Here is a 72089-nt window from a genome sequence, read left to right on the forward strand (position 1 = left end):
GCAGGGACAGGACCTGCGTCTTCTCCTGGCAGGCAGATTCTTTACCACTGAGCCACCTGGGAAGCTCCTCTTTGGAGTTAAGATGAACAAAAAGAGTTCTTTGATCAAGTATGAATAAAGATTGTCAAATCACACCATGCTGTTCACTGAACATAAATATTCAAAGGAAGTAAAATCTGATGAGGTCATCGACAAGCTTGCAGAAGCTAAGGGTCAAAATCAGACACTTTAATGTTCTTCACTACTGTGACTAGCTGATATTTAGAAAAAAGTCTTTTCCTTTTTTCACAAAGTAGACAACACACTGATGTGGGAGTTTGGGGTTAGCAGATGCAAACTATTATATAGACTATGGAAAAAAATCAAGATCCTACTGCATAGCACAGGGAACTATATTCAATACCCTTTGATAAACTATCACAGAAAAAAAAATATGAAAAAGAAAAAATATACAAATATAACGGCTTCCTAGGTGGCTCAGTGGTTAAAAAAAAAGAGAAAGAAATCTGACTGCCAGTGCAGGGGCTGCAGAAGTTGTGGGAGGCGTGCATTCAGTCCCTGGGTCAGAAGGATCCCCTGGAGGAGTAAACAGTAACGCACCCCAGTACTCTCGCCTGGGAAATTCCATGGACAGAGGAGCCTGGTGGGCTGCGGTTCCTGGGGTCACAGAATCGGACACAACTGAGTGACTGAGCACACGCACACATGTAAACTGAATCACTCTGCTATACAGCAGAAATCAAGACAACACTGTGAATCAAGTCTACTTCAGTAAAATGAACTTTACAAAAATATACTGAAGTGACTTAAATATCATTTCATGACTCTTCTACTCCTTTCCCCTCTCCCGGGTCTGTCAGGTGCTGAGAAAACTCCAGAAGCGTAGGCTCTGGTGAAATAGTTTCTCCTGAGGGCAGGTCTTGTTAAGAAGAACAAGGGTAAGGGGAGGGATAGATTGGGAGTTTGGGACTGACATGCAGACACACACAGCTGTATTTAAAATAGACAATCAGTAAGGACCTACTGTTTAGCACAGGGAACATTTCTCAATATTCTGTGATCATCTATATGAGAAAAGAATCTAAAAAAGAACATATATATGTATACACACACACACACACACACATACATATATAGATATACAATGAATCACTTTGCTGAACACTTGAAATTAACACAACATTGTTAATCAACAATATTCTAGTGCAAAATAAAAATTTTTTAAAAAGAAAACAATGTGCTCTAGTACATTCCAAAACAGTTTTTTTCCCTTCTCCCTACTGGAACCTGGAGGGGTTTTTTCTCTGATGACCTAGTGGAGCTCCCCGAGGCAAAATTTACAATAATGGACTCCCCACCCCTCACTTCCTTTTGAGCAGGTCTCCCTGCAATTTTTAAGTCTCAGGCTTATCCACACTGAGCCTTCAGCAATATGGCAGTTGGTTTCCCTGCCCCAATCCCCTGCAGAGATTTCACTCATGGGTTTCTGCTCAGGTCGATTCTGATTCTCTGTTCTGCCAGTCAGTCTCTTCAATGTGGGGAGAGCGAGTTACCCTGGGTCCTCAGTTCTCTGAGAGATTTCAGAAGAGTTGTTGATTTTTTTTTTAGCGCGTTCAGCTTCTTTATTTATTAGGATGAAGGGGGGACATCTAAGTTCCTTAAATTCTGGCCCAGAAAACATGTGTCCTACCACTTTCTCCTCTTTCTCACTAAATTAATTTTATTTCTATTTAAAAGATATTTACCAGCATGATCACAAGAAAATCATGTTTCACTGTGTGTTTCTTTTCTGGTCATTATTACTCATTTCATTTCCTGATTCTTTTCTAAAAAGAATCTTATTACATAGAAGAAAGGGATTTGAGAAAAGGATCCACTCTGGGAGTCAGAATGATGGGCCCAGCTCGTGCTGGTTCATGGGAGCCAATGGTGAAATCTCTTTTCTGTTCTGTGTTCAGTGACATCCTGTTGGTAGCTTGAAATCAGCCGCAGTGGTAGTATTTATACCACAGAAATGCAAACACTATAAATCAGGGCTTCCCGCAGCCTGCCAAGAGAGTTGGTTGTTAAATACACACCATTACACCTCATATTCCGGGTATTAAATACTCTGAAAAAGTGAAAGTCACTCAGTCATGTCTGACTCTTTGTGACCCTGTGGACTGTAGTCCTCTGTCCATGGGATTCTCCAGGCAAGAACACTAGAGTGGGTTGCCGTGCCCTCCTCCAGGGGATTGTCCCGACCCAGGGGTTGAACCTGTGTCTCTTACATCTCCTGGATTGGCCGGCAGGTTCTTTACCACTAGCACCACTCGGGAAGCCCCATTTGGTCCATGCCCTCCTTTAAAATTATTTTATTGGAGTACAGTTGAGTTACAATGTTGTGCTAGCTTCCGGTGTATAGACAGTGATTTAGTTATACATATATTCATTTTACTAAGATTCTTTTCACATATAGATTATCACAGAATACTGAGTAGAGTTCCCTGTGCTATATAGAGTAGGTCCTTGCTGGTTATCTACCTTATACATTGCATTATCTGTATGTTCATCCCAAGCTCCTGCTTTGTCCCCTACCCATGTTTACCTGTTGATAACCATACGTTTGTTTTCGAGGTCTCTGAATCTGTTCCTGTTTGGTAAATAAGTTTGTGTGTATCATTTTTAAATGACATCCCACATATGAGTGATGTCATATGACATTTGTCTTTCTCTGTCTGACTTACTTCCCTGAGTATCATCATATCTAGGTCCATCCATGTTGCTGCAACATGCAAAAAGGCAAAATGTTTGTCTGAGGAGGCCTTACCAATAGCTGAGAAAAGAAGAGAAGCTAAAGGTGAAGGAGAAGAGGAAAGGTAACCCATCTGAATGCAGAGTTCCAAAGAATAGCAAGGAGAGATAAGAAAGCCTTCCTCAGTGATCAATGCAAAGAAATGGAGGAAGACAATAGAATGGGAAAGACTAGAGATCTCTTCAAGAAAATTAAAGATACCAAGGGAATATTTCATTCAAAGATGGGCACAATAAAAGACAGAAATAGTATGGACCTAACAGAAGCAGAAGATATTAAGAAGAGGTGGCAAGAATACACAGAAGAACTGTACAAAAAAGATCTTCACCACCCAGATCATCATGATGGTGTGATCACTCACCTAGAGCCAGACATCCTGGAATGTGAAGTCAAGTGGCCCTTAGGAAGCACTGCTACAAACAAAGTTAGTGGAGGTGATGGAATTCCAGTTGAGCTATTTCAAATCTTAAAAGATGATGCTTTGAAAGTGCTGCACTCAATATGCCAGCAAATTTGCAAAACTCAGCAGTGGCCATAGGACTGGAAAAGGTCAGTTTTCATTCCAATCCCAAAGAAAGGCAATGCCAAAGAATGCACAAACTACCACATAACTGCACTCATCTCACACGCTAGTAAAGTAATGCTCAAAATTCTCCAAGCCAGGCTTCAATAGTATGTAAACCATGAACTTCCAAATGTTCAAGTTGGATTTAGAAAAGGTAGAGGAACCAGAAATCAAATTGCCAACATCTGTTGGATCATCGAAAAAGAAAGAGAATACCAGAAAAACATCTATTTCTGATTTATTAACTATGCTAAAGCCTTTGACTGTGTGGATCACAGCAAAGTGTGGAAAATTCTTAAAGAGATAGGAATACCAGAACACCTTACTTGCCTCCTAAGAAATCTGTATGCAGGTCAAGAAGCAACAGTCAGAACCGGACATGGACCAACAGACTAGTTCTAAATTGGGAAAGGAGTATATCGAGGCTGTATCTTGTCACTCTGTTTATTTAACGTATATGTGGAGTACATCATGCAAAATGCTGAGCTGGATGAAGTACAAGCTGGAATCAAGATTGCCAGGAGAAATATCAATAACCTCAGATATGCAGATGACACCACCTTTATGGCAGAAAGCAAAGAAGAACTAAAGAGCCTCTTGATGAAAGTGAAACAGGTGAGTAAAAAAGCTGGCTTAAAACTCAACATTCAAAAAATGAAGATCATGGCATTTGGTACCAGCACTTCATGACAAATAGATGGGGAAACAATGGAAACAGTGAGAGACTTTATTTTTTGGGCTCCAAAGTCACTGCTGATGGTGACCGCAGTCATGAAATTAAAAGACGATTGCTCCTTGGAAGAAAAGTGACGACTAACCTAGGCAGCATATTAAAAAGCAGAGACATTACTTTGCTGACAAAATCCTGTCTAGTCAAAGCTATGGTTTTTCCAGTAGTCATGCATGCATGTGAGAGTTGGACTATAAAGAAAGCTAAGCACCAAAGAATTGATGCTTTTGAACTGTGGTATTGGAGAAGACTCTTGAGAGTTCCTTGGACTGCAAGGAGATTAAATCAGTCAATCCTAAAGGAAATCAGTCCTGACTATTCACTGGAAGGACTGATGCTGAAGCTGAAACTCCAATACTGTGGCCACCTGATGCAAAGAACTGATTCCTTGGAAAAGACTCTGATGCTGGGAAAGATTGAAGGCTGGAGGAGAAGGGGACGACAGAGGATAAGATGGTTGGATGGCATCACCAACTAGATGGACATGAGTTTGAACAAGCTCCGGGAGTTGGTGACAGGGAAGTCTGGCGTGCTGCAGTCCATAGGGTCGCAAAGAGTTGGACATGACTGAGCAAATGAACTGATGTTGCTGCAAGTGGCAAAATTTTGTTCCTTTTTTGGCTGAGTAGTATTTCACTGTATTTTTGTACCACATCTTTATCCATTCCTCTGTCGATGAACATTTAGGTTGCTGCCATGTGCTGGCTCTGGTACCCCGTGCTGTGATGAACATTGGGGTACAAGTATCTTTCTGAATTATAGTTTTCTCTGGATATATGCCCAGGAGTGGGACTACTGGATCATATGATGGTTCTATTTTTATTTTTTAAGGAATCTCCATATTGTTCTCCATAGTGGCTACACCAAGTTACAATCCCACAAGTATGCAGGAGAGTTCCCTTCTTTCCACATGCTCTCCAGCATTTATTGTTTGTGAACTTTTTTGATGATAACTATTCTGACCAGTGTGAGAGGATAGCTCTTTGTATATACCCCCTTTAAAGTAATGATGCAATTTGCAGGCCAAACTTGATTTTATGTGTTGGTGGAGCAGATAACTCCCAGCTAGCAGGGAGAGCAGGCTGCATGACCTTCTGACATCTTCTGGTGGGATGTATCATTTCTCTACCTGGCCCAGGATAATGCCAAGGGCTCCTCGTCAAGATGAGAAGAGTTGCTTGCTGAGCAGATCATTACCTTGCCCCCAGATCTTAGGGTTTCTGCTGATTCTCCAATCTATGATCTACTAAAGCAACTTGGCACCATTGGATCTATTGGGTTATAAAGGTCCAAAGAGCAGAGCCACTTACATTAGAGCCTGGACCAGACTAAGAGGCTTCTCTGGCACTGCGCCCCACTCAGAACTGGGAACTTTGTGGCTCACTCAACAAATGAATCAGAAGAGCCCAACCAAACATAACATTTGGTTCTTTCCATGTGTCTTCTGAAGTCCAAAGGAGTTCACAAAGCATCATACCTCTTTCTTTATAGTAGTGAGTCGGAGCATGCGTGTTAAGCCACTTCAGTCATGTCTAATTCTTTGTGACCCTATGGAGCATAGCCTGCCAGGCTCCTCTGTCCATGGGATTCTCCTGGCAAGGATACTGGAGTGGGTTGCCATGCCCCCCACCGAGGAGTCTTCCCAGAGATCGAGCCTGCATCTCTTATGTCTCCTGCATTGGCAGGAGGGTTCTTTACCACAAGTGCCACCTGGGAAGCCTGTAGTAGTGGGTGTAGTGGGTCAACTTCTCCTTCAGTTTGGAGGTAATATCTCAGTATATCGGAGACACCAGAACCCAGAAACTCCAGCCAGGTAGCCAAGCTCCTGTATTTTTATGTGATTCATTGCCGATCCTATAGTGCACATATGTCTTGCAAAAGCATTTAAGTATCTGTTACTTTTTGTTCTCTATGACCTGTGGGCTTGAGGTCAGCAATGCAGTGGACAGTATCGTGACATGTATAGCATGAGAACATTAGAGTGAATTGCACCACGGTGCCAGGAAACTGATGTCATCCAGACAGCAGTTCGTGAAGATGCACTGCGATCCTTTTCAGGGGAAATCCAACTACTGAATTCTAGATGCCTTTGTGCTCAGAGGAGATCCAAAACAGAAAAGATTTACCAGCTGTGATGCCACAGGCTGTGTCACTTTATCAAGATAACCTTGTCTAAAATAAACAGCTGAAATTGAAGTCACCATCTGAATAAGCTTAAAAGATCTGTGGTTATTCTGCAAGATGGATCTGTGGATCTGTGTCCTGTAACAACTAAATAGGCAAGCTGTGTGAGAGTGTAATTGAAATCACTCCTGTGGAATTTTTCTCAAATGTTCCATGTTGGCACGAATATCTGAAATGCCCCAAGGATGTGGCATCGTATGGGCTGATAGCTTTGACAAGGAGGTAGAATTCTGGAAGTTTCTATACTTGATCCTTCCCCAGTGTAATTGTAACTATTCCACAAACCAGGGAGACTAAGTGGAGATTCTGTCAATTCTCAAGCATGTCCCCCATCAAACAAGTGACTCAAAACCTAGGCAAATAAGCACACGGTAGGTTCTGGTTCCTATTGCCTTCATTGTGGTGAATTGAGTCAAAATTCCAATTATGGAGACTTCCCTGGTGGTCAGGGCTTCCCACGTGGTGCTGTGGTAAAGAATCTGCCTGCCAATGCAGGAGACATAAGAGATGTGGGTAGGAAATGGCAACCTACTCCAGTACTCTTGCCTGGAAAATTTCATGGACAGAGGAGCCTGGCGGGCTATAGTCCATAGGGTCACAAAGAGTAGGACACGACTTAGCATGCATACACACAGGCCCTGGTGGTCCAGTGGTCAATACTCTGCATTCCCAAAGCAGGGGGCCCAGGTTCAATCCCTGGTCAGGGAACTAGATCCCCCATGCCACAACTAAAGATCCTACATTTCGCAACCAAGACCTGGTGCCGCCAATAAACACATAAACAGTTTTGAAAACCCTCCAATTATCACCTTAACCTCAAAATCCTCTAGCTGGTAGACCAGAGTGTTGTCCTGAGCTTCCAGGAATCAGTCTTTGCTCAGAGTCATTGTTCAGTAGCCCTTTCTCCAGTGCAGAAATACCCAGCCAGTGACCCAGGTTACCTTGTAGTAGGTCAGGAGGAAGATTCACATTCCTGAAAGGTCCTGCTTTAAAGGTCATGGATTCTTTCCATAGGTTCTGGGTCTATGCATTGAATCAGTTCTAGGGATTAATAGGTTAAGAGGCCACATCACTCTGTCATGATGACCCAAGTTAGGTCCAAGAGGATCTTAGCTTACTACCTATCTATTTCAGCCTAAGATCCCTAAAATCAAAGCCACAAGCAAGGTCCCAGTGGTTAAGTTTCCACAAGCAAGGTCAGGTCACCATAATTTCAGTCCCACACTCTCCAACGGTCACCAAGTTCACTGCCTCTGATGGTCCAGTGCCACTGGCCGAACTCTGCCCCTCAGGCTCCTCTATCCTTGAAATCAGTGCCTGTCCAACCATATCATCTCTGACTCCATCTCTGGTCTTCAGAGAACAAGCATCACAGCATCTTCCAAGGATGCTAGCACTCCCCTCACCAATGTGTTTCTGGCATATGAGGTATCCACTTAGAGAACAAAATTAAAGGAGGATTCATGCATAATTGATTCACTTCAGAATCATAATTTTATGGGGAATTTCTGACCTTTTGCTGGTGGCTGCACTGAGTCCAGGTTTTGATCAAAACTGCAGAAGGCAACAACCTCCAGATGCCCGGGCGACAGGTTGAACCCGACTCTCTGGGAAGGCCCCCTGTGGGTAAGCCCTGCTGTAGAGCCAATAGTTTGAAAGATGCTTAGAAATAGAATCCACAAAACACACTGGTAGTGTGGATGTGGAGTGTGAGGAAGAGGAGATTTCAGAGATGATGCCCTGGTCTTGCCAGGAGCAGCTGGTGGATGGTGGTGTCCCCTCGTGGGAATGGGGATGCAGACTTGAGGTCAGTGCTGCCGAGACGCTCACATAGCAGAAGTGGACGAGTGGCTGAAGGATGTAAGCGACATGCCTGAGCTCACACAGCTGCTAAGAGACGATGTGGGACTGAGTCCACGGTCCGCAGATTCCAGAGCCCAGACTCTGCCTCCCCCCCACTTCCTCTGCCACCCCTCTACCAGGTCTGCCTCGCTCTAGGCAATACACCTGGAGGATTCCAGGCTAAGCACTTCACATACTTTTGAAACTCAGTTCTCCTGGCATCCCTGTGAGGTGGACTCAATCATCCCCAATATTCCAGATGCGAAACTGAAGCTCAGACAAGCTAATTAGCTGCTTCAGTCTACAAATGGCTGGTGCTGGCTCTTGCACTTTATCTAACAAGGCTGTTAGGAAGATCACAAGAGAAAGGATTTGTGAAAGTTCTTTGAAAAGTTTGCTTTCCTGGGTATAATACAAAATCAGTTCTCCACGGTCCTGTCTGTGGCTTCTTGCTGAGCAGCAGGGCAACTCTGGTGAGTGCTCCGCTCAAGGAGACTTTTCCTGTGGCTCAGAGGTGGGTGCCCAGGGTTCACCCTATGACTTCAAGAGAGCAACCAACAGCTGTGGCCCTGCTGCCAAGTTTATGGGAGGCTAAAGCTGCCATGCCTCAGACGGTAAAGCCTCTGCCTGCAATGTGGGAGACCTGGGTTCAATCCCTGGGTCGGGAAGATTTCCTGGAGGAGGAAATGGCAACCCACTCCAGTACCTCTGCCTGGAAAATCACGTGGATGGAGGAGCCTGGTAGGCTACAGTCCACGGGGCTGCAAAGAGTCAGACACGCTGAGCCACTTCACTTCAAAGCTGCCATAGGTTTGCTCCAGTCAAGTGCCGCTGTCCCGCTCAGCCTGCTCCTACGGAAGGTGCTGGCCAGGGCAGGGGAGCAGATCTGAGGCATGTGGATTTGGGGGGCTTTTGCAGTGGTGTGGTTTCCCCTCCCTGCCCAATGGGAGAAGGGATTGCCTCTTACAATGGCTGATTTTACACATCAATTTGACTGGGCTATGGGATGCCCATAGAGCTGTCAAAAAACCATTTCTGGGTGTGTCCAGAAGGCTATTTCTAGAAGAAATTAGCATCTGAATCAGGGGACCAGTAAAGACCACACTCACCCATGAGGGTGGGCATCACCCCAACCACGGATGGCCTAAGTAGAACAAAAAGACGGGGGAAGGGGGGCTTCCCTGGTGGTCCAGTGCTTAAGACTCCGTTCTCCCAATGCAGGTTTGATTCCTGGTTGGGGAACTAAGATCAAGCACACGGTACAGCACGGGCCTATAAAAAAGATGAGGGAATGTCGCTCTTTCTGCTTGACCTGGGGCGCACATCTTCTGCTGCCTGACGCTGGCTCCCCTGTTCTCGGTGCCACGGGACCTGGCCTGGCACCAGCAGCCCCCCACCCCCAGATAGCAGGTTCTCAGGCCATTCAGCCTCAGACAGGGAGCTCCCCCATGGGTTCTCCTGGCTCACAGCCCTTTCAACTCCACTTTCTGGTTCTTCATCTTGAAGATGGCAGACCATGGGGCTTCTTGGCCTCCCTAATCACAGGAGCCAATCCCTATAATAAGGGAGGGGTCAGAGCGAGGGGCAAACACACTTGTACCCACTGACGACCCCTACATCAGCGTCCTGCAGCTGCAGGAACCAGGGACCACTTGTCCCATCCGGCCTTCTCTCCTGGCCCCGTCCTGAGGGTGCCTGTGTCTAGAAGGCAGGCTGGGGTAAGGCAGGAGGGAGTGCTTGTCTCAGAAGAGGCCCCTTTAGGTCCTTCCAGCTATGGGGTCAAGTCTGAGCATTGTCAGAAGGGGAACCACCCTTCTAGGGCCTAAGAGTGGGCTCTTGTTTAACACTTAGAAATGGATTGTCCAAGGAGACTGACAAAGCAGAGGCTGCATTGGGAGGGGTGCACAGGCGGAGAGCAGGGGGTGAGAGAAGCCAGAACTGCTCTGCTTGGTTCGTGGCTCCCAGTCTCGGGTTTTATGGTCATGGGGTTAGTTTCCAGGTTGTCTCTGGCCAATCATTCTGACTCAGGGTCCTTCCTGGCAGCAAGCGCATGGCTCAGACAAGAGGGATTCCAGAGAGGAGGATTCTGGGAAGTTGGTAGGATGTATAGATTGGCATCTCCTCCCTCCTTTTGACCTTTCCTGAATTCCTCCAGTGGATGGCAGCTCGTTAGCTCCTTGCTCCTTACCAGGACCTCCTGTTGCAAGATAACTCATGCATATGGTTACTGTGGTACGTGGCCATGGCAGATGGTTTCAGTCAGTGATTCCCCTAACACGAGTGGGGAGTGAGATGTATTGAGTTTAGGATGGAAGGCTTAAACCAGAATCTTCTACCAACCAAAGGTCACTTAATGTGCTTGCGTGTGTGCTAAGTTGCTTCGGTTCTGTCCGACACTTTGCCACCCTGTGAGCAATAGACCACCAGGCTCCTCTGTCCGTGGGATTCTCCAGGCAAGCATACTGGAGTTGGTAGCCGTGCCCTCCTCCAGGGGATCTTCCCAACGCAGGAATCAAACCTGCATCTGAACTTCTATCTCCTGCATTGGCAGGCAGGTTCTTCACCAGTAGCACCACCTGGGAAGCCCACTTAATCTGCTTACTACATTGCTACAAGATTCAACAAAACCTGCTTGCTGACAGCCATGAATCGAAAGTTAAACCTTTCTAAACCGACCCTCTTCCATGAAACTCCCCCCAGACAATCTGGAACATGGCCCGCCCTGGAGGACACTGCTTCCTACACCCCTCTATGGAGAGGATCGTGCAGGCCCCAGTTCCTTCCTGTTAGCCTTGGCTGTGACCCCAGGCCCTGCAGCCGGTACAGAGAGGAGAGGAGGAGATGCTGGCTGGAAGCTCCATGACAGCACGCCCACCCCTGGTGACAGCAACCAGATGGTGAAGCCCTGTCCCGGGATCACCCAGCGCTCACAGCCAGACAGCGCATGTCCATCTCAGACCAGCCAACTAGCCCTCTAGGACTGCTGTTTGCAGCCTGGGCTTGGTTCTTTAAGCCTCAGCATTTTCGTCGGCTGTTTCTCCATCAGAGGTGGATGTGAATAAAACAAACTTTACACCTTGGCGTCTTGGGAGGATTCTGCATGTTCCTTTGGCCTCAGCCCGGGAGCTGTGGCCCGATGGCCCTGCACATAGAGCCCCGCAGGCAGCGTCAGCACCATGACCACAGCCACCTGTAGTCAAGGCCCGGAGGTGGAAACCAGGCCTCACTCATTTCAGCACAATGACGCCAGCCTGCGTGTTGATCTGCCAGGAATGCCAGACGTGGTCCTCGGCAGCTTCTATCACTTCCTGTCTTTAAGCTTCACGTGGGGTGGAGGCTCAGGGTTACCCCAGCCCTCGACTCCCTGCAGGACCCACACGAGCAAGGGCTCTAGGCCAGTCTAGGCCAAGCCCAGGCTCGGAGTGGGTACAGGAGAGGGTGAGGGGTCAGAAAGCCTGGAGCTGTCTTCTCGAAGGCTCCATACAAGGGGCAGTGAGTCTCAAAGAAGGATGAGGTTCTGGGCAACTCAGGGAGCAGGCAGGGAGACCTGCAGACACTGCAGGCAGAGCACCCGGGATGAGACTCACGGATGTGTGGGGCACAATTCCAGGGAGGTCTCCTGCATCCAGTCCCTGTGCTACAGCTGAGGATGAGGCCACAACGGGGTCAGCAGGACTGTGTCCTCAAGAGCTTCTTGTCCAGGAAAATACAGGAGAGGGAGCAGCTCAGACCATGGGAGTGGTCCCAGCCAAGCGCTTGTGATATGTGTGGTGGGGGGTGGGGGGTGGTGATGTGTGCCAGAGGGCTCCCAGGTGGGCCGGGATGAGGCCCTGCCTTACTCGCCTGGCTGCGCCCCCTGCCGCAGCTTCACCCTCTCCATCCACTCCAGCCTCAACTGAATCCTTCCTCCTCCACACGTCCTTCTTCGGTGGCTTGGCCAGTCCATCCCCTGGACCCCAAATGCTGTTCCCCGTCTCTGCCTGGCAAACCCCAACTTATCCTCAGCCTCCCTGTGAAGTGCCACCTCCCCCTGCATCCCTTGCCAGATGGCAAAGGACGGGGGGGCTCTCCTCTGATCTCTCCCATACCCTGACATGACCACAATAAGGGCATCAGATATTAACTCATGTTATCCTCACCCTAACTCTGTAAGGAGACATTAGCATCTTCATCTCAGGGATAAGGTACAGAGAAGTTAAGTACGTTGCCCAAAGTCATGCAGCAGCTTCCTCTATAGAAGAAGATTCTTGTAACTTGACAGACCTAACTCCATTCCTGCCCAGGAGGGTGTCCAGGTGCCAGGAGGCCTTCCCCACCTGGCTTCATGGTGATTTTCTGGGCCAGAGTCCAGGGGATGTTGGTCCAGCAAAGAGTGTGCCTTGGCCCACAAAACCATCAGCCATGCCTGAATCCCTGACAGGTGGCGGCCACAGCAGTGACGACGGTCAGGTGATGTTGCCTCCCCTCCCCTGGCTGCTACCCTGCCTTCCTAGAGAGGGTGGGGTGCTTGCAGGGCATAGCCTCCAGCAGCAAGTAAACAAACCTCCTACTTTTCTCGGAACCGGATGCCCTTCAGGCTATCAAGCGTGAAGGAATTCTTCCGAGAGGGACCAGGGAGAGGCAAGAAGGGTGCAGACAGCACAGAGTGACCATGGAAACATGCTCTGAATCTTTACCCCCGTGTCAGCCTGCTTCACCCAGATGTCACCCCCGATGGTCTGCGCAGGTAGGTGGCTGGTCCCACACTAGGGACCAGGGAGCCTCGTGCTCCAGCCCCTCAGCGCACGTGCCTTGCGTCCCCAGGTGCCCAGGTCTGTGTCTCATGACATTGCCTACCCATTGCCTGACTTCCTAAAATTCTTGCAGTAGGGCACATACCACAGGGTTGATCTGATTTTAATTCACGGGTCTCCATAGGCTGGATGTACCCTTTCTCTTCTCCGCCTCTGTTTTCCTGACAGATGCATGAACCACCGGTGGATGGGTCAACACAGTCTGCTGGCCCCCGCCAGCATCTCTGTATGTGGGCCTGCTCACAAGCTACACACACACACACACGTATGCCCAGATATTCACACACAGGCTTAGGAGTTCTGATTCCTCCTGGCACTCTGGATGGGCCCATTCTTTACACGGAGCACGACTGGGATGAGACAGGGTTCCATTAGTCGTGGGTGACTTTCCCAGCAGTCATTGCCTCAAAATAATGGGGACTCTCTCAAAATATTGGGGAACTCAAGTTGCCAGCATCAGCAAGGCCATTGCAGCCACGATCCGTCAGAATTAGGTTCAGCTTCCTTGATGGCTCAGATTTCCCTGGTGGCTCAGACAGTAAAGCATCTGCCTGCAATGTGGGAGACCCGGGTTCAAACCCTGGGTCAGGAAGATTTCCTGGAGAAGGAAATGGTAACCCACTCCAGTACTCTTGCCTGGAAAATCCCATGGATGGAGGAGCCTGGTAGGCTACAGTCCGTGGGGCCGCAAAGAGTTGGACACGACTGAGCGACTTCACTTTCTTTCTTTCTTTCTTTCTTTCTCTCCTTGATGGCTCAGATGGTAAAGAGCCTGCCCGCAATGTGGGAGGAATGGGTTCAATCCCTGCATCGGGAAGATTCCCCTGGAGAAGGGAAGGGGAACCCACTCCAGTATACTAGCCTGGAAGAATCCCATGGACGGAGGAGCCTGGCAGGCTACAGTCCTTGGGATCATAGGGTCGGACATGACTGAGCGACTTCACTTTCAATAAAAGTGGCTTAAACTCATGTTTCTCAAACTTAAAGGGCACACGGTCACACAGGGATGTTACTAACGTGTAGATGTGGCTTCAGCAGATCTGGGTGGCACACAAGATCGTACGTTTCTAACAGGCTCCCAGGAGATGCCGGTGCTGCTGGTCCTTGGAACACACTTGAGTACCAAGAGCTTAAACAAGACAGCTTCTTCCTCCCTTGTGATCTTGAAGTCCAGCAGAAGTCAGCCCAGAGCTTACGTGCTACCCCCTGGTCTCACAGACCCACAGTGCTCCACCAAGCCTGATTGTCATCTTCAGGGTGATCGTCATCATCCAAGATTGCTGCTGGAGCGCCGGCTGGCACACTGTGCTTCATCCAACCTCTTTCTCATAAAGGAAGAGCTGACGGAAGAGGAGTTTGCCCCTTCCCTATAGAACACAACGGCATTTGCACATTTCCACTGACAGCCACTAGCCACAGTGAAGTCACATGGCCTGACTGATCCCTCCGCCCCTTTTCCCTCTCACAACCATAAATCTGCTTTCTACATCTGTGAGTCTACTTCTGCTTTGTAAATAAGTTTATTTGCATCTATTTTTAGATTCTACATATAAGAGATATCATATGGTGTTTGTCTTTCTCTGTGTGACTTCACTTGGTGGGACTCTCTAGGTCTATCTGTGTTGCTGCAAATGGCATTATTTCCTTTTCATGACCAAATAGTATTCCACTGTGTGTGTGTGTATACGTATATATATACACCATACCATCTTTATCCATTCATCTGTCGGTGCTGCTCCCACACTGTACACAGACACCTTCATCAATGCTCACGTGTTCATACACAGAGTATTCTGAGACCCTCCTGCATCCCAGGTGCCAGGCCTGACAGTGGGGATTTAGGGCCGTTTCACACATGTGGGCCTGCTGCAGAGATGCCCCCAGTCTGGTGGGGGAGACAGGGCAGTCTGTAGGCAATTTTAACCTGGGGCGGCACGTGCCCAGAAACCTATGTGGGCCAGAAGCCAGCGCCGCCTGCAGCACCAGGCAGGCGGAGACAGGGGAGGTGGCCGTGTGGTAGCGGCCCCAATCTGCTCTAAGGGAATTCTTGACATCGCTCTCCTTTTTTAAATTTGGCCACACCACAAGGCTTGCAGAATCTTAGTTCCCTGACCACAGACTGAGCCCAGGCCCTCAGCAGTGAGAGCATGGGGTCCTGACCACGGGACCGCCAGGGAGTTCCACTCCTAAGATCTCTTTCCCAGCAGGACCCTGGAACGGGCCTGCAGGCTGAGAGCTCCACACGGCACCAGCCTCGAGTGTCCTGCGGGGTGAGTGACACTGCCCCCCTCCACGTCACTCCCCTCTCCCACCCAGGACCCAGCGTCGCAGGCCGCTTGTCTGTCCCAGCCTGCCCCGAGCCTGACCCCGTTTCCGCACACTCCCTGAGGTGCAGCAGGCTCTGTCTCTGACGAAATGAACAATGGCAAGTGAGGAGGGTTCCCTTCTCTCTCCGCCTCTGCCCGGGGTCTGAGCCCCGAGGGTTTTCCCAGGCCTGCAGACTGTAAAGCATCGTCACCATTCTTCACTTAAATTCTCCTCTGCGTGTGCATCACTAGGGATCCAGAAACTCATGGAGCCCCAGGCGTGCCTGCCCCCAGCCCCTCCAGCCCACCCCCGCCTGGCCTGAAGTGTCATAAACATCCTCATAGACTCTTCCCAATGATGGAGCCCTGGCCTGGGGTCCCGGAAACATCAGAGCCCGGTGAGCAGGCTGCCCTCACCACTCCCTGGGGAACAAAGGGCATTCATGGTGGGGTGGCGGGGTCGGGGGGTGGCGGGGTGGTGGGGCTGGCGGGGAGGCAGGGAGGCGGAGTGGTGGGATGGTGGGGTGGGGGGGACCCGGGGTGGCGGGGAGGTGGGGTGGCAGGGAAGGGAACCAATGCTGGGAAGGAGAGGACAGGAGGGGCGGGGGAAGGACAGCATCGAAGCCTCTTGTCCTTGTTTACTCACCACCAAGCCAGAAACTCTCTGAACTTACTGGAAAGCTCCCAGGACTTTGTTTTCCTGAAATGAGACAAAAACAGGTTGGACTTCTCCAGTGTTTACTTGAAGACTTAATTACCTGATTATGAACCAGTTGCCTGGCAGGCTGGCAAAAGGTCAAGGTGGGGCAAATGCATCTGCTCCTCACGTGGCCCTGAGAAGTGTCAGGAGGACTTAGCCTCCCCAAGACCAGAGGAAAAGGCTGACATGAGGCTGGAAGGGTCCTGGCTGTGGAGGAGGACAGGTCAGAATGCTGTGCAGCTCTGAGCAGCTTACTCAGCTTCTCTGAACCACTGTCTCCATCTGCTAAGTGGAAATAGCAACACTTCCCCCACTGGGTTATTGGGTAAACAGTGGTGACCTCACACTAGGCAACGATGGCTGCTGTTAGTAAAAAAAAGTCTTCGTCTGCTTGTGCTGCTGGGGACTCCAATGTTCTGGAGACCCACCCACCACCATCAACCTTCCTCACAGACTGATTCCACCCCAGCAGATACCTTCACTGCCCACTCACAGCTAGCTCCCAGCCTCATTGCCCCATGCATGGCACGACTTCGAGACAGCAGGTGGTGATGTCATTTGAGAAGCTGAAGTTGCTGCTATGGACAGGAAACTCTCCCAGCTGCTGGGAGAAGTTTCCCCCAGTTCATCTTGGCCATGTCATGACTCAGTTTCCCTCTGCTCTTTTCCTCCTGAACTCCCGAGATGCCACAAGCATGCCCCGAAGGCATCTGGCCCCCTCTTCCCTCCATCTCCCTGGACCATCACCAAGTTGCTGCTTGGACCCTGGCACCATGAATCAGGAAGAGACCCAGATCTGAGTACACTGAAGATCCCAGTGGGACTCAGGGCCGTGCAGCTGGCTCAGCACACGTTTACATGCATTTTTAGGTTAACTTGAAAATGAACACATGCCACTTTTTAATCCTCAAGAAGCTCCTGACCCCAGTCTGAAGGCCACAGGACCCGATGGAGTCTCATCCAACCCTTTCCCACGCATGCAACAGCGCTCCTTCCTGACCCCCTGAGCACACAGGAGCAAGGGCGGCTGTTGGCCCAGAGCCCTCAGTGTGACCATAGGCAGATCACAAACAGAGGACGAAAGCTTTCCTCCTCCCCACCTCCAAGTCCCTGCAATGACATTGCCGCTCCTTCCTCCAGGAGGTGGGAGGGAGGCGTCTGCTCCCCAGCCCATGGTCCAGGCTGGCTGGAGGTTCACTCTGGCCAATGAACACAAGAAGCAAATGTGCTGGGTCTGAGCCAGGCCTCACTGGTGGGTTTCCTCTACTCATTCATCTCCTGGTTCCTCCCTCTAAACCCAGAGTCTTTGGTGCTGGTAAACTGAGTTGGAAATGAGAATTCCTTCCCCCATGAGAGAAACACCTGGGTCCTCTTCCGGTGGAGAAGGGTGGAGACAAGTGGTGAGGGATGTGGGAAACTTACAAGCCTCCAGCCCTGAGCTGGAGAGGGGAACAGGGGGCCACGCTGGGCCTCCATCCCCGTTGGATAAGAAACTCCAGCCATATGAGAGGCTGACTACCTCCCAGCTACAGGGAAGTCCCAGCACAAGGACAGAGTGCCTTCAGCCCGAGAGCCCCAGCTTTTCTGACGGTAAGCCATCAGAAAAGTCATGTCATGTCATTCCACAGAAGGGACCCTGCCAGCCCAGAGACGCAGTGTCCCTTTCCAAGTCTTGGAGCCAGCGAAGAGGGGCTTGGACCATCTTGTGAGCAGACACACTCTCAGCCTCTCGCCAGGGCACACAGGGCCCTTCTCCAGCCCTGCCACCTGCCCTCCCATGAAACCCAGAACAACTTAGATCTGAGAGTCGCTCTTAAAGATGGGAGATCCTTGGGAACTGGAGTCTGTCTGCCTTATTTCTCCATCCTCCTGGTGTCCAGTGCTGTATCTGGGAGAGGAAGAGCCAGGACAAGACTGTTTCAGGAGCTTTTCTGACTCCCTACCCTTGGGTGCAAGGTCAAAGTCTCTGGGCACAGAGCATATACCTCTCTTAAAGATGAATGGTTATCTATAATTGCACATTTTTGAGTATTTGTGTGTGTGTGCACTCAAGCACCCATTCTTGTTACTGGACTGTGAGTTCCCTGACTGTGTGGGCTGTGAGATAAATAAGAGATAGATACAAACATAGATAGATACATCAGTCAGTCAGTCAGTCAAGTCACTCAGCTGTGTCCGACTCTTTGCGACCCCATGGGCTGTAGCCTACCAGGCTCCTCTGTCCATGGGATTTTCCAGGCAAGAGTACTGGAGTGGGTTGCCATTTCCTTCTCCAGGAGGTAGATAGATAACTGGGTAGGTGGATGGATGGATGGAAGGATGGCTAGAAAGATAGATAGACAAAAGACAATAAGATAGATGACAGATAGATAACTCGGCTAGTGGATGGATTGGTAGGTGGATGGAGGGAGGGGAAGAATAGATAGATAGATCCAGCTACTCATCCCCTATGATCTCAGGATGGCAATTTACTTTAACGGGCTCAGATAACCTGAGGAAAGAAAGAAGGTGGAATCCAAGGTAGTTCTCATCGCTAGAAGAACAAGGGAGCGAGGAAGACACTGCGGCAGCAAAGCCTCAGGGCTTGAACTTTGAGGGCTCAGTGTGGTCTCAGCCACTGAGTTTCTCTGACCTTCCATTTTCTTTTGCACAGAAAGAGAACGGCGACAGTAGGCCTTGCCTGTCAAGGTTAGGCAGGAGGATAAGCCTAGACGACTGTGCGTTGGAGGTTTACAGGCCAGACAAGCCCAGGACTTTGAATGCACACAGGGTCACAGTTCCAGCTGTGCCACACAGTTCAGTGCTGGACCTGAAGACACTGTCAGGCCGCCCCACCCCCGACCCCAGGCCTCAGCTGCAAACCCGGGAGACGAAGCAGCTCCTTGGCAGGGGTCTGAGTACGGAGCCAGGTCCCGGGGTGGGGCGTGTGCTCAGCTGAGGCGGGCACCCTGTGATGCGGTCAGCACCCTTGTCTAGATGGCCTGGCTCCAGCCCTCGCAGTTTGAATGATCAGAGAGATGCAAGTGGAGGCTGTGATGGACTGCGGTGGATGCTGCAGGCTGCAGAGAGGGGCTTAAGTGCCACAGGCTCCCGCGGCGGAGCACGGGGCTCATGGAGGACGGAGACGAGCTCCTCGGAGGAGATGAAGAGGGTTTGTGAGGAAGGCCCTTTCCTCCCCAACTGACTCCCAATAAAGGGGAGGTGTGGAAGGGAGATGTTTTAACAACAAAATAATGGCAGTTCTGGAGGAAATACCAATGTCTGCTAACCTGTGAATGTGTTTCCCCCAAGGAAGGGTTGGAGGCTGCCAACACAAACGGGGTGGGGGGACTTGGCCTCATTTGCGGATGCAGACTCGGTAGGGGCTAGGTTCATGCAACAGGGAAAATGGGGTCTTGGGGGCCACACAGCCCCGGGGGCCCAAAGCAGGTGAACAGAGCTGGGTGGGCAGGGGTCCTAGGTTCTTCCTGTATACCTAGGCCTCTTGTTCTTTGCAGGGCCTGAGATACTTGGCTTCCCTTTGGCCTATCCATCCATCCATGAGCCCAGCTCACATCAGCTGGTCCTTGTGCTGGAGGGACAGTCCTGCTGCTTGGCCTTCTCAGAGAAACCGGCCACCTTCAGCCCCTCCACCAAAGCCACCAGGGTTTGGCCAGGGCTATCCCTCCTCACCACCTTCCCTGGCTAGTGGGCAGAGGTAATGGAACCTGGGAGGGCCTATCCCAGGGTACCTGATTCATGGGTGGCTGGTGTCCAACAGTGGTCCATCACAAGTTCAGATCTTCTCCATGGATCTGAACTTAGACAGAATTTTCCAGGAGATGAAAGGCTGGGTGCAGGGGAGGGGGTGCTGCTTAGCAAAATGGTGTGGATGAGGGGGATGCAGGGGCTTTTGCGGAAGAAGGAGAGATGCTGATGGAAGGAGGGAGGAAGTGGGCCAGGAGGCGAGAGAGAGAGAAAGAGAGCCCAACTTCCTAAAACGCCCTGCTCACAGTTCCCTACATTAAACCTTGCCCTGTTATACATGTTATGGACTTTATTTCTTCAGGCAGTTTTGAAAAATAATACGACAGAGAAATAAGCATAAAGTAACTCGCTTAACAAATGATTTGCTATTGTTGTTCAGTCGCTAGTTATGTTGTGTTCGCCGGTAGGATGTGTTTTTAAACTGTGGAACGTAATAATTGGTGCTCTCAAGAAACTTTCCACTTTTATTGGTTCAAATGGAGACTTGCTAAACACATAGGGTGCAAATATTGGTTTATTTAAAATAGGAATACAAGTGACATTAGCCCTCCCTCTTTACTGTGTGTAACGACGAATACTTCCTCCTTCTGAGTCCTGAGTCATCACCAACACCACACACAGTGGCAGCAACTTCATTTTGATGATGCTGTATTTACTTGGTAAGAATAAGAATAGCCATACCACACACTTGAATCCCACTTTATCATCTGATTACATTTAACCCATGTATTAAACCTGTGTGGTGTAAGGGAGACATCGTTAATTATACCTGGTAGATAATGAATGAACAAACCAAGGTTCAGAGAGGTTAACTAACTCGCCCAAGGCCACAGCTAGTTATTGCATGTGTTGATCCCGAATAACTCTTATTAAAATTAGTGTTGCTGTTGTTCAGTTACTAAGTTGTGGACAACTTAGTAACTAAGTTGACAACGAAGCTGGACAACTCTTTGCAACCCCATGAACCGTAGCACCCGAGGCTCCTCTGTTCTCCACTATCTTCTGAAGTTTGCTCAGATTCATGTCCATTGAGTTGGTGATTCCATCTAACCTTCTTATTCTCTGCCGCCCCCTTCTCCTTTTGTCTTCAATTTTTCCCAGCATCAGGGTCTTTCCCAATGAGTCAGCCCTTCACATTAGGTGGCCAGAGTATTGGAGCTTCAGCTTCAGCAATGAATAGTCAAGATTGATTTCCTACAGAACTGACTGGTTTGATCTCCTTGCTGTCCAAGAGACTCTTAAGAGTCTTTTTCAGCACCACAATTTGAAAGTATCAATTCTTTGGTGCTCAGCCTTCTTTATGGTCCAACTCTCACATCCACACGACTTACTGGAAAACCCATACTTTGACCATATGGACCTTTGTTGACAAAGGGATGTCTGTGCTTTTTAATACACCGTCTGGGTTTGTCATAGATTTTCTTCCAAAGAGCCGGCGTCTTTGAATTTCATGGCTGCAATCCCTATCTGCAGTGATTTTGGAGCCCCCAAAAAGAAAACCTCTTGCTGCTTCCACTTTTCCCCCTTCCACTTGCCATGGAATGATGGGACTGGAAGCCATCATCTTAGTTTTTTGGATGTTGAGTTTCAAGTCAGCTTTTTCTCTCTCCTCTTTCACCTTCATCAGGAGGCTCTTTAGTTCCTCTTCACTTTCTGCCATTAGAGTGGCATAATCTGCATATCTGAGGTTGTTGATATTTCTCCCAGCAATCTTGATTCCAGTTTGTGATTCATCCAGCCTGGCATTTCACATAATGTATTCTGCATATAAATTAAATAAACAGGATGACAATATATAACCCTGTCACACTTCTTTCCCAATTTGGAAGCAGTCAGTTGTTCCATGTCCAGTTCTAACTGTTGCTTCTTGACCTTGCAAATGATTAGTGAACTAAATTAAAGGCCAGTTGGAGAATGGAGATTGCAGCCCTTGCCAGCCCTTCCCGCTCATCACCCCCATCCTGCCCACAAAGATGGTCGACACCAAGCCTCATGGCTTTTCTTTATCAGTCTTACAGAGCCAGCCAAGAAGGCAATCTTAAATCCTGTAGTCAAATGCTGCCATCTTTTCAATTTTATGGAAAGGGACTTGCACCAAAGTGTTCTTTCGCGTTCAGATTCTCTCGTTCACTGTGATGGTTTTGAGAGTAAGTCGTGTTTTTCCTGTAGTTTAGTCCGTTCAGTCTTTGGGCTGTGAATGGCTTCAGAGACTGGGCTGTGATGTGTGCACTCATCCTTCTACTGACTGATGTGGGGGTTGTTTCCAGACAGAGCCTGCTGGACGAATCACCCTTCTGTCCTAGAGCCAGTTCTCTGTTGGTGTCCTAAGGAGATCTCTCATTTTTACCACCAATAAACGACTTGAAAATGGGGGAACCTAGAGAAATCCTAGGAGGAACTCGACCCTGACCCTCTTAGGAAATGGAAATTCAGATTCATTTCACTTTCTGGGCCAAGAAAACAACACAGACTTCTTGAGGACGTAGAGTCTGAAGGGAAGGGGAGGAGGCCACAGAGGACAGGGCTTCAGGCTTCCAGAAGGACTGAGGAGGAGGATTCTGTCTAGAGCAACCTAAAATTGTTTGGGCTTTCCCTGGTGGCTCAGCAGTAAAGAATCTTCCTGCCAGTGCAGAAGGCGCAAGAGATGTGAGTTCATTCCCTGGGTCAGGAGGATCCCCTGGAGAAGGAAATGGCAACGCACTTCAGTCTTCTCCCTGGGAAATCCCATGGACAGAGGAGCCTGGCGGGCTATGTACAGTCCGTGGGGTCACAAAGAATCAGACACAACTGAGCAACTGAACACAGACAGAAATTATTTAATTCAATCTTTTGTGCAGAAACCTCTCCAAATGTCTGAGTATCCTGGCCTTCTTGTCTTCCCAAGGCAGGTGGGCAGGGAAACCTCTCCATCCCCATCCAAAGGAGCAGCCGGTCACACCTGTCTGGACACTGGAACCCGCTGTCTGCACCTGAAGGCAACGGGGGCCAGAGGGTGGGGACTGGGCAGGGTGGAGCTTCTCCCCCAGCAGCCTCCGCATAACAGGTGATGCACGGAACAAACCGCCTCGTGAGTTTCCTGCAGTGATGCTGTCCAATCTGAGGGCTCGGAGAAGACTTTAATGATCAGGCCTGGAGTGGTAAACTAGAGCCTTTCAGCAAGACCCACTGGCTAGCGTGAGCCCAAATAAATTCAGTCCTGTCCTTGTGGTCTGTGTTAGCCACGGTCAAGCATTGCAGATGGCTTTTAGGGCTCGAAGAAAACACATACACACACACAGATAAACTTGACACTTCACCACATGACTTACTTCTTCACGCCAAGTGTCAGGAACATCCCTCCGGGCGGGGGCTGGGGGACAGGTACAGACAGCTCAAACTCGTAACCCAAGGAACAAATACAACATAGTTTTTTAACCAGTCCCTCGTTAATGTACATACAGGCTATTTCCAGTTCAATTTTTTTGCAAACAGTGATGTGACAGTCACCCTTGTGCATACATTCTCACATACTGAGGTTTCTACCGCACATGTCAGAGTACATTACTCGCCTCCTCCTCCTGGCCCCTTCCTCTGGCCATGTTGCCTTCTCTGAGTCTACCCTGGATCACCTTCCCTGTGCCCATCAGCACCAGTTACACCTGCCCGATTGCAAGGCCTCGACCTTGCCAAGCCTCATCCTGCCTTGAGGCCTCTGTGTTAACTATTCCCTCTCCTGGAAGGCTCTTCCTTGATAATCAGTGACTTCTTCCTTGCCATTCAGAGCTCAGGTAAAATGTCACCTCCTCTGAGAAGCCCTCCTGCTTGTAAGCTTAAGTAGCCACCCTCACTCTCTTGTATTATACTAATTCTTTGTACAGCCCTCTGAGTATTGAATTGTGTCCTTAACAAGTTGTTGAAACTAACACAGCATTGTAAATCAACTACACTCCAATAAAGTTAAAAGTAAAATAAATAAGTAAATAAAAGGATATAGTTGACTGACCCTTGAATAATGAAGGGGCTGGAGGCAGGGACACTCCATGAAGTTGAAAATCTGAGTATAATTTATAGTCAGCCTTCTGTATACATGCTTCCTCCAAATCCATGACTTTATATACTGGGTTCAACCAACCTCAGATAACATAGTACTGTTATAGTTACTATTGAAAATAACACATATATAAGTGGACCTGCACAATTCAGCCCAGTGCGGTTCGAGGTCAACTCCTAGTACCTGTGAAAGTGACTATTTGGAAACAGTCTTTGTGGATGCAGCCAAGTTAAGAAAAGGTCAGACTAGACTCAGAAGAACCCTAATTCAACTACTGGTCTCCATATAAGAAGAGGTCATTTGGACCGAGAGATGGGGAGAGGAGCAGGCTTTGTGACAGCAGAGATAGGAGTGCTGCATCTACAAACCAAAGGCCAGCAAGGATGCTGGCAGCCACCAGGAGTGAGAAGAGAGGCAAGATTCTCCCTCGGAGTCTGTGGAAGGACTCAGCCCTCAGTTCTGGACTTCTGGTCTCCAGAATTGTAGGGGGATATTGCCCAGTTGTTTTAAGCCACCTAGTTCACAGAAATCTGTTATGGTATCCCTAGGACATCAGTGCACAGCCCTGATTCCAACCCAGTACATTTCTATTTCTTGCTGTGTTTGTGTGTGGTCTGCATCCTCCATGAGAATATCAGGCCTGTGAGAGCAAGGCCTTCTCTCTCCTGATCGTGCCTACACCTTCAGTGCCTGACACATTGACATTTTGGGGATGGAGTGACAGTGTGTTATGTCTGAAAGAAATAATTTCCTAGAGGTGAGGACTCAAAATGTAAGTGCATGTTAATTTCAACAGACTATCAGGTTCCTTTCCCCCCAAACATGTCCTCCTAGCAGGGCGTGTGGGTGCTCATTTCTCACATCCTAATTGGCTCTGGGCAGTGTTACTCTTTTTAATATTTGCCATCTGGAGGGTGTACAAGGAATCTCATTGCTGTTCTTTCATTTTCCTGACTATCAAGAAGGATGATGAAATTTTCATAGATTTATGGGCTGTTGCAACTTTCCTATGAATTGTTTATTCATATCTTTGCTCATTTTTAATTGATATGTGTGGTAGACATAATAAAGATCCCCTCTCAAAATCGTCTGTGTCCTAGTGCCCAGGACTTGTGAATATATTAGTTTACATAGTAGAAGGGAACAAAGGTTGCTAGTGGAATTAAGGTTGCTAGTCAGCTGACACTGAAAATGTGGGAAGATCACCCTGGATCATCTTGGTGGGTCCAATGTCATCACAAGGGTCCTTAAAAGTTGAAACTGGAGGCCGTGATCCAGCTGTGGCACTAGTGGTAAGGAACCTACCTGTCAATGCAGGAGATGTAAGAGATGTGGGTTCGATCCCTGGGTCAGGAAGATCACCTGGAGGAGGGCATGGCGATCACTCCAGTATTCTTGCCTGGAGAATCCCACGGACAGAGGAGCCTGGTGGGCTACAGTCTATGGGGTCACAAAGAGTCTGACATGATTGAAGCAACTTAGCACAGCATAGCATAGCACATAATCAGCTCACACTAAGATGGGGAAGATCACTTTGGATCATCTGGGTGGGCCCAATGTCATCACAAGGGACCTTAAAAGTTGAAACTGGAGGTAGAATAGAGAGATCCAGAGACATGGCAGCACGTGGTCTCAGCCCGACACTGATGGCTTTGAGGATGGAGGAAGACACCAAAGACCAGGGAATCCAGGCCACCTCTGTAAGCTAGAAAGACAAGGAAATAGATTTTCCCTAGAGCCTCTAGAAGGAGGTCAGATGTGCTAACACTTTGATTTTAGCCCAATGAGATTCCTTTCAGACTTCTGACTTTCAGAACTACAAGATAATAAATTTGTGCTATTTTAAGCCACTGTTTGTGATCATTTGTTAGAGCAGCAATAAGAAATTAGTGCACTATATGCAGCAAATAGCAAATGCTGGAGAGAGTGGAGAAAAGAGAACCCTCCTCCTACATGGTTGGTGGGAATGTTAACTGGTCCAGCCACGACGGAGAACAGTATGGAGGCTCCTCAAAAAACTAAAAATAGAATTGCCATAGGATCCAGCAATCCCACTCCTGGGCGTAGATCTGGAGAAAACTCCAGTTCAAAGATATATGCACCCGTAAGTTCATAGCAGCACTAGTCACAATAGCTAAGATGTAGAAACAACGTAAATGGCCATCAACAGATGAATGAATAAAGAAGATGTAATACTCAGTTCAGTTCAGTCGCTCAGTTGTGTCTGACTCTGCGACCCCATGAATGTCAGCACGACAAGCCTCCCTGTCCATCACCAACTCCTGGAGTCTACACAAACCTATGTCCATCGAGTCGGTGATGCCATCCAGCCATCTCATCCTCTGTCGTCTCCTTCTCCTCCTGCCCCCAATCCTTCCCAGCATTAGGGTCTTTTCCATTGAGTCAATTCTTCGCATGAGGTGGCCAAAGTATTGGAGTTTCAGCTTCAACATCAGTCTTTCCAGTGAACACTCATATATAAAAAAGAAAGAATGCCATTTGCAGCAACATAGAAGCACCTAGTATGAAGAAAGTCAGACAGAAAAAGACAAATATCATATGATATTGCTTATATGTGGACTTTAAAAGATGACACAAATGAACTTATCTATAAAACAGAAACACACTTCACAGACATAGAGAACAGACTGTTGGTTGCCAGGGGGGAAGGGGAGGGATGGATTGGGAGTTTGGGATTAGCAGATGCAAACTATTATATATAGAACGGATAAACAACAAGGTCCTACTGCATTGCACAGGGAACTATATTAAATACCCTGAGATAAACCATAATGGAAAATAACATTAAACAGAATATATATATATATATTTGTATAACTAAATCACTTTGCTGTAGAGCGGAAATTGACTCAACGCTGTAAATCAACTATAATAAAAATCTTGTTTTAATTAGTGCACCATGTTTGAATTTTCTTATCAATTCATGGAAGCCTGATGTAGGTTAGGGATACAAATGTTTTATTTTCTTGCATCTGTGCTACCCTCACTGTCTGGTAAAGGAATTATTGGCTTATAACTTACCTCCTTCCTCATTGAGCCTCAAGGACAGGATCCATATTTTATCTTGGTATTTCTAGCAAAACAGAACTTGGCAGGTGCACTGAAAATGTGGAATGAATGAAAACACTGGTGAACTAGTCACATTCAGTCGTCCCTGCATCTGACTCATCCCTGTGCGCCACAAATTGAACCAACGGGTAATGGGGAGACCCGGGTATTGTCCCATTTCTGGCTGTTTCCCAGGTTTAGCTCAGAGATGAAGTTGATCATCGGTTCCCCAGATGATGGGGTCCTGGCCTGTCATTCACTTCCTGGGCGGGCTTAGGGTATGTAGCAGGCTGGGGAGGGGACCTTTGCACTCAACCAGATTCATGGACTGCAGAGCTGGCATGGCTTTGGGAAGTAGACTTGGACGGGATGGGGAGGATTCCCGAATCCCTGAGGACTCCTGTGTGTCACGGACTGCAGCAAGACATTCTCCCATGAAGATGAGGACGGGGTCCCTGTTATCTGTCATGTGGCTCACCAGAACTGGAGCGGCCCCAAGTCTGGGATACAGCACAGGGGATGGAATCCTGCTTCCAGGATTAGATTATAACACTGTCTTCGGCTCTCCAGCCGGCTGGGTCACTCACGCTGCGGGAAGCCACGTCACCAGCAGCCCCATGGAGCAATCTTTGTGGCAAGAGACGGCAGCCATGTGCCAACAATCACATGAGTGAGCTTGGAAGCAAATTTTTCGGCTCCTGCTGAGCCTTGAGCTGCTTGCAACTCTGTCCCACAGCTGGACACATCCTCACTCGAGCTCAGAGCCAGAACCACTCAGCTAAGCTACTCCTGGATTCCTGACCTCCAGAAATTGTGAGATAATAATTTGTCTTATTTAAAGCCGTTAAGTTTTGGAGTGACTTTTTATGAGGCAATAGTAACAAATAGGGTTGGGAATCCTTTTTCTTCACAGTTTTGAAAGATTTGCTCTGAGGCTAAAGTTCTAGTTTTCTGTTAGGAGACCTTATTTTTTTTCACATGTCCTGACATTGCACGGTGGTTTGGGTCTATATTTTCCATTGGGCTGGGCCCCTGGTGGGCCACTTCAATATGAAAATTCATGTCTTTCAGTGCTGGGGAATTTTCTGGAATTATTTCCATTGACAATTTCCTTCTTAACACTTTTTCTAGTCTCTGTTCCTGAACTTCCTTTTATTCATATTTTGAACCCTGGGGATTCATCTTTAATTTTCTGACTTACTATACCCCTTTTCTCAATTTTCCATTTCTGTGGTTTTCTTCCTTTGCTTTCTGGGTAATTTCTTTATCTTTTAATAAATCTTCTTCTTCTATTTTTTATTGTGTTCTCTTTTTTTTTGTTCCTTCGTTTTTACTGAGTGTTCCCTTTTCATAGCGTCTGGTTCTTATGTTAGATACTGTATCTTTTCTTTCACTCTAAAAATTTCAATACTAGAGCTATGGAAAATTTTTTGTTTGTTCTGTTAAGTTTTCTTCTCCCTGCATAGTCTCGTGGATTCTTAGTCCTTTCCTTCCGTGAGGTCATTGCTGAGTCGGCGTCTACACCGAGATTAGTAGGGAGGTCTCCTGGGGGAGGAAACCCAGCAGAGCTTCGGCCAACCACGTGGACGAGCCTGAATGGCCTTCCTGGCTTGATGCTCGAGGCCTGGGTCACGAAGTCTCGCCCACCGAATGGAATCTGGGCTGGGAAGACTCAGTAAAGTGGGAGTTCCAGCTGCTGGGGCTCTTCGGGTCCTCATCTCTCTGTACTCTCCAGCACAGCAGTTTCCGGGGAAGCAGATTCTTACACGGTGTCTCAGGTCTCCCACAGCCCCAGTCCAAGTGGAAGAACGAGGCACGGCAGCAGTTGCATCACTTCTCACAACCTAACCTCGGAAGTCACACGATTTCTCTCCGTGAAGCAGGAGTCAAAGCCCACGCAGGTTTAAGGGAAGGAGAATAGCCCCCGCCTCTTGAAGGGAGAGTGTCAGAGTTCTCATAGAGCACGTGGGGCAGGAGATACTGTGCTGGCCGTTTTCGATACACATTATCCTAGTATTTGGGAATTCCCAAATGGCGCTAGTGATGAACTTGCCTGCTGATGCAGGAGATGTAAGAGATGCAGGTTTGATCCCTGGGTGGGGAAGATGCCCTGGAGGAGGGCATGGCATCCCATTCCAGTACTCTTGCCTGGAGAATCCCATGGACAGAGAAGCTTAGAGGGCTACAGTCCAAGGGGGTCACAAAAAGTCAGACACGACTGAAGTGACTTAGCATGCACACACGCACGTCCTCGTATTTAAGCAGACCATGGCCTCAAAAAGCCTGTATTCGTTCCCTATTGCTGCCACCACAAGTCTGGTACTTTGAAAATCACAAATTTATGATTTTACAGTTCTGGAGGCCAAACTCCAAAATGGGTCAGAGGTCCAACTGGCCGAATCAAGGCCACACTTCCTCCGGAGGCTTTGAGGAGGTCCCGTCTCCTCGCCTTCTCCTGCTTCCCTTGGTTGATGGCCCCTTCCTCTGCCTCCACAGCACATCTCTGCTTCCATGTTGCATCCTCTCGGACTCTGAGCCCCTCGCCTCTCTCTCATAAGGACCCCTGAGGTGACACTGGGTCCAACTTGATAACTGAGTACACTCTTCCCATCTGCAAAGACCCTTTGGCCATGAAAGATTCCATTTTTACAGAATCCAGGGACTATGAGGTGGACATCTTCAGAGGGGACATAATTCTGTCCCTGGACTGACTTATATAGAGCTGCTTGCATGTGTCTTTCTTGGGTGGCAGAGTCCTGAGGGGTTGATCCAGTGGACCTAAGAAAGCTTTGCCCTTATCCCTGGGGTGCCTCCCCTTAAGCCAGAAGCATTCTTTACCACATACAGACCACTCCCAGGTTTGTAGAAGCTCAGGACTGGAGTCAGCTCTGACACCTTCTTCCCTGGTCATCAGCCTTCTCTCTGCTCCTGGAATTCTGAGCAAAGACACAGCTCCATGATCTCTCACAAGCCTGGCCCAATCCCAAGAATCTATCTGGCACCGTGATGCAGAGCCCCCTTTCCATGTCTGGTGAGTCTTTGGGTAAAATGGACCCTCTCAAGCTGGGAGAAATAGATGATCAAAGCCAAGACACGTTTATATTTAAATTCAGCTCTGTAAATAGGCTCCTGATGGGCAGGTAGGGAGGGGATAATGTGAGGGAGATGAATAGCAGAGGCTCAGCCCCCAGGCAGGGCGCCCCACTCAGACTGGGCCACCCTCGTGCCTCAGACCCCTCCAGACTCGGACATTCCCGCCTCTCTTGCGCTGATCACCACTGTCCACCCTTCCGCTCCCTCCCGCCTTCTGAGTCGCTTCTTTCCATGTGTCAAAGACACTCATTTCATCTCTCTCTTCTATAATGAGAAATTTCAAAACTGCAGACAGTGTAGAGAGCAAAAGTATCACACATCCACTTGCCACCTGCTCAGTGGTGATAATTTTAACAGAGTTTGCTTCCAGTTTTTTTCTTAGGCATGAAACACTATAGGTATCACTGAAGTCCCTTGTGTGACCCTTCTGAGTTCTTTTGTCCCCCCTAAACTGAGCCCTTCCATCCTTAGAGGAAACCACTCTCTTGACTTGGATGTGTCCAAAAAGTATGTCCACATTCTTTCCACATAAGTGTGCCTCCATAAACAACAGATTACAGACATGATCCACTACTATCTACAAATTCAATGTAACCTCTATCAAAATGTCAGCAGCTTTTTTTCACAGAAACAGAAAAGGTGATCTTCAGATTTATATGGAATTGCAAGGGAACTTGGATAGTTAAAATAATCTTGTCAAAGAAGAATAAGGTAGGGGGAAGGGTCTCATACTTCCTGGTTTCAAAACTTACTGCAAAACTCTAGTAATTAAAACAGTGTGGCAAAAGCATAGGCCATACAGACCAATGGAGTAGAATAGACAGCCCAGAGCTAAACCCTCCCATATGTGGCCCACTGACTTTTGACAAGGATGCCAAGGTCATTCAATGGAGGAAAGAACAATCTTTTTAGCAAATGGCACTGGGAAAACTGGATACATATCTATGTGCAAAAACTTTGGGCCCCTTACCTAACACCATACACAAAAACTAATTTGATACAGAAGAGAGATCTAAAGGTTAAAACTTTAAATTTCCTCTAAGAAAACAGGATAAGACCTCAACATTGAATTTTACAACAATCTCAATGGACTTGACACCAAAAGTACAGGTAAGAAAAGGAAAAATAGATAGGATTTCTTCAAAAGTTAGTCTGTTTTTCAGAGAAAGAAAAATATATGATATCCCTTATATGTGGAATCTTTAAAAATGATAAGATGAACTTTATTTCCAAAGCAGAAATAACACAGACATAGAAAATAAACTTGTGGTTACCAAAGGGGAAAGAGTGGGAGGGATACGTTAGGAGTTGGCGGTGACAGCCTCGAGGGGTGGGATGTGGTGGGAGGTGAAGGGAGGTTCAAGAGGGAGGGGACGTATGTAAACCTGCGGCTGACTCATGCCGACACATGGCAGAAACAAACTTGATATTATAAAGCAATTACCCCTCAATTAAAAATAAATAAATTTTAAAAACAGACTGATATCTTGACTTAGCTCTAACATTAATCTACAACAATGGTTACAATAAAATGAGATCCCAAAAGAAAATTAGGAGTTGGGATTAAAATAGACACACAGCTGTATGTAAAATAGATAACAATAGGGACCTAACATATAGCACAGGAAACTATACTCAATATCTTGTAATAACCTATAATGGAAAATAATCTTAAAAATAATATCTATATTTATATATGTATATATGTATATATATATATATAAGAAAGAGTAAATCAACTATATTTCAATACAAATTTTGATTTAAAAAAATTTAAGAATATAGAGCTAAAAAAAGAGGATATGAAAAGATGCATTACTCAGATATGAAGATTTCTGGGGGGAGCCTAAAACTTCCCAAGCAGGCCCAAAAATGGCTTAAGGGAGCAAGGAAAGGAGACTTGCTCGGGTCATTGGAGGATGGGTCTGGGGTAAAGGCTCCAGGGCACAGACCTAGGCTTGCAGGATTTGAACCTCCTGATGAGGCAAAGGCAGGCAGTGCTCAAGCTTTCTGATGAGCTTGGCAGATCTAAGACAGGAAGGAAGAGGGAACAGTGGAGTTTGAAAGGTTTCAACAGTCCAATATCAAAAACAGAGCCAGACACGGTTATAATCTGTGCTACGGAATAAATGCTTGTGTCCTCTCAAGACTTACACACTAAAGCCTTAAGCCTCAACGTATTTGAAGGTGGGAGCTTCGGGAGGTAATCCTGTTTAGATGAGTTCGTGAGGGTGGTGCCCCTGTGATGGGATTAGTGCCTTTATAAGGAGAGGCAGAGACACAGAGCACCATTCTCCACCAGGTGAGGGAACAGAGAGAAGTGACCATCTGCAAACCAGGAAGGAAATCCTCACTGGGAACAAAAGTTTGATCTTGGACTCCCAGCCTTCAGAACCGTGAGAAATAAACGTCTGCGGTCTAGGCCCCACGCACCTAGTCTGTGGTATTCTGTGAAGGCAGCATGAGCTGACTGAGACATTGTAAGTCTGATGCTATTGTATTTTTTCTCAAGTCTATTGGTCTCATGTTTTCCACCTATTCACGTGTAATTTTTATTTTTACTTACTTATTTTTTGGCTGCATGGCTTGTGGGATCTTAGTTCCCCAGCCAGGGATTGAACCCATGCCCCTTAACAGTGAAAGCACAGAGTTCTCAACACTGGGCCATCGGAAAGTCCCTGTCTTATAATTTTTAAACTGACTTTAAGATATGATATATAAAAAAATCATAGAATTTAAAGACATTATTCTTCCCCAGAAAGTATTCCCTCCTCTCTTAGGCAGATAAGGTGGGGGATCATCATCTCAGCCCGACCAGAAATTGAGTTGGGTTGGACCGGATTCCAGTATTGGTCAGTGTGCCTCTGGCCTCAGACGTCCCCAGAGTAAGACGTGTCCTGCATTTCTTGCCACTCCTTCTAGCTGCCTTCTCAGGCATGGTCTCCCTACATTTTTGACTCTAAGACTGGCCAGTCTTTGTCTCCTTGGCCTCAGAAGTTCTGCTTCTCTGAGATTTTAAGCTTAGCTCTTTCACCACCACCTTCACATGCAAGCAAAATATCTGGCTAATGTCTTGAGGAGGAAAGTTATCATGTTTCCTTTTTATTGAAGTGTAGTTGGTTTACAAAGCTGTGTTAATTCCTGCTGCCCGGCACAGTGATGTACTTATACACATACATACATTCTTTTCTATATTCTTTTCCATTGTGGTTTATCTTAGGATATTGAATATAGTTCCCTGTGCTATACAGTAGGTCCTTATTGCTTATTCATTCCCTGAGCAACAGTTGGCATCTGCTAATCAGACACTCCCAGTCCATCTCTCCTCCAATCCCTGTTCTCTTGGCAACCACAAGTCTGTTCTCTGTGTCGGTGAGTCTATTTCTGTTTTGTAGATAGGTTCATTTGTATTATATTTTAGATTCCACATGTAAGCAATATCATGAGGTATTTGTCTTTGTCTGACTTACTACATTTATTATGATAATCTCTAGGTCTATCCATGTTCCTGCAAATGGCTCTATTTTGTTCTTTTTTATGGCTGAGTAGTGTTCCTTTGTGTATATGTACCACATCTTCTTCATTCATTCATCTGTTGATGAACATTTACGTTTCTTCCATTTCTTGGCTATTGTGAACAGTGCTGCTATGACATGTTCTTGATGGCCTTTTCCTATAGCTGTATTTTGGCCTCCCAGGGACTGAAAAACAATGTCTTGATGTCCAGCATCCTACACTACCCTACCACATAGTGTTCCAATGGGAAACCGTAGATCATTGCTATTCTCTGGTCATTCAGACTCATCCACGTGGCTGACCCAAGTCCTGCCAGATTCTCCTCCCATTAGTAGACCTCTCTGCCCAAAACTCAGGCTGAACACTGACTCAGCAATGGCCTCATGGAAGAAAAGGACTAGGAATCCCAACTCACCTAGAAAGAAATTTTCCATCTCTGGAATTTTAGTTTCGTCCTCACTTCTTCTCTTCCACAGAGTTCCAGTGCCCATAAAATATGATTTCTGTAATTTATCCAGTTTTTCCCAGGTGCAGCATGAGAAAATGTTGGCTGCTGCCTACCACATTCTATCCCAACATATTAGAACCTCTCTGGCTGTTTCATTTTTACTGCTGCCTATCACAGGATTATCCCCCTTATGTAGGGGATAGAGAAATGTGAGAATATGGTCAAGACAAGAGTGGTGTATGTTATAGCTAGTTGAACAACTCCAGTGGAATTTCCAAATATTTTTCTTTCTCACTCAAACCAGGGAATTAATGCCTTCCTCCCATAAAAGATTTGAATTGTAAGACTCTCAAGGCTCAAGCAACGTTTAACCCAACAAAATAAATGTCAGTGGCAGTGATTCATCCATCTGCAGTGAGTTGAAGAATAAAAGAAAGTTTGGGCATGTGATCTTCTTGTCATCCTTAAATCTTTCTTGCTTGGCAACTACTCTCCATCTACTCCTCGGGCTGGCTTAGGATCTGAAGAAACAGTAGAATAACTGAAACAGAGTGAGTTTGGAGTCAGGCAGCCTTGCTTTTAAACCCCTGTGTTACCTTAAGGAAATGACACAATCTCTCTTAAGTTCTGGTTGCTTCCTCCATAAATTAAGACAAGCAATACCCACCTCCTAGGGTTGTTGTAAGAATTGTGTGAGGTCCGGAGCACCCCTCCACACACAGGGAACATCTACACATTGTCCTCCTCAGGCCTCACTTGTCCTCAGCTTACTCTTCTGCAAAATTAAGATGTGCCAACCATACAGTCATATCCAACTCTTAGGAACCCATGGACTATAGCCTGCCAGGTGCCTCTGTGCTTGGCATTCTCCAGGCCAGAATACTGGAGTGGGTAGCCATTCCCTTCTCCAGGGGGTCTTCCTGACCCAGGGATTGAATCCAGGTTCCCCACACTGCAGGCGGATTCTTTACTGTCTGAACCATCTGGTCTTTCAATGTAAAGTGTTAGTTGCTCAGTCATCTGGCTTCCCTGGTAGCTCAGTTGGTAAAGAATTTGCCTGCAATATGAATTCCCAGGGAGACCTGGGTTCAATTCTCGGGTTGGGAAGATCTCCTGGAGGAGGGCATGGCGACCTACTCCAGTATTCTTGCCTGGAGAATCCCCATGAACAGAGGAGCCTAGTGGGCTACAGTCCATGGGGTCATCCCGAGCTGGACACGACCGAGTGACTAAGCACACATGCACACAGCCATACAGAGTTGTTTTGATTCTGTGGCTCAGTGAGACCATGTAGGTGAAAGGGATTTGCAAATTGAAAATACTGTGCACAAAGACTTGGTCTCTCCCCGCCCCCCTTTGACTGTGATGCAAGGCACACGGGATCTTAGCTCCCCAACCAGGGATTGAAACCGTACTCCCTGAGGTAGAAGCACAGAGTCCTAACCACTGGACTGCCAGGGAAGCCCAAGATTTGGTGCTCTCAGGGGCTGAGGTACCAAGCGACGTATCTCACAGCCAAGTCCAAAGGCTGCTCTGGTTGATTCTTCTTTCTAAAGGTTCTTCAATGTTAGTGTCATCCTCAAGGCGCCCGTCTTCATAGAGCAGCCAAGTGCCGTCTCCCACAGGAAGCCTCCCTTCAGGTGATCCAGCCAGTCCCTAAAGTGCAGGTACTTCAGAGCCTGGTGGGCTCTTGTTGCCCATCTGATCCCTGGGATACTCTCCTGTTGCCCACCTGACCCCTGGGATACTCTCCTGTTGCCCATCTGACCCCTGGGATGCTCTCTTGTTGCCCATCTGATCCCTGGGATACTCTCCTGTTGCCCATCTGACCCCTGGGATACTCTCCTGTTGCCCATCTGACCCCTGGGATGCTCTCTTGTTGCCCATCTGACCCCTGGGATACTCTCCTGTTGCCCATCTGACCCCTGGGATACTCTCTTGTTACCCATCTGATCCCTGGGATACTCTCTTGTTGCCCATCTGACCCCTGGGATCCCTGGGATACTCTCCTGTTGCCCATCTGACCCCTGGGATACTCTCCTGTTGCCCATCTGACCCCTGGGATGCTCTCTTGTTGCCCATCTGATCCCTGGGATACTCTCCTGTTGCCCATCTGACCCCTGGGATGCTCTCCTGTTGCCCATCTGATCCCTGGGATACTCTCATCCACGCCCATCAGGTTGCCATAATGGTGCAGAACTTGGAATCACACAAAACATCAGTCAAATGAGATCCCACCTCTGCAACTTACCAGCCATGTGACTTTGGGTGAGTCTGTTCAGCTTCCTGCCATCACTTTGCTCATCGAGAAAGCCAGGATATAATAATAAGGGGACACCTCCACGATATTGTAGGTTCCATTGAAGACCATTGAGATAAAGCAGATATCACAATAAACTGAGTCACATGAATTTTTTTGGATTCCCCAGTGCATCTGAAAATTTTACTGACACTATACTGCAGCCTATTAAGTGTGCAATAGAATTGTCTAAAACAAAGTACATATCTTAATTTTAAAATACTTTTCTGCTTTAAAAAAAAAAAAAAAAAAGCCCGCTAACCATCACCTAAGGGCCTCCCTGGGGGCTCAGATGGTAGAGAATCCGCCTGCGGTGCAGGAGACCCAGGTTCAGTCCCGGGGTCAGGGAGAGCCCCTGCAGAAGGGGATGGCTACCCACTCCAGTGTTCTTACTGGGGGAATTTCATGAACAGAGGAACCCGGCAGGCTACGGTCCATGGGGTCTCAAAGAGTCAGACACGACTGAGCGACTAACACACACAACCATCACCTGAGGCTTCAGCAAGCTACAATAGTGACATCAAACTTTGCTGATCACCAATCACCATAACAAACAGACGAATAAAGAAAAAGGTTGAAATATTCTGAAATTACTAAAATGTGACACAAGGCCGGCACATGTTGTTGGAAAAATGGCGCTGATAGACTTGCTCAAGGGTGGGGTTGCCACAAACCTTCAATTTGTAAAAAGTGCAGTATCTGTGCAGCACAACGAAAGGAGGCCTGGCTGCATCTACTTTTCAGGACTGTTGTCAGCGGCGGATGAAAGGACAGGAAGCCTGGTGCACAGGGCAAACACCTGCAAACAGCAACTGTCCTTCTCCCTGGGTCCCTGACTCTTCCTGCGCCCACGTGCCTGGCTCGGCGCTGGGTCAGCGTCTACGCTCACTCTCCGCAGCCCAATCTCCTTGAGGCCCAGCATCTCTAAGGACCGGCGCTCTCTCGGCTTTCCCATCTCCCTGGTAACGAAGGAGCGGCTTTCAGGGGGCTGGGCCAAGGGCCAGTGGGAGCCAATGAAAGCGCGGGGAGGCCACAAGAAGCCAATGGGTTTGAGGTGGAGTGGGGCCGGCCTCTCTGGATGCCCCGCGCGGGGCTCCCAGCTGCGCTGTCCAGGCGGGTGCGGGCAGGGCACAGGGCCAGCCACCGACTTCCATCCCCTTCCCAGCCTGGGAGAGCACGAATAAATTAGCTATTCTTAATAGGGCCTGAAAGGGAGCCTATTCTGTCTAACAAGGAAGACAAAGTTTTGTCAGTATGTATTTCTCCAACTCAAATAGTACAGTGATGTGGGCTAAGAAGGAAGACAAAGTTTTATCAGTTGTCTATTTCTCAAATCCCGGTTCCTCACTGATGGGGCCTGAGCAGGACCAGGGTGCTGGGTGCCCAAAGGGGCCTCCTGGGCAAAACTCAAGTGGTTTATGCTCTGCTGGGCTTTGGCAAGAAGAAAAGACCATCTGTGGGAGTGGGGCATCTCCTGGGGTGCTGGCAAACAGGAGGTTTCAGTCCTCCCCCAGCTGGGTCCCTGGGGCCTTCGTTTGACAGCACCTCGGGACCAGTCTGAAGTGGGCGGGGCTTCCGTTGGCCCCTGCAGACCTCACAGCAGACCTCAGCCTCAGCCTGAACCCTGCTAGGGCCCAGTCGCTTCTGGGTCCTCCTCGCCCATTACCCCTGCTCCTGGATTCCTCTGCTCCTCACACGTGAGCCCTTCCCTATGTTACTTGCAAGATCTTCAGCGGCTGCTGTTTCTCTTCCTTCCAGCCTTAGCTTCCCTGACCACGCACCTGCAGGAGATCCCTCCTGCTTATCACTCTCCAGCACATCATCTGGGTCTCTTTTCCAGGGATTACCCCAGTATGGAATCATTAATGCATCTGTTTGCTGTCTACTCCCCAGATAGTGACAGCAGTTCCACCAGGCCAGGGACTGGCTGTCTTGTTCACTGTGTATCCCAGGACACAGAGGAGACACTAAAATATACGATGAATGAGTAAATCAACGAATCCAAAATATAGCATTAAAGTGCCTCCTGGAACCACTCTTGTTGTTGACAGATGAGCCTGACTGACAGCCTTATTCTCCACATTCACTTGAACAGGGACCTATCACTGGTGATGGAGCTATGTGGAGTCCTGTATTAAGGGACACTATGGGCCAAACCCATCTGTATGACCCTCTCACAACTAATAGGAAGGAGAGGTCCTGCCAGTATCTCAGACTTTGGGAATTTTCTATAACTGTGGTAGACAAGCTGCCCAGAACTCCCTGAATATCTTCTGATATTTTATCAAGTGTAGAGGGTCTACACACTTGTCAAAACAATAATAAAAGTGACTGCTATATGCTGAGTGCCTGCTATGTTCCTGTACCAGACAGTTCCCTGTCTCAGCTCAGGATATCATAATGAAATGCCACAGACTCAGTGGCTTAAATAAGAGGCATCTTCTTCTCACAGTTTGAGAGACTTGGAAGTCCAAGATCAAGGCGTTAGCAGATTCAGTTCTTGGTAAGGGCCCACTTCTTGGCTGACAGGTGGCCACCTCTTTGCTATGTCCTCATATGGCAGAGAAAGAGCTCTGTTCTCTCCTTTTCTTATAAGGTCACTAATGTTATTGTGGGGTCCCCACCCTCATGATCTCACAGAAACCTAATCATCTCCCAAAGGTCCTACCTTCTAATACCATAACATTGGGGTTTAAGGTTTCAATATAAAAATTCAACAAGCACAAACATACAGTCCATAATATTCCCTACAGAGACTATAGTTTCTACAGAAATAGCACAATGTAACTGATTAATCTCCTTTAGTTGGTCTCAGCCCAGGAGATGATGCAGCTCAGAGTCACAGAGTAAAACTAAAGGCTGCTGGCCTCCCCCTACAGTAAGCCGCCCCCTCAAACCTGCTAGCTCACCCCCAGAGCTAGCAGGAGATCACACAACAGACCCTGGGCTCTGATCTGGCTGGTTAATTGATCACAGAATTTGTGGCTAAAAAAAAAAAAAAAAAAGATTCTTATAAAAACAACATCTATCCTGGATTGGGATGGAACCTTTTACCCCAATCACCCCATTTTGGACTTTCTCATTTATTCCTTCATCCCACAAGGGTCTGTTGAGAATCTCCTCCCTACCTAGGGATACACAGTGAACAAGACAGCAGAAAGTCTCTGGCTCCACAGGCGTGTTTCTGAAGTTCGGGGCAAGTGTGTCAGAAAGATCCTGCAAGCAAGACCCATATCCCAGGCCCGGCAGGAACCCAGTGTTTCCTGCTCCTTTGCCCCCGGCATCCCCTGCCCCAGTGTCCACCTTCCCTCCGGCAGCCACCACCTCCCACACCTCCCCCTCGTTTCTTTATTTGTTTTACCACATCGGAGGGGGTTTTAATGGGAGAAAGGGCCCAGGAATGGGGTTGTTTGAGGACAAGGAAACGAGCCACTTGCTGTGATGAATGTTCTTGAAAAGCAATTTATTTTTTCACGGGTAGCTCGCCGGGCTCAGGAACAAAAGTGCTTTGGCTGCCTATCAAATAATAACAGAGGCGAACTGTTTTCTCGGCGGTTCTCTTTTCCTGCACACGCTCACTTGCGCCTCTCACTAGGCATGACAGAAGTGACATCGAGTTCAAGGGCTCCCTGGGGTCCCCTCCCAAGATAAAGTGGCGGCTGCTTTCATGGGCCATGGGACCCTCTCCCTCCTGCCTACCCTCTCCACTCTCCATGCATTTGCTTCCAAAAGACGACTGTGCTGCAGAGACATTCAGTGGAGTGGGTCCCCAGGAAACCAGAGATCAAGTGGAAACATTGGACATGCTGCACTCAGTTAAGCAAGAGAAGAGACAGCCCTGCCCTCTTTGCCCCTGGACTCCAACCACATGCCCCACCGAAGCAGCCATCCTAACACCTTCCTGAGGTTTTCGGTTCCCCTCCCTCCTCAGGAGCAGAATCACTTCCCCCAAGGATGGGCTCCCAGGCTTTGGAGTGCGTCTGCAGAGAAGACCTCTCAGGTGACTGACACTCCTAGCGACTCACTGGGACCCCGCTTTTGCCAAATGATGGTTGTGCCTGGCTGTCTGAGAGAAGCCTCTCCATCCCTGGGAACAGGAGCTAAAACAACACAGGGCCCTGGCAGGGCCAGGGAACAGTGACCGTGTCTGAGACTTACCGTGATGAGGGCCTGAGTTTTAGCGATAATTCCAGGAAGACAGAAGTCTCCTCCTAGCCTGCATCTATCAAGGAGGACCAGACCAAACCCTGCCTCTCACTCCTGTTCCTCTTTGGGCTGACTCCCTCTTTTCCATTTGCCGAAGGAAATTTCTGAAATTGTCAGAAACAAGAGGCTGTGGAGGGGAACCCTCTGCCTGGATGGAAGGCAGACTTCCGCATCTAATCATATCGCCCACATGTCCAGAAGAGTGACCTACCTTCCCCAGCAGCTGGTTGGGGTCAGGGACTTGGTTTTGTTTTCCTGAAGAGGGGAATAAAGTCTCTCAATCCAGTGACTATGGAATAGAAGCCTTTATCTGCTCTTAAAAGAACTTGAGACAAGGAGCAGAGGGTGGGCTCCCTTTTGCCCAGTCTGCCAGCCCCAATTCTGGAGATGGACAGATCTCTGGACTGAGGCCCCCAAATCCAGCTCCCAGCAGTGCTGCAGAGGCAGGGAGTGGAAGGGTCAGGCCCAGGCCCTCCTTCTTCCTCTTGAAACTGTTAGCCAGACTGCAAAGAGGGCCTCCAGTGAGCTTGGCCCTGGTATCACCCACTTTCAGAGTCCCCTCCCATTCAGTGTGGGCTACCCTTGGGGCTGGCTTTTGTCTAGCGGAATGTGATGGCAGTGATGCTTGAACTTCTGAAGCTAAGTCCTAAAAAGCCTTGAAGCTTCTGCCAGGGTCTCCTGGGTGATGCATCTGGAGGTAGCCAGGCCCCATGTAAGAAGTCTGACTCACTCAAGACCACCAGGCTTGGAGGAAGTCTACACAGAGGGGCAACGAGGGCCGACAGATACCTGGCTGGCCCCCAGCTCCCCCGGCCTTCCCAGCTGGAGTGACAGACACAATAGTGGCACAGGCCTGTATGACTGTATCACTGTAGCCTCAGGACTCAGCTCCGGCCACCACCTCAGGACAACTGCAAGAAAGGCCCCCAAGTGAAAACCGCGCAGCTGAGCCCAGTCAACTGATGAAAGAAAAGGAGGCCTCACTGCTGTAAGCCACTACATTGTGGAGTGTTTTGAAATGCAGCACAGAAACCCAGGACAGAGATCCTGGCCCAGAGAAGCAAGAGCTTTGCAAGGAATTTCCCAGGCTAGTTGGAGAAGGAAATGGCAACCCACTCCAGTGTTCTTGCCTGGAGAATCCCAGGGACGGGGGAGCCTGGTGGGCTGCCGTCTATGGGGTCGCACAGAGTCGGACACGACTGTGGTGACTTAGCAGCAGTGGACAATGGTTTCAATCAGTAGCTTTGAACTTGGCCAGTTAAGGAATCTTTTGTCCATGGGAAATCATAATTAGAACTCTGATATGTAAAAGAGACAAAAGTATGGTAGTAGCTCTCTTCTTTAAAAAGTGGGAAGGGCAACCTCTCCTTTTCCCCACCTGCCCCTGGGCAATGAATGAGACTCCACCGCCCTCCCAGGCCTCTCTCTCTCTTTTCCTTTTTTCCCAACAAAGAAAAACACCTCCCAGCAAGTTTTCTTCAGCCACATCCCTGGTCCAGAGGGAATCATGGCAACAGCCTTCTGTACCTTTGAAAGTGACATACTCAGGATCTTCTCTTTTCAGCCCCCACATCCTCTGGCAACACCCTGCCTTCCTTCACCAAAGGACACCAGCAGTCCAACCAGCAACCCCCAAGATGCCAGAACACATCTTCTGCCATGAGGCATTGTTATCAAGAGATGTTATCAGACTCTGCTTCCAGCTCACCTTTTAGAGAAGAGGCAAACAGATATAATCCCTGTTGTGTCAATGGGGAATACTGGGGCCAAAGATGGTCAGGCTCTCAGTCCAGCAGGAGATTTCTCCGGCCTCAGTCCCAGTCTGTCTACTAACCCTGACCCCTGCAAGCATGCAGGCTGTGGCCCTAAGCCTGAGAGCAGCATACACCTTGCTCTTCCAAAGCCAAGCCAAGCTGAACCTCAACTCTCCTCCCAGACCTCGCGGAGCAGAGGGACCCAGCATGCCCTGCTCCCTACCTGGCTTGTTCCACTTGATGCTGAAGACTCAACGCCCCCTCTGGAGGCGATGGCCACGCCTCCATACTTGGCCACGCCCCCGCACCGAGCCGCTGAGTCCCTCGTCGATCTCGTTTCCTTTTCATCCTTATCGCCAAATCCCCCCTCACTCTGTTTTTCTCATCGTGCTGACTTCTCCTTGGGGAGGGCGAGTACTTGCATAACAAGCACTTGACTCGTCTCCAAAGCCAAGGTTTGTTCCAATGGGTTTGACTTTCAACCTCCCCACGTCTCCTTGAGAAGATGAACCGCGCTTTTGTACCACAAGACATGCCAGGAATAGCTCCCCCGCAGTGCTCGCGGGAGGGGCAGGGATCGTGAGGAAGAGGCCGCAGCTCAGCTAGACATCTAAAAGGTACCATTAAGATGATGGACGCCTTTTTCCATGGTGCCTTGGGCAAGCCATTGCGCTTTATTACTCATCTCTTCCGCAGGGAGGTCACGGCATGTCCTGCGCTCTCTGGCCGGGATGCACGCTCTGGGGACCACACTCGCATCCTGGGGAAGAGAGGATTCGGGAGCAGGGCCTCAGGATATTCTATCTCTGCATCCTTACCTGGACACAGGGCTTGGGCAAAACAGACCACACTCCTGTGGTCAAGTCACAAACACCACCTCTCCCTCACCACAGTCACCACCCCCTGCAAATCAGCAGATTTTCCCAACAGTCTGCAACTTCTCATCATGGGAAAAATCCCAGAGGCAAAATCAGATTTCTGACCAATTTAGAAACATCTGAACATACTCCACAAACAACAGTAGTGATAGTCACCAATTACCTAGCCATTACAGTGACCAAAGGTCGCCCTAGGCATTTGAGACTCCCTGCAAAGCAGGTTTGGCCATCTCATTTGTTCAGAGTCTAAGGGAAGTTCAGAAAATTGTTCCTTGATACTTAACTGGCAGAACTGGGATTTGAAATGACCCCTGGCTGGGTCTAAAGCACGATGTTCTTCCTGTTGGTGACACTGCCCATGTGATGCAGAGGGCAGGATCTAAGATAGAAACGAGGCTGGACTCAAGGCCTGGGAAGAACTGGGTTAGTCTGAACCAAATAATGGGGATTGGTGGCCTCCCTGCCTCCCAGCCAGTATTCCCTGGCTAACCTCCACCAGGCAGACATGTAGCCTGTAGAACCGGGCGGGTCCTTTAGGAGCATCCAATGGAAGAAAGGGGTTCAGGAACTGAAGACCCACTATGCGGTAGGGCCATTGCCACAGGAACCTGGTGCTCTCTAGAGAAAGCCCATGAGGCGTGGGTTGCCTGACCCATTTCACAGATGGAGAAATAAGGTTTGACCAGAGTCAGAGGGCCCATAAGACTTGCAGATATCAGGTCAATCGTATTGAGTCCAAAGTGTGCTTTCCTACCACAACCTCAAGCTGCATCTGTGAGGAGAGAGCTTGACTTTTGACTCCAGAGGGTCAAACCACCTGGCCTTTTAACCACCACTGGGTACCACTCTCAAAGGGCACTGAGCAAACATGACCATGTGATTTCTGTCTCATCCCTGAATCGCCTTCTGGCTCATATGGGATAACATCTGGGTGATTATTACCAAAAAGAACAGTTTCTAATTCCCTCATTGTCCAAATATGGTTTCCACTGCTGTGCTTAAAAAATTCTTTTCCCCTCCTTTGGTATGTTAAACCATCTCTCCTGAAATATTATAATGATCTTTGTTGACACCATCGACTAGCTTTTTAAGGTCTTTCTGTGTAAATACAGCAAAGATAAATTTCAGGCCAACTCCCGTCTGAATCATTCCAAGCCTGGAATGCTGAAGGGTCTGGGTGAGTGAGCCTCGGCTGTACCTGGTGTCAGGAGGAGGAATACATTACCCTTGACCTTTCTCAGAGGAGCTGAGTGGCTGATCCTGTCCACTGGGAAACAGTCTGATGGGAGAGCCTTTCCTCCTCCCCCACTCTCCCTCCCACAGCCCAGAGACGGGGAGGCACAGGGCAAGGCTCACCCCTGGTCTGTGTTGCCGCCTTCAGTTTGCAGCTCACGGCCACCCTTTGTCTGCCCTGCTCGCTGCAGACCCATCTGGACTCCCTGGCCTTCTGCCTTCCTATTGGATTTGGTCCTGGGAAGCCCAGCAGAAGATGGGAGGAGATTGAGGGTGGGGAATTCAAGCCTCCGAGGCTCCCTCCCAGCAGGTCCCCTGTCTAGCGATCCTTTCCAGGCAGGTTTAGCAGCTCCCTCCTCCCCTTCCCCTGGCCCCTGTGTGGCCATGGGGACTCGCTTCAGGTTGCTGCCCTGGTCTTTGACAGCAACCCTGATACTAGGAACAGGAGTCACCATTTACAGAGGCTTCCCTGGTCAGTCATTTTATCTACATGATCGTGCATAGTTCTAAGAGCAGCCCTTTGAGGAAGGCATCCCATGTGTCAGCTGAGGAAGCTAAAGTGGTGGCCGCTAAGCAGCTCGTTCAATGCACTCACTATGGCAATCCTGGTCCCAGCCCCAGGGTGACACTCTTCCAAACCCTCCTACTTCAACCCTAGACTGCCGACCAACTGGGTCTTCCCCAAAGACTGGGTCACCCTTGCCCCCGTCAGTGCCAAAGTTGGGGCCCATCTCTTGGCTAAAATGCTTGCTGTCCAATTCAGAAGCAGCACATTTTGAACTCAAAGGGATTGGAACCACATGTCCTCAGCCCAGTCCCCACTGCTGTTTCTGGGTCTGTGTCTCATGTGACCATTTAAGTCTCCTCTCCGCACTAACCTCTCATCCATTTCTCTTCCCTCTTGTTTCTCCATTTCCCGAAAGTGTTCACAAGTTTCTGATAGATTAACAAAGAAAGAAATAGAACCTCCTGCTTTATAGACAATGAGTAAGAAATGTCATCAGTAGACATAACAGTCAACATAAACTACATAACACAACACTGAAATCAGCCCATGAAGAAAAGAGGGCGTGTGTGCATGTTCAGTCACTTAGTCATGTCTGAATCTTTGCAACCCATGGACTGCAGCCCACCAGTCTCTTCTGTCTATGGAATTCTCCAGACAAGAATACTGGAGTGGGTTTCCTTGTCCTCCTCCAGGGGAATCTTCCAGACCCAGAAATCAAACCTATGTCTCCTGGATCTCCTGTATTGCAGGCAGATTCTTTACCCACTGAGCTACTGGTAAGACCTGAGGGAAAATATCCAATTGACCAAAAACTAAAGAAAGAATTAGATCTTCTTCATGAAGCTTAGATTTGCACGATGCACTCAAAAGAAACTAGACTTGGTAGAAATAATGGCTAAAAGCACACACATGTGCAGGCACACACACAGCAGAAAGCAAATTATAAAGGGACAAAAAATTAGTTGTAAAATTTTGTTATAAATTTAAACTTGTTGAAAGAAGTGAAAGTCGCTCAGTCGTGTCTTACTCTTTGCCACCCCATGGACTATATAGTCCATGGAATTCTCCAGGCCAGGATCCTGGAATGAGTAGCTATTCCCTTCTCCAAGGGACCTTCCCAACCCAGGGATCAAACCCAGATCTCCCACATTGCAGGTGGATTCTTTACCAGCTGAGCCAGCAAGGAAGCCCAAGAATACTGGAGTGGGTAGCCTAGCCCTTCTCCAGAGGATCTTCCCGACCCAGGAATTGAACGAGGGTCTCCTGCATTGCAGGCGGATTCTTTACCAACTGAGCTATCAGTGTTGGATGAATATAATTTTAATAAAATAGCAAAGAAATGATAACAAGTGATAATTAGACTGTATGAAAACCTAGAATTGAAATATCATGTATTTGTTCTGAAAACTAGTTTCACAGTGAGATTTTATCAGTGTTATTGTAGTTCTATTAAAACATAAATATTCCAAAGGTTTTAAAATCCAAATAGCCTCAGTCTTTAAGAGGTGGAGTCAAAATGCCAGAGCCAGAGACATGGATGGACCTAGAGAGTGTCATACAGAGTGAAGCAAGTCAGAAATAAATATTGCATATTAGCGCATATATGTGGAATCTAGGAAAATGGTAGAGATGATCATATTTGCAAAGCAGAAATAGAGACACAGATGTAAAGGACAAACGTGTGGATACCAAGGTGGGAAGAAGGGGTGGGATGAACTGGGATACTGGAATTGGCATATATACACTATTGATGTGTGTCTGTGTGTTAGCCGCTCAGTCGTGCCCGAGTCTATGCAACCCCATGGTTTGTAGCTTACCAGGCTTCTCTGTCCATGGGATTCTCAGGCAAGAAGACAGGAGTGGGTTGCCATTCCCTTCTCCAGGGGACCTTCCCAACCCAAGGATGGAACCCAGGTCTCCCACACTGTGGGCAGATTCTTTACCGTCTGAGCCACAGGGAAGCCCATACACTACTGATGCTATGCACAAAATAGATACGCAGCGAGACTCTCCTGTAGCACAGGCATGCTTCTCAATGCTCTGCGGTAAACTAGATAGGAAGGAAATTCAAAAAAGAGGGAATATGTATACACATATAGCGGATTCACTTTGCTGTAAGGTAAACACTAAAGCAACGTTGGAAAGCGACCATGCTCTGATATTTTTTTTTAATGCCAGAGTCACAATCGAGGACTTCAGCTTGCTGCCTCGCTCCCAGTGGGCCCTCAGCGTCCTGCCCGGCTGTACCTTCAGACCCGAGCTTCCGTCTCAGCCCCGCTCTTCATCTGGGCCCCACCCCAGGGTCTGACCTCCAGTCTCATTCCCCCTTAAAGCCTCCTCTCACTCTCTTCTTGCTGCCTCGCTCCCAGTGGGCCCTCCAGCGTCCTGCCCGGCTGCACCTTCAGACCCGAGCTTCCGTCTCAGCCCCGCTCTTCATCTGGGCCCCGCCCCAGGGTCTGACCTCCAGTCCCATTCCCCCTTAAAGCCTCCTCTCACTCTCCTCCTCCCGATACCAACCAGCTCCCCATGCCTGACTGGCCCTCCTCCCTCTGATCATGAGTGGAGTGCTCTCTCAGGGCCTCCCAGCCACCTGCCCAGACCCAGACAAGCCCGAGAGCCCTGAGTGATGTTAGCCCAGGAAGCCTGGTTCCCGCTGGCAGCGCTGCAGCCTACGTTCACAACGCCCTCCTTAGAAGCCCCCTGGGCCTCACATGAACGAGATCCACGGACTCCCATCCTGGGCACCAGGAGCCGGGCAGACTCGCTGAGAGTATCAACCACGGCAGAGCTAAGTGTTCAGGCCCCTGTCAAAGGTTGAACCATCTGAAGTCTGTCACATGTGTTATTTCCAAACCTCCTAGCCATCCTGCAGGGCAGGTATTACCCCTTCTTTTAGAGAGATAATGGGCTCAGAAAGATTGAGCAACTTGGCCAAGGTCACCCCATTTTTAAAAGGTGGATGTGTAATTGGAATCCATACCTTCCTGGACTCTGAAGTCCATCATGGTCTCCACTCCGGGGGTGTCCTCCACCCTGTTGAGAACAACCAGTGAAGCAGAGAGACAGAAAATAAACATCTATAAGAAGGTTTAGAGAGCTGCCACGCAGTGGGGGACTGGGGTGCAGAGACTGTGAGCAGAGGGGAGCCCAGAGCAGTGACCCCAGCATGGGACCACTTTCCTCTAGAAGTTCCTGAGAAAGTAAGAACACATGAGAGCCTGAACCACAATTCCTAGGGATCTAGGACAAACTTGGAAATTCAGGGCCCACTAAGGATGTCCTGGTAAACATCCCAGACTTTCAGCTGAGACCCAAAAGCTATACCCTACGAGTAAGAGTGAACCACTCATACTGTAGCTAAAGCCCAAGATTGGGCTGGATTAAAGTGATCTGGGATGATGGAGCCCCTAGCCTCAAAGGCTGCCATAAGCAAACATAAATCTTTTCTTAAAAACTGTAACATCATCCAAGATGAAAAAGCTCTAGAAATCTCCCATACCTATAATTAACAATAATGTATCATACACTTAAAAATTTGCTTAAAGGATATATCTGATGTTAAGTGTTCTTACCACTAATATATTTTTTTAAAAATTGCAGCATCATCCAAACTCTCAAATTAACACTGTTTAAAATACAGTGTTTGGCATGCAATCAAAAATAACAAGGTCCTTGAAGAGTATAGATGACACGACCAAGATCTTGGAGAAAAAATACACAATAGAAATAACAGACCCAAGGAGTTCCACATATTGGAGTTACCAGGCACAGACTTGAAATTCCTGCTTAATACACTCAAGGAAATGAAAGATAAGTTTAAAATTTCAGCAGAAAACATAAGCTATAAAAAATTCAAATTCTGCAACTGAAACAAAACAGGACGTTGAGAACACAGTGGGTACATTTAAGAGCTAATTAGGCCTGGCTGCAGAGAGGATTAATGACCTGGAAAGTACAACAAAAGAAAATATCCAGAGGAAAGCTCAAGGAAACAAAAGGACAGGACAAATCAAAAAATACCTAGGAGACATCTAAGATACAGTGATGATTCCAGACCTATCACTGGAATTTAAATCGCAGAGAAGAGGAAAATGGAGGAGATCCTTCTGGAAAGAGAAGAGCTGAGAATTTCCCCATATGTGAACTCTTCCCATTTAATCCATCCTAAATAATTCAAGGTTCTGGATGCTTTTGTCTTTACTTCCTCTATTCTATTTCCCAACATCTATTGTTCCTAACTGGTACTTTTTGAGATGAATTATGGTTCAGATGTTGGCCACATGCAGCATTAGTGAATTAGGAGGCAACATTTTCTGGGAACTCTGAAAGACGATGATCTTTCCTCCAGTCGAATGTGAGATCTGGAAGTGCTGCAGCTAGCCTGTGAGCATAAAAGAGCAGTCTTAGGAGGAAGAGGACACCACAGACATAGAGAAAGTGGGTTATTCTCTCCTTAGATGACTTAGTTAAGGCGTGCCTGAAGCCAACAACGTGCGCACACACACACCACACATGTCTGTCTGATTATTTGGGGTAATAAATTCCTTTTAAGCCAGTTTGTATCAGTTTGTGGACACTTCAACCAAAGCTACAAAAATGATATAAAATGTTGGAAGTAAAACTACTCTCTAGAAAATTTGAAATGAAATCTATCTTGACGTGTATCAAGAGTCTCTTGCAACCACTCCAGTATCTAGTATTGCCATTTTGAATTCTGTTTCTGATAGGCAAAACAATAATATTTTCTCTTTAGCTTAGATTTTCCCAGCTCTAATTTTCAGTGAAGTGGATTTTGTTGTTAAACATTTGAATGTCCTCAGTTGTGTATTGTCACTTTGTGTCCGTGACTTCCTTAGACCTTAGATTTCCATATTTTCCCCTTGTTTCCATTGTTTGATTTACCAGCTGAAAGCCAAATACTGTGGTGTATGGGGCAGGAGTCCCGGAATCAGATGGACAGGCCTATGTCCTTGGGAGACTGAACCTCTAGGAATGATGGACAGACAAGGATGCAAACATCTGGACCAAAAGCTTGATGACAACCCTGTAGAAGGAGATACAGGTCACACTTATTAGGACTTCTACACTTTATGAGTACTTCTACACTTTATTGCAAATAACTTTATTTGGAATAACTTCCACTGTTTAATCTTAAGCTTTCTTTGTATCTGCTTTTCCTTTGCTTATTTTATTCCTCTCTTTCTCTGTCTTCATTATAGTGATTGAATTTTCATTGTTTCTTTATGTTCAACCAAGTTTAAAAGTTATACATTCTCTTTCTGTTCTTTTACATTTACCATCTTTTACATGCATCATCAACTCAGTGGACGTGAGTTTGAGCAAACTCCAGGAGACAGTGAAGGACAGGGAAGCCTGGTGTGCTGCAGTCCATGGGGTCACAAAGCGTCAGACCTGACTGAGCGACTGAACTGAACTGGATGCTAACCCACTGTATTGTTTTTCACTGGAGTATAATGCTTTGCAGTGTTGTGTTAGTTTCTGCTGCACAAGAATATAAATCAGCTACACGTATGCACACATCCCGTCCCTCTGAGCCTCCCTCCTGCCCCCCCATCCCACCCTTGTAAGTCGTCAGAGAGCCCCAGGCTCACCTCCTCCTGCTTCACAGCAGCTTCCCCCTGCCCGTCTATTTTACACATGATGGTGTGCGCGTGTGAGTGCTATTCTCTCAGTTCGCCCCACACTCTCCTTCCCCCACTGTGTCCACAAGTCCACTCTCCGTACCTGCATCTCTATTCCTGCCCTGCAGATACATTCTTCAGTACCATTTTCCTAGATTCCACACACATGCGTTAATATATGAAAAATTTTTTTCTCTTTCTGACTTACTTCACTCTGTATGACAGACTCTAGTTTCACCCACATCACCACAAATGACCCAATTCCATTTCCTTTTAAGGCTGAGTAATATTCCGTTGTGTATATGTACCATATTTTCTTTATCCATTCATCTCTTGATAGTCATCTAGGTTGCTTCTAGGTTCTGGCTATTGTAAATAGTGCTGCAATAAGCACTGGGGTACATGTGTCTCTTTGAATTATGGTTTCCTCAGGGTATATGCCCAGTAGTGGGATTGCTGGGTCATATGCCAGTTTTATTTTTAGCTTTTAAAGGAACTTCAATACTATTCTCCATAGTGGTTATAACAATTTACATTCCCACCAACAGTGTAGGAAGATTCCTTTTCTCCACATCCTCTCTGGGATTTATTATTGTCTGTAGGTGTTTTTATGATGGCCATTCTAACAGGTGTGAGGAGATATCTCATTATAGCTTTGATTTGTATTTCTCTGGTAATGATTGATGTTGAGCATCTTTTCAAGTGTTGGCCATTTATATGTCTTCTGTGGAGAAATGTCTGTTCAATAACACACTATATATTAAGACCCATACCTAAAGGCTTAATCAGCATCTTTATTCTTCAGCCAACTATTACATGGAGTTTACAATTGTTTAACTTCAATCACCCTGGAGGAGGGCATGGCAACCCACTCCAGTATTCTTGCCTGGAGAATCCCATGGACAGAGGAGCCTGGCAGGCTACGATCTATAGGGTCGCAAAGAGTTGGACATGACTGAAGCGACTTATCACACACACAACTTCATCAGCCAATGAACACTTATCATGTTATTGCTGTATACTGATGCACTTCCACTTCATTTTTAAGCCCTCTCTGCAGATTAATTCTTTTAACAATAAATGCTTAGTTGGACTTTTACCAACATGCTTAGCAATTTCTTTGCTTAGTTTGCTACTTTCACACACTCCTTCTTCTGGACTCAATTTTCTTGTTACTGAGAAGATACTTTACTAAATATTAGATGGGAGGCTGTGAGTAATAAACATTCAATTGTTGAAAACTGTCTTATTTCACCCTCATTCATGAATGATTGTTTACTTAGACATCTGTGATCAATTTGATAGTTCACTTTTCTCCAGTTATGTGATGACTTTATCCCATCCTCTCCTAGCATCAGTTGTTTCTTCTGAGTAGTCCACTGTCAGCCTAATTAGCATCCCTGTTTCATTTCTCTGTCTCTTTGCCTGCTGTTTTTGCAGTTTTATTCCCTGGTGGCTTAGAGGTTAAAGCACCTGTCTGCAATGCGGGAGACCTGGGTTCGATCCCTGGGTCGGGAAGATTCCCTGGAGAAGGAAATGGCAACCCACTCCAGTATTCTTGCCTGGAGAATCCCATGGACAGAGGAGCCTGGTGGGCTACAGTCCACAGTCCGTGGGGTCGCAAAGAGTCGGACATGACCGAGCGACTTCACTCACTCATTGATGTGCCTAGGTGTTGATTTCTTTTTATTTCAGTTTTTAGAACTTGATTTGTTTCTTCAATCTTTCTTCACTATTTCCTTCTCCTGGAGAGAATATGTATCTGGAACATTTCATTCTGTCTCCCAATCTCTTAACGTCACTGTTACATTTTTCTTCTCCTTATCTCTTTCTGTTGAGTTTTCTCAGAACTTTCTATACCTCCGTATTTCTCTCTGTGTAAATGAGAGAAATTGAGTTGTGAATATTATTTAGTGCACTTTTATTTCTCAAGATCTATTTAGTTGTTGTTCACCTCTGTCTCACTTTATGATTGTTTTTCTTATTTTAACTTTTTAAATGTTTTGATCATACTTTTTTTTATAATCTCCTTGTTTAATTCTAGATTATTCAGCTATTTCTAGTTCTTGGAATAGGAATCTTCTCTTAATTGACTCTTCAGGACTATTTTAAGTGTAAGGGACAGAAAATCCCACATAAAACAGACCTAAGTTAACTGGCTCATATAACTGAAAAGTCTGGGTTATCCTGGCTTTAGTCACAATTTGACTCAGGGCTGAAACTAATTTCTCTTTTTTTCTTTCTTGGACCCACTTCTGTTTTGGCTCTGTTCTCAGACATATCATTCCTCATGAGTGACAGGAGAGCTGCCGGCAGGCCAGCTCCCATAACTTCTATCAGAGTCCTAAGACTGCCTCTGGTTGGTCCAGCTTAGATGGTGTGCCCACATCGGCAGCCATGACTGTGGTCACAGGAGGGAGAAACGTGGACTGAATTGGCCTGGGGCGGAGCCCAGCTTGTATTGAGGAAGGGCTGTTGGAAGAAGACAGGATAACAGATGCCGGGAGGCTGGTGTGCAGATGAGAGTGTGAGTGTGTGTGTTAGTCACTCAACCATATCCAACGCTTTGTGACCCCATGCACTGTAGCCCACCAGGCTCTTCTGTCCATGGAATTTTCCAGGCATGAATACTGGAGTGGTTTGCCATTTCATTCTTCAGGGGATCTCCCCGACCCAAAATTGAACCCAGTTCTTCTTCATTGCAGGCAGATTTTTTACCGTCTGAACCGCCAGGGAAACCTGTGGGTGAGAGTAAGTTTCATTAAATGCTAAAAGACTAAGTGAGTTTGGTCTGACTTTTATCTGATTCACAAGTTTGCCTTCTGCACATGCCCTCACACACATGATACACACACATGTACATGCTGCTGCCGCCGCTGCTACGTCACTTCAGTCGTGTCTGACTCTGTGCAACCCCATAGGTGGCAGCCAGCCAGGCTCCCCTGTCCCTGGGATTCTCCAGGCAGGAACACTGGAGTGGGTTGCCATTTCCTTCTCCAATGTGTGAAAGTGAAAAGTGAAAGTGAAGTCGCTCAGTCGGGTCTGACTCTTAGCGACCCCATGGACAGCAATCCACCAGGCCCCTCCATCCATGGGATTTTCCAGGCAAGAGTACTGGAGTGGGGTGCCATTGCCTTCTCCGGCACATGCACATACATAGAGTTAACTGCTCCCCCAGCCCGACAGCTCCATCTCCTGTCTGGGTAGATGCGAGTCCAGCCCGGAAAGCTCCTTTCCCAGTGGTTCTCACTGCAGCACTGAGTCTGAATCTCTCTGGCTGGATTGGACCCAAGGCCTTTCCCTGAACTCAACATGGTCACTTTGTCTGGCCACGCCTGGGTCACATCCTTTCCCTACACCCAGGGACAGGGGCAGCCCCGCAGAGCGGCATGGTCTGAGAATGCGGGGGGGGGGGGGTGACCCCTAAGGAACGTGCAGCTCTTACCCCCAGAGAAGGGGGACGGATGCTGTCAGATGGGAAAAGGAGCTGTCCCACCAATTCCCAAAGCCATCCCATTCCCATTGGGCAGCTTGGCTTGCCACGCCCTGCCTCCCTAGCCTCACCATGTCACGGACACTTTACGGTTTCTCTGCTACTGAGAGAGTCAGTTCCTAGGTAGGCTGATAAGAAGTCCAGGGTTCCCAAGGAGGAGAAACATGTCCTTGAGCAAGATACATTAGGTTGATAAGAAGTTCAGGGTTCCTGAGGAGAAAGGGGTCTAGAGCCCTCGAGAAGGGGAAAGGGGCCTGGGGCTCTCAAGGAGAAAAGGACAAACATTCTTTTCTACATTGCTTTGTCTTAGTCAGTATAACATAGCTCAGCTGGTAAAGAATCCACCTGCAAAGCAAGAGACCCCAGTTTGATACCTGGGTCGGGAAGATCCGCTGGAGAAGGGATAGGCTACCCACTCCAGTATTCTTGGGCTTCCCTTGTAGCTCAGCTGGTAAAGAATCCACCTGCAAAGCAGGAGACCCCAGTTTGATTCCTGGGTCGGGAAGATCCGCTGGAGAAGGGATAGGCTACCCACTCCAGTATTCTTGGGCTTCCCTTGTAGCTCAGCTGGTAAAAAATCCGCCTGCAATGTGGGAGACCTGGGTTCAATCCCTGGGTTGGGAAGATCCCCTGGAGAAGGGAAAGGTTACCCACCCCAGTATTCTAGCCTGGAGAACTCCATACAGTTGATGGGGGTCCCAAAGAGTTGGACACCACTGTGCAAACTTCACTTTCACTTTTCAGTCAATATAACAATGTATCTTGCTCAAGAACATGTTTCACCTTAACAAGAACCTTCTGACTAATCCTGTCATCTTAAAGTGTATATTATGGGAGTGTGAATGGTAAGATCTTTCTATTGTTATTTCTAATCTTGTTAATTTAAGATGTATGTTGTGGGGCGGGTCTGGAAAAAGTATATAAGGCCTTGATAAGACTAGTGAGGGGGGCACACTCCTTCCCCCTCCTGATGTCTATGTCAGAAACTTTCTCTGTCCCTTTTCTTACTTTAATAAAACTCTGCTACACGAAAGCTCTTGAGTGATCAAGCCTGGTCCCTGGTCCCGAAGCTAAATCTTCTTTGAAGATCATGAATCCAACATCGTTCACCATAAGCTATCACTACGTCCCATCCATAGATTTACTTGGGAGCATTTCACTAATTTCAGCTTGAACCACCATCCAAGGTAGTGAGCTTCAAATGTGTTACGCCCTATCCACTTTTGTTGGTCCCTGGGATCAACAATTCTCACTGGGGCATCTTTGGAAATTCCTAGTCTAGAACACAAAATATCTTCCATATCCCTCTGATCAAATACCTTAATGTCTTCAGGCCTCAGCAAGCCCCTCCTTTCCCATGATGAGCCCACACTGTACAGACCACACTCACCTCTGTGACCTGGCCCCTTCCTGTGTGGTCGGACAGACTCTCGCTGGTCCCAGCTCTGCCACTCAGAAGTGATGAGACATTTGGTGAATCACCTGACTTCTCTAAGTCCCTCACCTGCAGTGTCAGCATAAAGATATTCATCTGCAAGGTCGGGAGGATCTACGGATGGCACTGTTGGCAAAGAAGCCCAGGCACGTTGCCTGGCTCAAGGTTAACCCTCTGAGTGGAAGGGCCTCCTCCTCTCCTCCCAGTGAACCTGGCTTCTTGCTCAAGGACTGGCCAGTCCTTGGCCTCCAGCTTTAATAGCCACGTATCTTTGCATCAGTGTAACTGCCCATCTGACCTTTGATCTCTGTGAAGCCGGCTCCTCCCCCGTGGGATTTCCCTGTGGGCCCATTTCCTCCTGTGACCCCTAAGCCATGACCCCGGGCATGGGTGCAGCCGCCCCAGAACAGGGTGGGGGCAGAAGCCGGAGAGGAGGACAGGTGACGTGGAGGAGGTGACGGAGGTCACGCCAGGATGTCATCTGGAGGGAACGTCTGCGGCTTCCATGTTGTCACGAAGCAAACAGAAGTGAGTTTTCTGTTTCACAATCCAGGCAGTTCGTTTCGTGGGCCTTTGACAGTTCCTTCACGTCCTGACAGTGACGAGCTTTCCCCCCAGGAAGTTAGAAGGACGGCCGCCCCCCGCGGCCCGCTCGCCTGGTGACGTTACGCGGCACACCCCCCTGGTGACACTCTGCAGTCACTTTTCCTGCGTGAGCCGAGGCCGCTGAGCCACGGCCCTGCCACCTCCTCTTCCTGCCTCCCAGGACCCCGACCCCTGGGTCCTCTGCTTACAGAGGGCTCCTCACTCAGCCTCTCTTGGGCAATCTTTCCAGTTTTCAGTGAACGTTTTCTGCTCACAACAGCCCTTCCTGGGGCCCGGGAGGGGTGCAGGCGGGCGTCACCCTCTTGCTATGGTTTGAAGCACAGCCCACACGCTCCTGGTTTGCCGGTGGGACCCTGAGACTATCCTCTGGTTTGGGGCCTCCTTAGTGCAGCTAATGTTTACTTCCTTCGCCTCTCCTGCCTGCCCCCTGCCTCCCCTTGCCTTTCCTCCCCTGCCAACTCCTCCTCCCACCCCTGCCTCCTTCCCCGGGACCACTGCTGGCGACAGTCCCTCTGACAAAGCTGCGATCAGCCCCGCGGGGAGGGAGCTGTGATGGGGGCTGGGCTCCTGTCTGACCCTGTCCTGTCCCTCACCTGCTCCTGCTGCACGGCCCTCTCCTGTTTACAGAGCAGAACCAGTCAGAGTTTGGAGGCAGACAGAGCCCTTCTAATGGTTACAGACCTTCGCTGTGAAGCCTCAGCAAGCCTCTGCTTCCTTACCTGGGGAGCAAGGACACTCATGCCCACCTACACAGCTGCGGTGAGGGTTAAATGAGGAGAAGATGCCAAGGGGTGGTTTCCAATCCGTCATCATCACAGCTCACGTTCACGACACGCTGAGCACACGCAGGGCACGCGGAATGCAGATGAGCTCATCCAACCTGCACCGCAAAATCCCACAAGGCGCTCATCCTGCAGACGGGGAGGTCACTGCACAGACGGGTCAAGTAACCGCACAGGGGGGCACAGCTGTCTGGGAGCCCAGGGGTCTGCCCCTTCCCGCCAGGAGGAAGTCGTCCCCACTTCTCCGAGACACAGTTCTGGCCTCCCATCGCCCTGCCGGCGGTCCGTCATCCCAGTCCCCACTACCCTCTGGTCACACTGACCAGGGCTCTGCCCAGCGGGATGCCCACTCCCCGAGCCCCTCTCGCACGGGCCTGTGGGCGGCTCAGGACTCAGGCCTCCTCTGATGGGCAGGAGACTGTGTTTCTGAGAAGATGGCATCACAGTCAGGGCTGGAACGGGGCCCAGCAGTGGCTCTCCCCGTGGGGTGGGCGGCGAGGGGACGCTGGCCACAGGTGCCGCAGGGAACACGAGGAAGGAGAGGCACCCGCAGGCAGAGGCCGGGGAAGAAGGTGGCTGTTGTCTCCTCCTCCATCTCCGAGAACAATTCCCCTTTTGAGCTTCTTGGCTGGGAGAGTTGAGAGATTCTTTCTCCAAGGCTTCTTCTTGACAGGTTGATTTATCTGTTTCGGTAACTCGGTCTTCCTGAGAAGGAGAGGCTGTGTGCCAGGGCCGGTGTGGGGCCCGCCTGGGGGCAGAGGAGGGCCCGGCCCCCAGTCCCACGAGGCCTCGGACCCTCGGGCCACCTCCCTGCCCCCTGCTCCTGAGCAAGGGGAGGGGGACCAGGCGGGGAACCAGGAAGAGCACGAGGCCTATGGCAGAGTTTGGGTTCCTCCTGCGGTCCACCTGAACTCTGCTGCCCAGGGTGGGCCCTGGACCCACTTTCTGGATGGGAGACCGCTGCCTAAGGATGTGGTGAGCACAAGGCAGAGACCAGACTGATGCTGAGCTCAGCGCCTCCACTGCGGCCCCCAGGCACCCGAGGAAAGGACTCTGAGCCCCAAGGGCGGGGTGGGAAGCTGGACCCGGGCAGGGGCAGGTGTGGCCTCCCCAGGTGGGGTGAGATCCCAGGCTGACAGCCTTCTTGGGTGCCCCCTCGCTGTCTCCCAACAGGAGAGCCCGTTGTCAGACCCTGCAGGGCTGTCCCCCGCTGGTGCCCACAGCCACAGCACAGACCCCCGCCCACCAGGTATCTCCCCATCAGACTGCCCCCTCCTCCAGTGGGGACCCAGGACACAAGCAGGGAGATAGGGAAGGGCTAGGAGGGAGGGAGCCCAGAACCCCCGAGGGAGGCTCAGAAGGCCTAGAGCCACTGAGAAAATCTACAAGGCAGCCTGTGCTTGAAAAGCCTAGTGGAAATGAAGCACAAAGTCAGGCCCCAAGAACAATTTCTTTCTGGGGCAAGGAGACAGCACCCGTCAGCCAAACGACACAGCCTGGCCCTAGACCTGCAGGGGTGTGATGGGGAGAGGGGAGTGGCCATGAGTCCGGGACTGCACTGGGGCTCTGAAGCCTGAACAGTACAGACGGCCCTCGCCCTGAGCCTGTCGGCGTGACATTGCTTCCTGCTGAGCCCCGTTCCCCACCTCTCTAAAGGGGGTGCTAGTGATGTTGGATCAGCCAAAATGGAACTGGGGTACACCCCCTGCCGTATTCTCTGTGTCCCCACAAATCACTTCAAGCCCTTCTGAGAGCAAGCTAGGAATTTGTCATTAGAAATGAAAAGCCGTGGAAAGTGGTGCTTGCGTGCTTAGCTGTGTCTGCCTCGTCGTGACCCCACAGACTGTAGCCCGCCAGGCTCCTCTGTCCATGGGATTCTCCAGGCAAGGGTACTGGAGTGGGTTGCCGTTTCCTTCTCCAGGGGATCTTCCTGACCCAGGGATCGAACCCACATCTCCTGCACTGGCAGGCAGATTCTTTACCACTGCGCCACCTGGGACACCCACGGAAAGTGGTGGTAGGCGGGTGATAACGAGGAACGTGGGGTTAACAAACACACATCACTGTATATAACATAGATAACCACCAAGGACCTACTGTGGAGCACGGTGAACTCTACTCAATATTTTGTAGCAACTTATAATGGAAAAGGATAGGAAAAAGAAGGTATATATGTAGGTATGTATGTAACTGGATCACTGTGCTATACACCTGAAAGTAACACGACATTGTAGACCAATTTTAAAAGAAAGAGAACTCTGTGTGACCAGGGGCAGCTGCTGGCCCCAGGTGGGCTTACTTAGGAGCCGCTTCAGTGCCGCCCAGGAGCCCTGTCCTCCCGTCCTGGAGGGGCTCCCTCCCACCTCCCACGCTGTCCTCTGTCCTCAGGCCCCCAGGGCCCCTGCGGCGCGGTGACCGCGAGGCCGGGGCTGCTCGGGCAGCAGTGGGCACTCCCCAGGTGTCCTCACTGCATGTTCTGGGGTCGTCCCAGAGGTCTTGGAGGCTTGCTGACCCTTGTGGGCCCCCTCTCAACTGAGAAGATGGATGCCCACGGCCACACACCTGGAACCTGCCCCTGGGGAGCCCCCACAATCCTTCCACTCAGCTCCTTGCCCTCTGCTCTGGGGACTCTCTCTTCACACCTCCATGTTTCGCTTCAACTCCTTGCAGTTTTAAAACCGTAATTTTAACTTATTTTTAAAATTGTGGTACAATATCCATGACATGAAATTTACCATTTTAACTATTTCCAGTGCAGCTCAGTGACAAGGACATCCACCATCACACCATCCATCCCAGGATGGTCTCATCAGGCAGAACTAACACTCCGTCCCTATTAAACCCATTCCCCTCACCGCAGCCCCTGGACCCACCTTCCTGGCCCTTGGAATGTGACAACTCCAGGGACCCTGTTTAAGTGTAGTCACAGGGTGTCTGTCTTTCTGTGACCAGCTTCTTCCCCTGGGCATAATGTCCTCGAGGTTCATCTGCCTGGCAGCAGGTGTCAGAACGTCCCTCCTTTTCAAGGATAAGTAACATCACCTTGTGTGGATGGACCACGTTCTCTTCACCCCTCCATCCACTCAGGTCCTTCTGCACTGTGGACCTGGGCTCCCTCCTGGGTCCTGCCTGAGTGGAGCTCTGCCCTTCATGTCCTCCCCACCCATCAAGGCGGCAAGGGGCCCCCAGGCTTGCCTTTCCCTGCATAGGGAAACTGGTCAGGTGAGGCCTCTCTGCCCTCTGCTCTCTGGGAGGCTGCCACTGTGGGTCATCCACAGGCCTTGCTCTGCTCACTACCCCTCCCCACAGGGCACCATCACACCACACTTTCGCCACTGGCTTTTGCCCCATGGAGCCCCAAGCAGGATGTCAGGGACACATGGGTGGAAAAGGGACTCAGGAAAGGGCCGTGCACACCCCAAGGAGCCCATCTCTTCCTCCAGGAGTGGATGGGCCAGCCTTGGGGGGCCCTGGCTGTGCCCTGGGGACCCAGACCCAAGGGATGCCTCCCACCCAACACCACTCAGCAGCTCGAAGGCCAGTGTCTCGATGACTCTGACCTCAAGTCCAGCCAAGCAGGGCTTGAATCCCGGCCTGCTCCAGATGCCTACCAGGCCTTCAGAGTCCCCCTTCTCAGAAGCCCAGTCCCTCCCCATCCGTCTTCTGCTGACCGAGGATGAGCCCAGGGGGCCTGAGATCCCCGGGGCCCTGGAGCCTCAGCAGAAAAGAGACTAAGAGAAAGCAGAACCACAGCCCCCCACTCCTCAGGAGGAGCTCCTGAGAGCCGGGCCCCAGGCCACAGCCACCCACCCACTCGGCACAGGGGGGCTGTGTGCTCGGGGCTCAGCCCCTCCCCCTGCTGGGCAGCCAGGCCCTCGGTCCAGTGTGCCGAGGTGGCCCCACCTGCGCTGTGCTGGGCAACCTGAAGCCAGCGTGGCCCAGCGACAGTTGGCGCTTCAGCACCCAGGAAACAGACACGAAAGCTGCAAGGCAACAGGTGATGGCACAGTCCCGTCCGGGGACCAGAGCTTAGGGACTTACCACCTCTGTTTCTACAATTTACTTAATTGTTAAGTTTAATTATGTGTGATGACAGCTCTCAGCATTCCTTACCATCTGACGGCCAGTCGGTTCTCCACGCCTCCAGCACAGCACTGCCCACCCTGATGTTCATCCTCCAGGCCAAGGTTTCTGCCAAGGTCGGCTTTAGATCTGAAGCTCTGACCAGAGCCCCAAATTCCCTGTGAATAGTGGGGCCCATTGTCATTCCTACTGCCCAGATGCGACCCCGAAGCTCATCACAGCCTCACACACCACCCTCACAAGCACAGTGCCACTCCATCCGTGGTCCCTGGGTGTCGGCGGTGGTGGTGGGAGGGGGTGCCCTGCTGAAAGCCCAGGCCTGGAAGGTAGATAGGCAGTCAGCAGAGTCAGCACCAGCTGACAGAGAGCAGCCCGGGCCCAGAGTCCGCACACGTGAGGGTGAGGGCGTTGGCGCCAGGAGCTCTGATCCTTCCATCATCATGGCAATCTCAGGTTTCCCTGAAAGGAGAGCGTGTGAAGCCCAGGGACGCAGGCACGTGTGTCCAAGCCCCTTGGCACATGCTGCAAGTGACCAGGTGGCCCGTGGGTGACAAGCCAGCAGGGCACAGTGGCACGCCTGGCGCACCCACGACCTGAAGCCCAGGGGCAGCAGGTGAAGTGGGTGCCTCCCTCTAGGGCCCCCCGGACCCTCCTTTTGCTCTTTTCCACGTGGGCCCCATCCAGCTCTGCCCTCAGAGAGCTTCTGCTCTGAAGGGGAAGGAAACAAGGTGCAAAAGGGGTGAGGAGACTGGAGGTTGCTTGCTCAACAATCTCATGTGATGAAAGAAAACACGCTCCCTCACTGAAAACGGGGCCACTGATTCTCATAGAGCTTAGGCCATTTGGGGTGGGGGTAGGAGTTCTATTCTTTTTAAAATATGTTTGACTTTTTCAGTAAAAAGCCATCCTCCCCCAGAGGGAAGATGCAAAGTAAAAATCAATTCTGGTTGTTTGTTTTATTTTTAATCTAAGACGACCCAGGTTCCTTCTTTAAAAGCGAGAAGCTTCTATTCACGACATGCAGCCAATCAGTTCTTTCCACTCTGACCTCAGTTTGCATCAGACCAGACATCAGTCCAGCCAGCCTCCAAGCCTGAATGAGCACCTGCCATGAGCATCCTTCGCTAGGAGCTTATGGCACGTGGACAGCCCCCGCAGTGTGGCCTACAAAGACGGACTCGGACAGGGGGAGTGGGAGGCAGCCTTGGTGAGGTGATGCAGGCACGTCCCAGGAGAGCATGGAGGAACACCCAGTTGCCAGGCCCAGATAAACCCAGGCAGAGGGAAGGGTCCCCCTGTAGCCAGGGCAAGAGCGAGTTTTCTTGAGTAACATCTCCCTCTACTGGTCACTTAGGGTATTATGGGCAGGAACTCGAACCCTTGGACTGTTACAGTTTCACAGCAGCGAACTAACACCCCTTCACCTCAGCACCACAGGTTGGAAAGGATGAAAACGAGGGCGGATCTGACCCCCCTGCTTTAGGGAATAAGAAGTTCAAGTCCCCCCTCCCCACCCAAAAAAGAAGTGCAAGTCCCTAGAATTATCTCGACACCAAAACCAGTTGTTCAGTCGCTCAGTCGTGTCAGACTCTGCGACCCCGTGGACTGCAGCAGGCCAGGCTTCCCTGTCCTTCCCCATCTCCCAGAGTCTGCTCAGACTCATGTCCCTTGAGTTGATGATGCCATCCAACCATCCTGTCCTCTGTCGTCCCCTTCTCCTTCTCGGGGAGGGATGAAACGTTGATTTTAGAGAGAGGACAGGGCTCGTGGGGAGGGATCCAGCTAATCACTTGCTGGTATCTGGGCAGCACACTGAGAGCCCGCCTGCCGGGCTTACGTCTGGACCTACACAGAGGCCACCTTCGCGCTGCCAGGGCCTCCTTTTAACTCTGAGTCTTTTTCCTGAGAACCTACAGTTGCCTCCGATCAGGCCTCTTGATGCAATTACTAACGGGAGGAAATACAGACAGAAGAACTGCCTCAGCCATGACACAGGGATGCAGCACGCAAAGTCCAGGCCTTCCTGTGAGAAACTCTGCAGGACAAACAGCCAGCTTCTCCAACAAATAATTTGTGCAGGAAAAATGGGAAGGTGGAGAGGGATGAGAATGGGGTGACGGCCAGCAGACACTGTTGAATAGAAAAGCAGAAAGTGTGAGTGAGCATCTACCAGGAGAGAGAAACGGGAGTGAAAGGGGCCACACACATACACCCGCTCGTCTGTGTGAAGGAAACGCGGGGAGGAGAAGCCGCCACGGCCGAGAGTGGCCCCGGGCCGCGGTGGGGCCGAGCGGAGAAGACGGGTGAACAGGGCAGAGGGCTTGGAGGGTGTGACACTTGGATACACTAACCAGTGGTTCTGATTTTCAGAGTCGTGTTGAGTGTGCGTGCACTCCAAACATTTCTTTGAACTTTTTGTGTTGTATCGGTGTGTAGCCAGTTAACAACGTTGTGATAGTTTCAGGCGAAGAGCGAAGGGACTCAGACATCCATCTACATGAATCCATCCTCGCCCAAACTCCCCTCCCATCCAGGCTGCCACGTGACATTGAGCAGAGTTCCATGTGCCATACAGTAGGTCCTTGTTGGTCATCCATTTTAAATAAGCAGTGTGTACATAACCATCCCTAACTCCCTAACTCCCCCTTCCCGCTGGCAATCATAAATTTGTCAAAATCTTTTTTTAAAATCAACAAAGATGGAAATAGGCCCCAGATGGAGTACAACCAGCAAACAATGAGATGAAGAGTTTTACAAATGAGTTACATATCTACACTGAAGGGAGGGAAGAGAAAACTCATCTAAGAAGCTTTGGAAAACAATATTTTTATTATAACCTCTGGGGCTAAAAACATGAAGCCCTATGCTGTGCTATGCTGTGTCAAGTTGGGTCAAGTCGCTTCAGTCATGTCTGACTCTTTGCGACCCTAAGGACTGCAGCCCACCAGGCTCCTCTGTCCACGGGATTCTCCAGGCAAGAATACTGGCGTGGGTTGCCATTGCCTTCTCCAGGGGATCTTCCTGACCCCGGGATCAAATCCAGGTCTCTTAGGTCTCCTGCATTAGCAAGTGGGTTCTTTACCACTAGCGCCACCTGGGAAGCCCCATAAAGACCTGTATACATCTATTATTCCCTATGGGGTAGGTGTGTTTTTCACAGGGGTACAGGAAAGCAATTCTGGGTGCACCCCCAGGAGGGGGCTTTCTGGATCACACGGTAGTTCTAGTTTTAGTTTTCTGAAGAACCTCCATACTAGCCTCCATGTGGCTCCACCAACTTCCATTCCCACCAGCGGTGTAGGAGTGCTTCCTCTTCCCCACACCCTCTCCAGCCCTGGTTATTTGTAGACATTTTGACAGTGGCCATCCTAACTGGTGTGAGATGGTACCTCAATGTATTCAATAGTTTTGATTTGCATTTCTCTACTAACTAGCTATGTTGAGAATCTTTTAATGTGTCTATTGGTCATTGAGAAGGCAATTCTAAAACTAGTTTATGTGCATCCCAGAGTCGAGCAAATGGGTAAATATGTCATGGATAATAAGGTCCAAGTCACTCCAGGTTGGAGAGAGGAGTTATAAATAAGAAAAAGAGAAGCTAGAAGGAACCCTTTGGTGTTGGATTGGAGATGAGGGTATCAGCATGAAATCACAATTTTTAATCTGTATACAGGTATGCATACTATATGTGGTATGCATATAACTAATAGCATATACATATAATTCATGGTTTTCTATATATATACATATATCTCCCATACATATATCATGTATAATAAATACACATATACATATAATACATAACTAATAGTACCTACATGTAACTCATAGGTTTTAATATATATATTGTTGTTTAGTGGTTAAGTCATGTTTAGCTCTTTTTGAGACCCCATTCAGATAGTCTATATCTATGTATATAGTATATATATATGGGGGTGTGTATATATATAGTATTCTTGCCTGGGAAATCACAAGGACAGAGGAGCCTGGTGGGCTACAGTCCATGGGGTCACAGAGTTGGTCACGACTGAAGCGACTGAGAATGCACACACGCACACGTGCACACATATATGTTTTTTACATGCGTGTTTCCTAGCGCCGTCTGCTGAGACGGCCCACGAGCAGTTAGCACACCCAGCACCATTCTCAATGAAGCAAACCGGGGCTCCTCAGAGGAACAGCTCACTCCAGGGCCAACTCAGCAAAGGTCTAAGATGAGCCTGGAGCATCCTGTGACAGCACAGAGCAAAGAAACACTCAGAAATGATAAGGACATGTCAGAAGGACAGGGAAGCGGGGCTTCCCCGGGGCCCAGTGGTTAAGACTCCGCCTTCCAGCGCAGAGGGTGCAAACTCAACCCCTGGTCAGGGAGCTGAGACCCCAGCGCCTCGTGGCTGAAACACCAGACACGGAACAGAAGCAACATTATAACAAAGTCCAAAAAAGACTTTTAAAATGGTCCACATCAATACAAAAAAAAAAAAAAAGGGCATGGAAGCCAACCCAAGAGAGCTCCCAAGAGCCAAAGCTGGGACAAGTTGGACAACAAAATAGAAGGTGATGGTAATGACCTGTAAGCCACTGAATAAACTAAGAGTCTATGAACCACACCAAAACAGACAGATGAATAAATACATAAATGAGGAGAAAGGAAAAGTCTTCCTCACAGAAGAAATCTCAAGCATTAAACATAGAAGGAAGGATGGACACAGAAAACTGACTATTTAACCAACTCCTCAGTAATCATTTTTTCAAGCAAGAATCAACAAAGAATTCTAAAATGAGTAGGCAAAAAAAAAACAAATGATGAAAAACAAAACATTTGCATGGTCTTAAAATACCTCTCCACAGACTCTTATTAATTGCAAAGTGAAAGACTGATAACTTCACAGTAGAGAAATCAGGTGTCATGTGCCCCCAGAAGGGTACACTGAAAGGATGCGGGTGCCTGCCAAAAGTGCATAACCCAAATTTAATCAGGAGGAAACGTCAGACAAACCCAAACTCTACAAAACAAGTGGCCAATACTTTACTCCTCCTCCCCAAAAAAGAAGATAAAGCCAGACTGAGGAACGCCTCCAGATGAAAGGAGACAACTGAACTGCAAAATTTAAGTAAGATCTGTAGATGAGAGCATAGTGTTTCAAGCATGTTGATTTCCTGATTTTCATAGTTGTGCTCTGGTTATATAACATGGTAAGGTCGGAAGAATCTGGGTGAGGAGTACAATGGGAATTCTTGTACTATTTTTGTGACTTTCCGGTAAGACTGAAATTATTTCAAAATGAAAAGTTGAAAAGGAAGATCCCAGAGGGGCCTCCCTCGGTCACTCTGGGTGGATCCTGACTCAAGAAACCTGGAAAGGAAATTCGGCCCCCTCTCAGATAACTGGACATTTGATTCTGGGTGTTTGCTGCCACCTCCGCCTCAGTGGCCCTGCCATCTTTTAGACATGTGTGCTGAGATATTTTCGGATGAAATGATGTGGTGCCTGAGATTTGCATCAAAATAATAGAGGGGCAGCAGGAGGTGTGGGTGTGGCTGGGGCAAGGGTGGCCAGGAATTAACTGTTGGGGCTGCAGGGTGGGTCCCAGTGTTCATAATACAGTTCTGTCTGTGTGGGCTTGAGAGTCTCCAAAATAAAATGTGTTTGAAAACACTGCCCAGAAGCAGATCTCAGCCCAGACAGAGGAAGGGAGAAAGCGTTGTTTAGTCACTCAGCTGTGTCCGACTCTTTGCAACCCCATGGACTGCAGCACACCAGGCTTCCCTGTCCTTCACTGTCTCCCAGAGCTTGCTCAAACTCATGTCCATCGAGTTGGTGATGCCATCCAACCATCTCATCCTCCGTCGTCCCCTTCTCCTCCTGCCTTCAATCTTTCCCAGCATCAGGGTCTTTTACAATGAGTCAGTTCTTCACATCAGGTGGCCAAAGTATTGGAGCTTCAGCATCAATCCTTCCATTAATATTCAGGGTTGATTTCTTTTAGGATTGACTGGTTTGATCTCCTTGCTGTCCGGGACTCTCAAGAGTCTTCTCCAACACCACCATTCAAAAGCATGTTGGGAGGTGTTGAAAGCGTGTTGGGGTATTCCTCCCTGGATCCTTCCTCTCTCTGTGCAGGGCCATCCGAGGCCGTGGCCAGACTGTCTGGGGCCTGTTCAGCCACCTCCAATGCCCCAGTTTCAGAGGTTCACAGTCACCTGCTCCCATTGCCCAGGAGAGCAGACTTCAGAGCCGGGACCACATGTCACATGGCCCCGAAGCTGCCCCTTCCCCACTCTCTACTGCCTTCTCTGTCCATAGGTAGCGCAGCATGTTTTCATGACAGCTAAATTTTCCCCTTCTTTTTGTGCTTCCTCTGACTCAAGCCACATGGGGAAAGCTTGAGACCAGAAGGATATTGGGGACAGTGACAGGACAGCCTCACTTCCTAGGGCACAGGTGGTACCCAAGGCCAGATTCTGTGTCTCACACACAAACACACAACACATTCATTCTCACACTCTCATCCTCTAAACTTTGAGCCCGTGCCCATGATCAGTGAGGAATCAAAATGCATTAAGGTTTGTATTCTGATGGAACAGATGCACCAAATAGACACTAAGTTATGGGGAAGAAAGCAAACAACCCCTCTTCATCCCTGACTTTGTACTCTGTAAAAGATTAAAGCTATGTGGTCATCATTTCATGCTGTGTGCAAGTCAAATCGTTATGCTGGTCACCTTTAACTTATACAGTGCTGCCTATCAACTATATCTCCATAAAACTAGAAGAAAAAAATAAAAACATATGAGAGTGCATTTTAAAAAGATTAAAAAGAAGGAGACACCAGCATACTGTGAACTCTCTGCCACAGTGAGAGGTTGCCCTGGGGGTCAGCATGGAGCCTGGAAAATCAGACAATCATGGGGGGTCCATGGCCTGCAATCTGGCATGCACATCATGCTGTAAGTCATGGGGCCTCAAAGGTAGGTTCTGGGGAGTTGATGTGTATAAACTTGGACTGGGAGAAAGCAAACATGTGTACTTTGATTTTTTACTATTTTTTCCTATGCTGTGACTTTTAGTCACTGAATGTGCTTGGAGTGGAGTAGTTAGATAAGAACATTGAATGCTGGGGACCTGGGAACACACTGAACTTTTCCAATTAATTATTACAAAACAACCCCCCATTTTTAAGCCTCCCTGCTGTCAATTTCCTGGAAGGTGAATGGGAAATAGACCTCTTTAGGTGGGGGCTCTGTACTCAATAGACAGCACTGGTGGGCATATCCTGGCCCACGCCCACCACCTCCGGACCCTTCATCCTTGCCTTCCAGGCCATTCTTGATTTTTTTTTTTTTTTTCTGGAATGAAGAGCGTCAATGGGATCAGATGCCCCAACTGTGGCATCGGGGCGCCACCTGGTGGTCAGTCTATGCAGTGCCATTCTCCCAAACCGTCTGCCGTGTGTGTGTGTGTGTGTGTGTGTGTGTGTGTGTGTGTGTGTGCGCGCGCGCGCGCACGCGCATCTGTACGAGAAAGAGAGAGAGATCACAAGAGGAGGGAGTTTCAAATCCCAACTCTGCTATTTACTTAGTAATCGACCTTGGATAAATCACTTAAGCTGGATGAACTTGCTTTCTCATCTGAAAACTGGGAATAACATTCCCTCCTCATAAAGCTGTTGGATGCACATATGGAGCATAGAGGAGGCTGGCCATAAACAGGCTCTCGGATTCCTCCACGCGTGGTCAGCAGGGATAAAGGCGGAGGTCTTCTACCAACCAAGTGTCTGCCCTACCCTGACCCCACACCACCACCCAGGGCAACAGGCAGAGACTGTGGGTGCACGGCTTCAGCCCGACACAAGTTATTGCCTACGAACTTGGTCTAAGGCTTTCCCTAGTTCATACTTTCACTGAGGGCTGCTGTCTCCCTTTGGAGCTGGTTCCATACCAAGCAGCATTAAGGGAGGCTTGTCAGGACTGGGCTGTGTCTCCAGCACCCTTCTAGATGCTCAGGTCATAGAGAAGGACAGAGGGGCAGCGAGCAGGAGCTGTCTGGGTGAATCATTTCCATTAACGTGGAGCTGAACTGGGGTTTCTGCAACCATAAAAAAGGGCCCTACTGCACAGAGGTGGAATCTCCCTTCCTGACAAGCTTCAAGGTCCCTTTCTCATCCACCATGATACCTCATTATAACTGAAGAAGATAAAGCTATAATTCAAAAAGACACATCCACCCCTATGTTCATAGCAGCATGATTCACAATAGCCAAGACAAGGAAACAGCCTAAATGTCCATCAACAGATGAATGGATAAAGAGGATATGGTAAGTATATACAGTGGAGTGTTATTCGACCATAAAACAGAATGGAATAATGCCATCTGCAGCCAAAGATGGGTCTAGAGATGATCACACTCAGTGAAGAAAGTCAGACAGAGACAAACACTGCATGATGTCACTTAAATGTGGAGTCTAAAATATGACACAAGTGAACTCAGCTATGAGAGAGAAACAGACTGTCAGACACAGGGAACAGACTGTGGTTGCCAAAGGGAGGGAGTACAAGAGGGATGAAGTGGGAGCTTGGGGTGAGCAGCTGCAAACGGTCATACAGAAAGTGGATAGACAACAAGTGCCTACTCTGTAGCCCAGGGAACTATATCCAATATCCCATGATAAACCGTAATGGAAAAGACAATGAGAAAGCCCGTATGCATACGTATGACCCAACCACTTCGCTCTGCAGCAGAAATTGACACAACATTGTCAATCAACTATACTTCAATAAAATAATTTTTTTTTAAAGCTAAAAAAGATCTGGACATTCTGTAGCCCACAGCATGGAGGGCCATAGGGGTTTTGGGATCATGGACCATGGCCCCGGGGTAGAAACTGAAACTATCTCTTGGCTCATTCAAACTGTGCCCAGAACCGTTAAAACTGAACATTCTAATTCACTTGCTTCCCCTCACCTCTTTTCAAGTCACACCTCTGTAGTTCATTCTGATTTCTGGTTGTATTAAGTTTTGTCAGTTTTCTGGTCACTGTCAATTAGACCATGTTTCTTTAGGCTCCAGTCTGAGGTCAGCCTTTGACCTAAAACAGCTCAGAACAATCTGGTCCTTCCTTCCTGTCTCCTGGACCATCCCAGGCAGGACCACCAGCCCATCACCTCCCTGCATCTCTCTCTGCCGTCACCCACGGGCTCTGTCAGTTTTCCTAGGCCTTCTGGTCCTCTCTGGGAGCCCATGGGGACTTTCTCAAGTCAAGGCTTCTAGATATTGAAATCAGTACAGCTGTAAGGGAAGCCAATGACACGGAAAAACAGTCATCATCTGTTGCACATGCAAAGGAGTAAATACGGCAGAGGTGCTCGGGGCAGCCTGTGACAGCTGCGCTGTGAGATGAAAACATCTGTGACTGAGGACAGAGCTATGGGTCCTTCTAATAAAACTGTTTCCTTTTCCTTTTTATTCTCTTAACCCATGTACTGGAAGGGAATGTGACCTTCCAGTTAGAGGTTCATGAAAAGAAAAGTGTAATTTCTTCCCATCCAAGTTGTGGCCACCCTGAATTCTCTGCTTGGACCCTCAGGGTCCAGGGACCCAGATGAAGACCCTCTGAGCCAGCGATCACTGATCTGCTGCCAGGTCATGACTGTGGGAGACCCGGTGCTCGCTGAGTGCTGGCCAGAGAAGCGCATGGACCTTGGAGGACCGGAGGCTGTTCTGACACCTCACCAGGCTGGTGTCATCGCCACATGCAGCAGGGCAGCCTGGACTGGCTGGAGGGGCCTCGTGTCCTAGCTTTGGGCTGAGGGGAAATCTGAAACAGCACAGGGCCCCCACGGTGCTCCTGACCTGAGTGCAGTACCCCGGTGATCTCTGCATCATTAAGGGAAGTTAAACATCTATGCAAACTTTATTAAAAAAAAAAAAGCAGCAAGGAGGGGATAGAGGGCTGACCATACAGTCTTCTTGAGGGAGAGATGAGCCCTGAACACGGAGTCTAAGGAGAAAGGGGCAGGTTGGGAGCTGTCCCTGGAGGAGACGGGAGGGGACGCCGAGCAGAGAGAGACTGACTTCAGGGTGTGAGGAGGGCTGGGGAGGCCTGCGGGTGGAGCAGGCCTGTTCTGATGGTGTTTCCAGCCCTGCGCTGGGAGGGCCAGGTGGGAATGTAGGACCCACCCTCTGTATCCATGGCTACGGAATTCTGACCTGGGCCGGGGGCAGTGAGCATCCCTCTATCGTACACCGGGTGTTATGGCAGGGGCTGGGTTACCAAGATAACTGAGAGAGACAGTCAGCGCTCTCCCAGGGCCCACGGGGCTGAGTAGGACAGAGAGGAGAGGTACACAGTGTTAGGGCCATCTGACCCAGTCCAGGAGGTCAGAGAGGAGGGCACACGGGCTGAGACCCAGGGGAAGAGTGGGATGTGGCCGAGAAGAGTGAGGAGTCTGCCCAAGGCCCTCTGGGGAGATGGCAGAGCAACCCCAGGCCCCACTTCACACTGTGAGTTAGAGTTCTCATCCCACCTGCTCACTGGCTTATAAGACCCAAAGCTGTTGTCCATCTCAGGGACAATCTGAACATCAAAATGGTGATGGCTAAGCCAAAAGGAAACATCATTTTGTAAGAGAAAGCAGTAACCAGGATCTCACTTGATGCGGCTGTTTAGTCCTGTTGATTTTATGTTCTTTAACGCTGTCAGCTCCCCCTGCTCTAGGCCTGACTGATGAATAAGTCAGGTGAAATCAGCCTCTTCTCTGTTATCTGGAGATTCGTGTGTTTTATTTCACATGAAGCTTAGATGACTTTCTGGAAGCACAAAAGTGTGACATGAAGGAACATCACACCAAGCTCTTAGGCTCGGGACAGAACAGCAAGAGAAAAACACTCTGACTTTGCACAAATCCTTCCACTACCTCAACATTTCCAGCCAATGAAGAAACCAAGACCCAGCCACGTGTTCACCTGCTTCTGTGTTTTCTCCCACATCTGTTGTGCCTCACTTATATTGCGCTATAAATAAAATGTCAACCATCAGGGGGAAAAAAAAATCACTTTACAAATGCTTTGTTGAATTGAAAACAGGCAACATTTTTGAAGTGAAAAAATTCACTTTGTGAATTTGTTATTCATTTGGTTGTTAACCTGTGAGAAGTTCCAGGACATTCCTTCTAGTGGGAGTCACCGCTCAGCCAGCTGACTTGGCAGTAGCTAGGCAGTTTTATGGCCAGGAGGCCTGAGCACAGAGGGAACTGTGTGAGCCAAACCACTGCCCCCCCGCCCCCTCCTCGCTCTGCATCAGGCACACGAGGCAACAGGCAGAACCCCAGCAGGAGGGAGCCTCCAGGAGCC

At 48.8% G+C, this 72089-nt stretch overlaps 1 long non-coding RNA gene across 2 annotated transcripts; it reads right to left on the reverse strand.

The window, feature by feature from the left end:
• Positions 1-22433: 22433 nt before the first annotated feature.
• Positions 22434-37055, reverse strand: LOC110137962 (uncharacterized). 2 transcript variants are annotated; one of them, XR_002314080.2, is made up of 4 exons: positions 36069-37055; positions 34485-34592; positions 26734-26812; positions 22434-26210 (listed from the first exon to the last, which is right to left on the reverse strand). It is a non-coding gene; the product is annotated as an uncharacterized lncRNA (long non-coding RNA). The 2 variants fall into 2 exon arrangements; XR_011491028.1 differs by having other exon boundaries at positions 22434-26812.
• Between the last annotated feature and the right edge of the window lie 35034 nt (positions 37056-72089).

This window comes from Odocoileus virginianus, chromosome 13 (assembly GCF_023699985.2).
Source record: "Odocoileus virginianus isolate 20LAN1187 ecotype Illinois chromosome 13, Ovbor_1.2, whole genome shotgun sequence".
Classification (NCBI taxonomy): domain Eukaryota; kingdom Metazoa; phylum Chordata; class Mammalia; order Artiodactyla; family Cervidae; genus Odocoileus; species Odocoileus virginianus.